We start from the raw sequence: 70,449 nt of genomic DNA, 5'->3' as shown, positions 1-70,449 counted from the left end.
ACCACAGTCCCACTTTAAGTTTCTGGTGGTTAATTTGAAGTTAGAGTCTGACAGAAACTTTTCTGCCCAGGCTGGTTTTGAACCATAATCCTCTGATCTCAGATTCCTGAGTAGCCAGGATTCTAGGTGTGAGTCACCAGCACCCAGCAAAGCTGTGCATTCTTGCTTAGCTTTTTCTGTTCAAGGCTGCTGGTGCTCTACCACTTGAGCCACACCTCTATTTCCATGGGACCTCTTTTCCAGCCATGTCATCCAGACTTCTGAGGAACTTCTCCAAAGAACACACTTTGGAAATGATATCTCATGAAACAACTGACCATGAAAATGGATTGCCTAACCTTAGCATTGATTCCGTGGAGGTTAAACTAAGCAGAACAAGGATCTGTTTAGCTTTTTCTGTGTCTGATCTCCAGTCATTTTTTGTTTCTGCAGGTGCTTACTACTGAACCACTGAGCCTCACCACCAGCAGCAAACATCTCCATGCTAGGCAAGTTCTCTAACTCTGAGCTACAATCTCCAGCCCAATATATACAATTTGGATGTATTAGTAACTTCCAAAGGGCTAATGCCAGTATTGTAAAAGAAGGTAAACTGTGTCTCATGAAACTACCCAGTAGTCTTTTCTTTTCTTTTTCTTGCCAGTCCTGGGACTTGAACTCAGTGCCTGGACACTATCCCTGAACTTCTTTTTTTGGGGGGGGGGGGTCCGGTCATGGGGCCTTTTTTCTTTTTGCTTATATGATACTGAGGAATTGAACCCAGTGCCTCATGCATGCAAAGCAAGCACTCTACCACTGAGCTACCTTCCCAGCCCCTATTATTTTCTTATATTATGACTTGAACTCAGGGCTTTATGCTTCCTTGGCTGGTGCTGTACCACTTGAGCCACACCTCCAACCCAGCTATTTGTTGGTTAATTAGAGATGGACTCTTGAGAACTGTTCTGCCCAGACTCACTTTGAACCTTGATTTTCCAGATCTCAGCCTCCTGAGCATCTGAGATTACAGGTATGAGCCACCAGTACCGTCATATGTATCATGTATAATACATATAGATAGATAGAGATATTTATTTATTTATTTACTTATTTTGGTCATGGAGCTCTTTCTGGTTGGAGCCTAGGTGCTGTCCCTGAGCTTTTTTTTTTTTTTTTGTCGGTCGTGGGGCTTGAACTCTGGGCCTGGGCGCTGTCCCTCAGCTCTTCAGCTCAAGGCGAGCGCTCTACCACTTGAGCTACAGCGCCACTTCCGGTTTTCTGGTGGTTTATTGGAGATAGGAGTCTCACGGTCTTTCCTGCCCGGGCTGGCTTTGAAACGCGATCCTCAGATCTCAGCTAGGATTACAGGCGTGAGCCACCAGCGCCCTGCTCCCTGAGCTTTTTTGCTTAAGGCTAGCATTCTACCACTTTGAGCCACTTATGATTTTCTGGTGGTTAATTGGAGATGAAAGTCTCATGGACTTTCCTGCCCAGGCTGGCTTTGAATGGTGATCCTCAGATCTCAGCCTCCAGAGTAATGAGGATTACAGGTATGAGCTACTGGTGCCCAGCTTTGAATTATGTATAGTGCCCTATAGTGACAGTAATTGTCATTTTAGCATTTGTGTAACTCTAGTAAGTCCTTATTTGAATCATAATTTAGCTAATCATTCTCTTAACTATTGGACATGTAAGCTGTGTTCTTATTTTTAGTCACCACAGAGAAAAATGGCATTAGGGTTTTGCTGGATGTAGATTTTGCTTTTTAATCAGTTCCCAGTTGGCACAGTTGTCTGGAAATCTGGTTTTTGGGTCAAAGGATGTGAACGGATTTTTTTTTATGACTTTTGTTAATGATTACTAAATTACTTCGCAAAAGGTTGAATAAATCCACAGAGTCTTGCCCCACCTCCCTGGCATGATTGCAGGGCAGTTTGCAAGGACAGTTACATAGGCCTATAGAATTGCTGAGTTTCCTTGAGACAGAGAGAAGACATGGCTCCAATGAACTACTCACATTGCTTTACTTAAGAAGAAAGGTGGTATAATCCTAGCTATGAGAATTGTGGTTCAAAGCCAGCCAGGATAGAAAAACCCATGAGATCCTTATCTTCAATTAACCGGTAAAAAGCCAGAAATGGAGATGTAGCTCAAGTAATACAACACCAAGCCAAGTGAGAGTGTGTTCTGTAACTTGAACTGGCACACACACACACACACACACACACACACACACACACACACACATACACACATGCACACACGCACACACACACACACACACACACATACGCGCGTGCGAGCGCAAGCACACGCACGCACGAGGCAGAAAACCTAATCTCAGTGGTGGGTGTGTGATGATGTCACCTATATCACTGCCATCTCCTTACTCAAGAACCCTGGGAGGTTAGATCCTACTGGCCTTCACTTTACAGGTAAGAAAAGGATGCAAGGGCTGGGAAGGTGGCTCAGTGGTAGAGCACTTGCCTTGCATGCCTGAGGCCCTGGGTTTGATTCCTCAGCACCACACAAGCAGAAAAAAAAAGCCAGAAGTGGCGCTGTGGCTCAAGTGGTAGAGCGCTAGCCTTGAGCTGAAGAGCTGAGGGACAGCGCCCAGGCCCAGAGTTCAGGCCTACGACTGGACCCCACCCCCCCACCCCCCAAAAAAAAAAAAGGATGCAAAAAGTGATCTACTGCCAGTTGCTGGTGGCTCATGCCTGTAATCTTAACTACTAAGGAAACTGAAATCTGAAGATTTGTGTTCAAACCAGCCTGGGCAGCAAAGTCCATGGGACTCTTATCTATAATTAACCACCAAAAGGCCACAAGTGGAGTTGTGGTAGAAGTGATAGAGAGCTAGCGTTAAGAAGAGAGAAAAAAACCCAAAACAATAAAACTTCAATCCAAGCCCCAGGACTGCGAGGGAGGGAGGGAGGGAGGGAGGGAGGGAGGGAGGGAGGGAGGGAGAGAGAGAGAGAGAGAGAGAGAGAGAGAGAGAGAGAGAGAGAGAGAGAGAGAGAGAGAGAGAGAGAGACCAAGTGATTTGGACTTGAAATGCAGATTTGAACCACTGTTCTAACATGCTGTTTGATTTCTAAAACAGTCCTAGAATCTTGCTAGTGCGATGCCTCTTAAATCATTAATTGGCTGAAAACAAAATCTAACAGATGTTATAGCTTAAAGATGACTGCAGTGTTCGGTTGCTTTTCCTGCCCTTAGGTGAAGTCTAAGACAAGTGTGATGGTACATACCTGTAATCCCTGCACTTGGGAGGCTGAGGCAGGGGATGTGAGTTCAAGATCAGCCTCGTTAAACAGCTAGCTTGAGGTAAGCCTGAGCTCCATAGTGAGAACAAAACAATAATTTAAAAAAAGTAGCTAAAGCCAGGTGCTGGTGGCTCATGCCTGTCATCCTAGCTACTCAGGAGACTGAGATCTGAGGATCATGGTTCAAATCCAACCCTGGCAGGAAAGTCCATGAGACTCTTATCTCCAATAAACCACCAGAGAACTGGAAGTGGTGTTGTGGCTCAAGTGGTAGAACACTTGCCTTGAGCTGAAGAGCTGAGGGACAGCGCCTAGGCCCAGAGTTCGAGCCCCATGACTGACAAAAAACAAACAAAAACAAAACAAAACAAACTAGCTAAGGAAATAAATGTAGTATACACCCATATACTTACTTTTCCCTTATACTTCCTTCAAATATTTAGAACACTTTGTGGTGTGTGGGTGAGTGTGTGTGCATGCATGAAAAACAAAATCTTTTTTGTTGTTGTTGGTCATGGGGCTTGAACTCTGGGTGCTGTCCCTTAGCTCTTCAGCTCAAGGCAAGCGTTCTACCACTTGAGCCACAGTGCCACTTCCAGTTTTCTGGTTGTTTATTGGAGATAAGAGTCTCACGGACTTTCCTGCCCAGATTGACTCTGAACTGTGATCCTCAGATCTCAGCCTCCTGAGTAGCTAGGATTACAGGTGTGAGTCTTTTGTTCTTAAGATGACATACTTGCTAGGCAGATGCCCTAACTCTTCTTTCCCCTATACCTCCTCGGTCAGTCATCAAGCTTGTGGAGCTTGAACTCAGGACCTGGGCACTATCCCTGACTTTTTCTGCTCAAGGCTATCACTCTACTACTTTGAGCCACAGCTCACTTATAGTTTTTGGATGGTTAATTGGAGAGAAGAGTCTGATGGACTTTCCTGCCCCTGCTAGCTTCAGATTGCAGTCCTCAGATCTCAGCCTCTCCAGTAGTTAGGATTACAGGCTTAAGCCAGGCTATGCCCTACCTTTTTTTTTTTTTTCCAGTCCTAGGGCTTAAACTTTGGACCTGGGTGCTGTCTCTGAGCTCCTTTTGTCAAGGGCCACAGCATCACTTCTGGCATTTTCTGTGATAATTGGAGATAAACATCTCATGGCCTTTCCTGACCAGGCTGTCTGATCATGATCCTCAGATCTCAGCCTCCCGAGTAGCTGGGATTACAGGTGTGAGCCACTGACACCTGGTTTATGCCCTATCTCTTGATCCCTTTTTTTGCTTTTGCTATTTATTTTTATTTTTAATTTTTTCGGTCGTGGGGCCTGAACTCTGGGCCTGGGCGCTGTCCCTCAGCTCTTCAGCTCAAAGCTAGCGCTCTACCACTTGAGCCACAGCACCACTTCCGGCTTTTTTCTTTTTGCTTATGTGGTGCTGAGGAATCGAACCCAGGGTCTCAGGCATGCAAGGCACGCGCTCTACCACTGAGCCACCTTCCCAGCCCCTGCTTTTGCTATTTTTGATAGGGTCTTGCATATAGATAGATAGATAGATAGATAGATAGATAGATAGATAGATAGATAGATAGATAGATAGATAGATATCAAAATCCACAGATGCTCAACTCTCTTTTATAAAATGGCAGAGTATTTGCATATAACCTACTCACATCCTCCTACATACTTCAAACCATTTGGCTTAAAATATCTAGTACAGTACAAATGCTGTGTAAATAGTTATTTAGGGAATAATGACAAGGAAAAAGGTCTGTATATTTTTAGTGTAGATACATTCTTTTTCCAAGGTTTTGTTTTTGGAAACCAGGTTCTCCCTGTGTCTTACAGGCTGCTCTTCAATTCTCAATCTACTTTGCTCTTCTGAGTATGGGGATTATGGGAGTGTAGCACCATACATGGCTTTTGTGAGTGTTGTATCTCATGGTTTGTGGATGGATGTGGAGGCTGAGGACATACGCATCAACTGTATATATATCTTTGCCTCCCTCTTGCTTGACCGCAAGGCAACCCCTAGTCTGAATTTGGTGTTCATAAATCCATGCCTCTTTTTATATTTTTCAACATAGCATGAATTGATCAGCAATATGGTGTGGGCTTAAAAAAAAATTCACATAATGTCCCTCCCCCACAGTATAACCCCTGCTTTCACTGTTTTTCATGTTGGTATAATTTGTGGAGGGGAAGGGGAAAAACAAATCAGTTAAATAGGGATACAGGTGGACCCATTGCAACAATAAGATGTACAAGTCGTTATGTTGAAAACGAACTTTACAACTTTGGTGGGGGGGATCCCCCGCCGGGAGGATTGTGGGGGGGCCGGGGAGAGGATGGGAATGGATGGGAAGGGGAAACAAAGGAGGAGGCTACAATGCTTGATAAGAAATGTACTCATTATCTTGCCCATGTAATTGTAACCCCTCTGTACAGTATTTTCACAATAAAAAAATAAAAATAAAAATAAAAATTAAAAAAATGCAAAAATAAAAATTCACATAAACTAGGCGTCGGTGGCTTACACCTATAATCCTAGCTGCTCAGAAGGTTGAGATCTGAGGGTGGTGTTCAAAGCTAGCCCAGGCAGGAAAGTCTGTGAGACTCTTGTCTCCAATAAAGCACCGGAAAACCGGAAGTGGCACTGTGGCTCAAGTGATAGAGCACTACTAGCCTTGAGCTGAAGAGCGCAGGGACAAGGCCCAGGCCCAGAGTTCAAGCCTCATGACCAACAAAATAAAGCTGGATGCCAGTGGCTCACGCCTGTAATCCTAGCTACTCAGGAGGCTGTGAGAGGATTACGGTTCAAAGTCAGCCTGGGTAGGAAAGACCATGAGACTCTTATCTCCAATAAACTATTAGAATACTGGAAGTGGCACTATAGCTCACGCAATAGAGCACTCTTCTTGAGCTGAAGAGCGCAGGGACAGCACCCAAGGCCAGAGTTCAAGCCCAACAACTGACAATTAATTAATTAATTAAAAAATCACATAAGGGGAATCATATTATTTGCACCTTTCTGTACTCCAAATGAATAAATGTTTAGATTCTTTTCACACTGCTATGGACATATAACCTTAAAAAATGATTAGCTTATATTGTTACATGGAAAAAGGATTTCACTTTACATTTCCACACATTCTCAAAATATATTTCAGTCAGTTTCACTGATTTATCACTTTTTTTGTGTGTGTATGTCAGTTGTGGGGCTTGAACTCTGAGCCTAGGTGCTGTCCTCCGTGAGCTCTTCAGTTCAAGGTGAGTGCTCTACCACTTGAGCCACAATGCCACTTCTGGTTTTTAGGTGGTTAATTGGAGATAAGAGTCTCATGGTCTTTCCTGCCTGGGCTGACTTTGAATCTCATACTCAGATCTCAGCCTCTTGGGTAGCTAGGATTACAGGTGTGAGACACTGGCACCTGGCCTGGCCTATCACTTTTATATGTAACCCTGGAATGCTACATAGTATCTCATTGAAAAGCATGCCATCATTTAGTCATTTACTGCTTCCTCACTATCTTCCAGGTGTGGCTGGTTGGTAGAGCTATGGCAGACGGCAGTAGCCTGCTAGGATTTCCTCACAAGTGCAGGAAGGCAGGGGATTATGTGGGCTGAGCCCTGCACATGGATATCCAGCCCAAAGGCAAGTGGAAGCCAAGTGCCAGGCTAGTGGTTCACACCTGTAATCCTAGCTACTCAGAAAGAAGGTTAAGATTTGAGGATTGAGATTCAATGCCAGCCAGGGCAAAAAAAAAAAAAAATCCTTAACACTCATCTCCAATTAACAACCAAGAAAGCTGGAAATAGAGCTATGGCTCAAGAAGAGCAATGGCCTTGAACAAAAAGCTAAGGTATAAGTCCTGAGTTCAAGTCCCAGGACCAATACACACACACACACACACACACACACACACACACACACACACACACACACACACACACACACACACACACACACACACACACACACACACAGAGCAATGGCCTTGAACAAAAAGCTAAGGTATAAGTCCTGAGTTCAAGTCCCAGGACCAATACACACACACACACACACACACACACACACACACACACACACACACACACACACACACACAGAATTCCTTTGTGGCCTCCTAACTACTGAGTAAGTTGAGATCTGAGGGTAAAACTAAGTTATAAGAGAGAAGTGAGAGTATGCAGCCCTGAGTTCAAATTTCAGGAGAAAAAAATTAAAGTAAAAAGGTCCTGAGGCTGGTTAGACTGCTAAGAGAAGACTAGCAGTTGGCTTTTTTTAAAAAGCGAGGCTGGGAAGATGGTTCAGTGGTAGAGTGCTTGCCTTGCATGCCTGAGGCCCTGGGTTCAATTCCTCAGCACCACATAAGCAAAATGAAAAAAGCCGGAAGTGGCACTGTGGCTCAAGTGGTAGAGCGCTAGCCTTGAGGTGAAGAACTGAGGGACAGCGCCCAGGCCCAGACGACCCCACGACCGGACCCAAAAAAAAAAAAAGCATCACAGCTGGGTGCTAGAGGCTTTTGCCTATAATCCTAGCTACTCAAGAGGTTGAGTTCTGAGATCCTGGTTTAAAGTCAGCCCAGGCAAGAAAGTCCATGAGACTCTTATCTCCAATTAACCACTAGAAAATCAGAAATGGTGCTGTGCCTCAAAGTGGTAGAGCACTAGCCTTGAGTAAAAGAGCTCAAGGACACTGCCCAGACCCTGAGTTCAAGCCCCAGGACTGACAGAAAAAAAAAAGCTTCAGATGTGCCTAGATGAATTCTCCCAGGCCCTGCAGCAAGCCCTTACCTAGCTGTACAACAACCTCAAGAACTTCACCACCTTCCAGTCCCAGAACTGCCAGCTGCTGAGTCATGCCAAAAATGTTCACAAGATGTACAGGAAATAGACAAGGAGAGGGAAACTTACGTAATTCACAATTGCCATTGGTGGACTAGTGCTTTCATACTGTATGAGTCAAGTTAAGAGGCTTGAATTAAGGGAACTAAATAAATAAGAGCACTGGGTTCTCACCTGGCCACTTAGAGTTGGCAGAAAGGCCAGTAGCTTGGGCATACAAGCCCTTTGGGCACTGCTGTCAATCACCTCCTCCTTTCCTTTTTTTTTTTTGGCCAGTCGTGGAGCCTGAACTCTGGGCCTGGACGCTGTCCCTCAGCTCAAGGCTAGTGCTCTACCACTTGAGCCACAGCACCACTTCTGGCTTTTTATGCTTATGTGGTGCTGAGGAATCAAACCCAGGGCCTCATGCATGCAAGGCAAGCGCTCTACCACTGAGCCACCTTCCCAGCCCTCCTTTTCCTTTTTAGTGGTACTAGGGATTGAACTCTGAGCTTTGTACTAGCTAAGCAGGTGCTCTAACACAGGAGCTACACCACTTGTCCTTCCTCCTCCTCCTCCTTCTCCTCCTCCTCCTCCTCCTCCTCCTCCTCTTCCTCTTCTTCTTTCTTTGCTTCTTTTCCCTCCCCCTTCTTCCTTCTCTTCTTTCATTGTCTGCTGTGAACACTTTTCATTTTTAGCCTCCTCCTCTGATTGCACTTTCCTTTCTTGGATTGAAGCCTTTTGATCTATCACGGCATTCTTCTTTTTAAAAGTAAGATTAGGGAATCTGAAATAAGCCATCCAAAATATTGGCAAGGAAAATGCCACACAATCTATACCACACCATGAAAACAATTTCAGAGACTTGTGGATAACCCTGACACTGTTTTACTAATAGTAAGTTAATTTTGTGTGTGTGTGTGTGTGTGTGTGTGTGTGTGTGTGTGTGCCAGTCCTGGGACTTGAACTTGAGGCCTGGGTGCCATCCCTTAGTTGTTTTGTTGTTTGTTTTGTGCAAGGCAAATACTCAACTTCAAGCTTTTTCAGTAGTTAATTGAAGATTAAGAGATTTACATTGTCTGGGCCTGGTGACTCAGGCCTGTAATCCTAGCTACTCAGGAGTCTGAGAGCTGAGAATTGAAACCAGCCTGAGCAGGAAAACCCATGAGACTCTTTTCTACAATTAACCACCAAAAACCCAGAAGTGGAACTGTGGCTCAAGTAGTAGAATGGGAAAATCTAAGAGACAGAGCCTAAGGCCTAAATTCAAGCCCCGCTATAGGCACTTTAAAAAAATCCTGTTTTAAGCTTACACTAAGCAAAAGGAAAGAAATGTAAATATCACCTGATGTGGAAGAAATAGTTGTATCGTCAAAGCTCATAAATTCACAAACTATAGCCCTTCATAATGACAATTTGCCTTGTGAAGGTTAAAATGTGTTTGGGATTTAATTATCACTATTCCACAGTACTGTGTAATATGTAGAATTCAATAAAAATTATTTTTTTAAAAATCCTGTTTTAAACAGAACTTGCCCATGTTGAGCTAAGTTTAAATCTAACAATGTAACCTTTGTGAATTGTGTATTTGTTTGTGAGTTTGCTATCCTCAAATTCATGACCCTCCTACCTCAGTTTCCCTCCATGCTGAGGTGAGTACCACCACTCCTAGCAACAATGTAATCTTTTATTTTTGTCAAGATCATTTTGCCAAATTCTTGAGATCACTATCCTCATTCTCCTTCCACTTTCATTCTTTCTTTTTTTTTTGGGGGGGGGGGTCCGGTCGTGGGGCCTGAACTCTGGGCCTGGGCGCTGTCCCTCAGCTCTTCAGCTCAAGGCTAGCGCTCTACCACTTGAGCCACAGTGCCACTTCTGGCTTTTTTCTTTTTCTGCTTATGTGGTGCTGAGGAATCGAACCCAGGACCTCATGCGTGCAAGGCAAGCACTCCACTCTACCACTGAGCCACCTTCCCAGCCTCTCCTTCCACTTTCTAATGTTGTACTGGGTCCCCCTTGTGACCTTTGCCCTTTTCTGCCTTTGTGGACACGGACACACCCTCAGCCAGAGCTACTGGGTTGAGCCCTGGTTGTGGTTTCAAATGGTTTAATCCTGTTTTGTTTTTCCCTCTTTCCTGCCTTCCACTACTAACTTGCATTTTCCCTCCAGGTCCAGTTCATCCACCCACTATTTTCTTCCCTCCACCTCTTCTTGGCAGGCCTGCAGGGATGAACTTGACCCACATAGGAATCTCATTTTCCCCTGAACTCTTCTCCCTGCTCTTAACCATAGTCATAACTCTGTTTCCTCCTTTACTTCCTCTCTGCTTCTCATTTTTCTTTTTTTTTTGGGGGGGGGGGAGTCCGGGTCGTGGGGCCTGAACTCTGGGCTTGAGTGCTGTCCCTCAGCTCTTCAGCTCAAGGCTAGCGCTCTACCACTTGAGCCACAGTGCCACTTCTGGCTTTTTTCTTTTTTTTTTCTTTTTGCTTATGTGGTGCTCAGGAATCGAACCCAGGGCCTCAGGCATGCAAGGCAATCGCTCTACTACTGAGCCACCTTCTAGCCCCTCTCATTTTTCTTTCTAACCAATATTTCCCAGTTTAATCCCTTGGATTATCACTTTTTCAGTTTCTTCACTTTCCATCTTCCATTACCACTAAGCATTTACCTGTATTTATTTTCTGCAGTGCTAGGGATTGAACCCAAGGCCTGGTACATACTATACAAATGCTCTACCACTGAGCGATACCCTCAGACAAACAATATATATTGTGTGTGTTTCTGTATGTGGTGTGCATGTGTGTGAGTGTGTGAGTACTAGGGCTTGAAATCAGGACCTTATGTTTTTGCTTAGCTTTTTCCACTTAAGGCTAGCATTCTAGCACTTGGCCTATAGCTCCACTTCTGGGTTTTTGCTGGTTATTTGGAGATAGCTTCAAACTGGCTCCTAGAACTCAACCTTTTGAGGAGCTAGGACAATAGCTGTGAGCCACTGGCACAAGGCTTTTGTTTTTGTTTAATTTTTTTAAATTTAATTTAATTTTATTTGTGAACATGCTGTACAGAGGGGTTACAATTACATGGGCAGGATAATGCGTACATTTCTTACCAAGCATTGCAGCCTCCTCCTTTGTTTACCCTTCACATCCCTTCCCAGCCTCCCCCCACCCCCCCAATCCCAATCCTTCTCCTTCCCCCCCTTCCCTCCCCCCTACCCCCCCACCCCCGCACCGACGTTGTAAAGCTCGTTTTGGACATGACAACTTGTACTTCTCATTGTTGCAACAGGTCCACCTGTATCCTTAAACAACTGGTTTTTCCCCATCTCCTCCACAAGTTATACTGACATCAAATATAGTGAAAGCAGGGGTTATACTGTGGGGGAGGGACATACAAAGCAACAAAGAAATAATCTTATAAATGCGTTAGAAACACATGCATGAAAGAAAAAAACATTAAAATACATATCTAAGGGTTCATTTTCCTGACATCACATTATCTGACCTTTTCCGCTTGACTCATACATATACTAGGTATTGCAAATAAGGGAAACCATGGGACCTATGTTTCTTTGGGCCTGGCTTACTTCACTTAATATAATTTTTTCCAAGTTTTTCCATTTCCTAACAAATGGGGCAATGTCATTCTTTCTGATGGAGGCATAGAATTCCATTGTGTATATATACCACATTTTCTTGATCCATTCATCTAACTGAGGGGCATCTGGGTTGGTTCCATATCTTAGCTATGGTAAATAATGCTGCAATAAACATAGTTGTGCTGGTAGCTTTAGTGTGGTCTTGTTTGTAAACATTTGGGTAAATGCCCAAAAGTGGGATTGCTGGGTCATAGGGGAGTTCTATGTGAAGTCTTTTGAGGAACCTCCATACTGCTTTCCAAAGTGGTTGAACAAGTTTACATTCCCACCAACAATGAAGTAAGGTTCCTTTCTGTCCACATCCCCTCCAGCATCTGTTGTTGTTAAAGTTCTTGATTTTTGCTGTTCTAACTGGAGTGAGGTGATATCTCAATGTTGTTTTGATTTGCATTTCTTTTATGGCTAGGGATGTTGAACATTTCTTCATGTGTCTATTGGCCATCCTTCTTTCTTCTTCAGAGAAGTTTCTCTTTAAGTCTTTCACCCACTTATTTATTGGGCAGTTGTTTCTTTGAGGATTTGTATTTGGGGGGTTTAATTTTTTGAGTTCCAAGTATATTTTAGATATGAGACCCTTGTCCGTTGTATGGCTAGTAAAGATCTTCTCCCAATCCGTGGGCTTTCTATTGATCTTGCTAGCTATGTCATTTGCCCTGCAGAAGCTCTGCAACTTTATGCAATCCCATTTGTTCAACCTTTCTTTGATTTATTGTGTTTCCGGGTCTCTATTCAGAAAATTTCGGCCAGGGGCTGGGAAGGTGGCTCAGTGGTAGAGCGCTTGCCTTACATGCCTGAGGCCCTGGGTTCGATTCCTCAGCACCACATAAGCAAAAAGAAAAAAGCCGGAAGTGGCGCTGTGGCTCAAGTGGTAGAGCGCTAGCCTTGAGCTGAAGAGCTGAGGGACAGCGCCCAGGCCCAGAGTTCAGGCCCCATGACCGGACCCAAAAAAAAAAAAAAAAGAAAATTTCGTCCTGAGCCAAGGAGACCTAGGGCTTCTCCTATTCCATCCTGTAATGTTTTCAGAGTATCTGCTTTGAGTTCAAGGTCTTTGATCCATTTGGAGTTGATTTTGGTGCAGGGTGATATATAAGGATCTAGCTGTAGTTTTCTACATGTAGTTAACCAATTTTGCCAGCACCATTTACTGAAGAGGCTGTCTTTCTTCCATTCTATTGTTTTAGCTCCCTTATCGAAGATTAGATGGCTATAGGTCTGTAGGTTCATTTCTGGGTTTTCAATTCTATTCCATTGGTCCTGAGGTCTGTTCTTATGCCAATACCAAGCTGTTTTGATTACTATGGCTTTATAGTAGAGTTTGAAATTTGGTATTGATAGTCCTCCAGCAATGTTCTTTCCGCTGAGGAGCGTTTTTGCTATTCGGGGTCTTTTATTGTTCCATATGAATTTTTGGATTGCCTCTTCTATTTCCTTGAAGAATGAGGTTGGAATTTTGATAGGTATTGCGTTGAATTTGTAGATAGCCTTGGGAAGTATTGCCATTTTCACGATGTTAATCTTTCCAATCCAGGAACATGGGAGGTTTTGCCATTTTTTAAAGTTTTCATCATAGAGGTCCTTCACTTCTTTAGTTAAGTTAATTCCTAGGTATTTTATTTTTTGTGGGTTGTTTAATTTTTGAGGCAAGGTCTCATGCTGAGATTGCAGATGTGTGCTACTATCCTGCATATCATTTTTTTTTTTTTTTTGTTAGTCATGGACTTGAACTCTGGGCCTGGGCACTGTCCCTCATCTCTTACACAGTGCCATTTTTGGTTTTCTGGTGGTTTATTAGAGATAGAGTCTAATGGACTTTCCTGCCAAGGATGGCTATTTGTGTTTTCTTTTGCATCTTACGCTTTGGTATATATAAGATACTGTTGCCTAATCCAAGGTTATAATGATTTTTTTATGTATATTTCACTCTAAGAATGCAGTAAGTTTTTTGTTTGTTTGTTTGTCTGTCATGGGGCTTGAACTCTTCAGCTGTACCACTTGAGCTGCAAACACTACTTCCAATTTTCTGGTGGTTTATGGGAGGTAAGAGTCTCACGGACTTTTCCTGCCTAGGCTGGCTTTGAATTGTGATCCTCAGATCTCAGCCTCCTGAGAAGCTAGGATTACAGTTGTGAACCACCAGTGCCCAGCTTATTATCATTTATTTATTTATTTTCTGGTCATGGAGCTTGAACTCAAGGCCTGGGTGCTGTCCTGAGCAATTTTTCTCAAGGTTAGCACTCTATCCCTTTGAGCCACAGTACCACTTCTGGTGTTTAACTGGTTGGTTGGGACTTTTCTGCCGAGGCTGGCTTTGAACCATGATCCTCAGATCTCAGCCTCTTTGAGTACAGCTAAGATTACAGGCTTGTGGCAAACCAGCACCTAGCCTACTATCATCATTTGAAAAATAAATAAAGGGGCTGGGAATGTGGCTTCACAGCAGAGGGCTTGCCTAGTAGGCATGAAACCCTAGGTTCAATTCTTCAGTTCCACATAAATTGAAAAAGCTGGAAGTGGCACTGTGACTCAAGTGGAAGAGCACTGCTTTGAGCAAAAGAATCTCAGGGTCAGTGCCCAGACCCTGAGTTCAAGTCTCAGGACTGGCAAAAAGATTAAAAATAAATAAATAAATAAATAAATGGCTTTGAGGTGAAGTTATTAGTTGTGTTGGGACTGAATAGTGTAGAATAAGTCCAACCTGTTAAGATGTAGATCGGCACACAATCTTCTCCAAAAGAATAAAATATTCACACCCACCAAGGAATAGCTGTTTGACTTCATCCCCTAATCCTAGCATTCTCTCCTTTTGTGATCTTCCAATCCACTCAAGTTTTTTTTTTCTTTTTGTTTCTGTGGGGCTGGGAACTGAATCCTAACAACAAAAAAGAAATGAACAATAGTCAAGTATTCTGACCCCAGCACTTTTGTCTTTTTTGTTGTTGTTGTTGGTTGTAGGGCTTGAACTCTGGGCCTGGGTGCTGTCCCTCAGCTCTTCAGCTCAAGGCTAGCGCTCTACCATTTGAGCTACAGCTCCACGTCAGTTTTCTGGTGGTTTATTGGAGATAAGAGTTTCATGGACTCGGGGCTGGGAAGGTAGTTTCATGGACTTTCCTGCCTGGGCTGGCTTTGAACCGCGATCCTCAGATCTCAGCCTCCTGAGTAGGTGGGATTACAGGCATGAGCCACTGGCACCTGGCAAGCCCTTTTGTCTTATCTGGTTTTTTTTTTTTGGTTGGTCATGGGGCTTGAACTCTGGGCCTGGGCGCTGTCCCTCAGCTCTTCAGCTCAAGGCGAGCGCTCTACCACTTGAGCTACAGCACCACTTCCGGTTTTCTAGTGTTTTATTGGAGATAGGAGTCTCACGGTCTTTCCTGCCCTGGCTGGCTTTGAACCGTGATTCTCAGATCTCAGCCTCCTGATTAGCTAGGATTACAGGCGTGAGCCACCGATGCCCGGCCTTATCTGGTTTTTGAGATAGGGTCTCTAATTTTGCTCAGACTGACCTTGAACTTGTGATTCTCCTGCTTCATCTCCTGAGCAGCAGGCATGCACCCAAAGCCCAAGTTTCTTGCTTTTGCTTGTGTGTTTCTAGGAAGATTCTCTAACTCCTATTTCGCATTTATTTTGCAAGGCTGGCTACTAAGTTCTCCTAAATTTCAACTTATTTCTTTGTTATCTGCACTACCTAAAACAGCTCTTTCTCTTTCCCCCTTTCTTTCTTTCTTTTTCTTTTTTTTTTTTTTTTGGTCGGTTGTGGGGCCTGAACTCTGGGCCTGGGCGCTGTCTCTCAGCTCTTCAGCTCAAGGCTAGCGCTCTACCACTTGAGCCATTGAGCCACTTCTGGCTTTTTCTGCTTATGTAGTGCTGAGGAATCAAACCCAGGGGCTCATGCATGCTGGGCAAGCACTCTACCACTGAGCCACCTTTCCAGCCCCTTTTCCTTCTTTCTTTCTTTCTTTCTTTCTTTCTTTCTTTCTTTCTTTCTTTCTCTTTCTTTCTTCCTTCCTTCCTTTCTTTTCTTTTTCTTTCCAGAACTCTGCAATTTTCCTTAGCTTTTGTGCCCAAGGCACTTGAGCCAGAATTCCACTTCTAGCTTTTCACTGGTTAATTGGAGATGAGTCACAAAGATTTTCCTGCTTGGGCTGGTTTGGAATAGAGATCCTTAAATCTCAGCCTCTGGAGTAGTCTTTTTTTTTTTTTTTTTAATTAGCTTACATTAGCTATAATGGGGAGATTTACATTTCCACATTACAACATATTCCAGTCAATCTCACTCCTCTATCACTCCTTTTTTTCCCTAATTTTTAAAAATAAAAACAAAACAAAAACAGCAATTCAGCTCCTGGCTGGGAATGTGGCTCCGTGGTAGAATGCTTGCCTAGCATGCATAAAGCTCTGGGCTCAATTCCTCAGTACCACACAAACAGAAAGGGCCAGAAGTGGCGCTGTGGCTCAGGTGGTAGAGTGCCTTGAGCCCTGAGAGGCTCAGGGACAGAGCTCAAGCCCTGAGTTCAAACTCCAAGACCAGCACAATTAAAAACGGGGAAAAAAAGACAAAAAATCAGCTCCAGTCTCCATCAAGGCGCCCATCCCATCATGCGTATATATGTGTGCGCACACACACAGGAACTGAAGCTTTCCAACTCAGCGGGCAGAGGTGTCTTTTGACATTTAAGTTTGCATGTGGTCTCCAGAGAAGATTGTTTTTCCAGAGAGCATGCTTTCTTTTTCTTTTTTTTCATTTTTGCCCAAATGAAAAGTGTTTCGGATCTGAGCAGGGCTGGCCGGTCCGAACCCCACCCTGTCCAACTGTTCCCCAAGTTCCTGGCAGAGTCCATGACTCATCGTGACATCCCTTCGCAGGCATCATTCCAAAATCCAAACAAACCCTTTTGGAGGAAAGTGTTTCACTCTGATCACGCCAAGTGCAGAAAGTGGGCATAAGAGTCGCACTCATTGGTTCCTGGAGAGCAAATCCGCGCAGCCGCTGCAACATCACGAGACAGAAAATGCAGGCACCCTCGGGTGGGAAACCGCTGGCACTCCCCGGCCCGCCGAGATTACAGCTCCTCTCGCGAGAGCTCGGGCGGCCGCGGGATGTTCACCAAATGCTCCAGACCGCGCCCCCTCTGGCGCAGCTGGGAAGACGCGCGCGCGCGCGCGCGCACGTGGGGTACGGGCGGGAGCGACCGGCGGCGCGCACGCGCAGGTGAGCAGACCGACGGGCGGCCGAGGGAGGGAGGAGGGCGCGGGGGCGCGCGAGGGGCACGAGGGCGAGGGGCGGGGCTTTGCGTCGCGCCGCGGGCACGTCGCTGCGCGTCCTCAGTATTTAATGTCTCTGTGTTCCCTCGGCCTGGGCGAGCACGTGGGGGAGCGGCCGGAGCGCAGCGCTGCCGGGCCAGGCTGGGCCGCGGGGTGAGGCTGGGGTTGGGGGGGGGGCGGCGGCGGCGGCGGCGGTACGAGGACCTGCATCCCGACGGTCACCGAGGAACTGGTAAGTTGAGGCCGCCGAGGACGACCGGCCCGGACACCCGTTACTGGGCCTTCTAGGGGAGCCGTCGGGGAGTGGGGGGGGCCGGGTGATGGCGATTGTGGGGGTGCAGGTGCAGGATGCGGCGCGTGGGCTGCGTTTCCAGGGGGGCAGGAGGAGGCAGAGGGGCCCGGGACGCCCGCGGGTCCTTCTCTGCCTCGGGGGCCCGCGCGCCCGCGCCCGTCCGCCGCCGCGGGGCTTGTGTGCCCGCAGGCTCCCGCTGACAGGTCGCGTGTGCGGGGCTCGGGGGCGGCGCTGCGAGCCCCGGTTGCTCACGCGCGTCCCCGTCCTCTGGGGGCGGGGACGAGAAGGGCAGCGAGGCCCGGGGTGCCCCCTTCTGCGCCCTAACTTTTCCCCCCCGTGCGCGCGCAGCGGCCGGCGGGGCGGACCGGAGCGCGTCCCACCCAAGGTCGCCCAGCCCCACTCGCGTTTACTTTTCAAAGGTCGTGTGTACCCAGTCTGCGTCCCCGAGAGGCGGCGGCGGGGCGGGCTGTGGGCAGGGCCCCGGGCTCTCCCCCGACACCCTGTGCCCGCCGGACCCTCTTTCCTGTAGGGCTGCGGGATTGGAGTTGGACGGGTCGCTTCTGGAAGGCTCCCCTAACTTCGGGTCCCCGCTGAGTCGTCCCCGGGTTGGCCGGGTGGCGGTGGCGCATCCGAGCTTGTGTCCCGGCCCTTGGAGTTCTGTGCGGCGAACTCGGTGGGGAGGATTCAGCGGGCTGAGCCGGGAGGATGGGCTGGGAAACGATCGGGACCCCGTTAGGACCCCCAGGGCCGTGACTCGGGGGTCTCCTGGGATATTAGCATTTGTAGCGCGCCCCCTGGAGCGCGTCCCGAGAGGTGGGGCCTTGGAGGCCCCCCCTCTCCCCGTGCCTACTGATTTCACCCCTAAGGGTGCCAGAGGTCACGTGTCCCGCACCCCGTCTACGACCTGCCGGGACGTCCAGGGGTTAGTAGAGGTTAAAATGTGCTTGGCAGGTTTAACTGGGGTCCGACGCCTCAGGGCCGAGTTTCCCGGAGTTCAGCTATTTTGCGCCCTGGGAGACGCCTCCTGGCGTTTCAAGTCCTGGGTGAATGAGGGAAGATGCCGATGATAGTGGGACCCTGGGTCTCCGGGAAGCCGTGGGCATTGCAGGAACCTTCCATGCCCCGGGAGTGGCTTAGGGGGACCGAGAGCCTTCCCTCCCCGCCCCTGGGATTGTGGTTAACACGAACCCGGTGGACTTTGCCCCAGGTGCCGGCCAAGGCCTCTCAAATCCTATGGGGTAGGTTGTATGTGCAGGGCAATTAGGTTAAACTGCCTGTCTTTTCCCCTACTGAAGTGCAGACTGCTTGGTGTTTAAATTTAATGCCTGCAGTGAAATCTGGGCTGCTGGACCTGATGCAACCATGCCTGTTAGTTGGTTTGCAACCCCACTCCTTCCACCTCCCCGTGTGGCAATTACCGAGTCAGGAACTGGAACGCCATTCACCAAAAAGGATTACTTCTGACAATACCTTACATGTCCGTTTATCTCTAAGTCTTTTCCAAATTAGTACTTTTAAAAACTATTTAGAAAGCAAAGCTTGGACTCTTAGCACCACCCAGCCACTCAGCTCTTAAAGATGCAGAGCATCTTTGAAACGAAGAGGGCTGAATGAACTGATAGTTATCTCATTCCTCTTTTCTTGGCATTCAGACGGTTCACCTGCTTATTGTTTGACTTTCTGAACCTTGGAATCAAGTGATATTTTATCTTGGGAGCTTTTTTTTTTTTTTTCAGTGTTTCTTCTTTATCCCTTAACAATTTGTTGTTGTTGGTGGTGGTGGTCATGAGACTTGAACTCAGGGTCTGGGTACTGTCCCTGAACTTTTTCACTCAAGGCTAGCACTCTACCACTTTGAGACACAGTGTCACTTGCGGTTTTCTGGGTGTTAATTGAAGATAAAAGTCTCAGACTTTTTTGCCCAGGCTTGCTTCAAACCTGGATCTTCTCATCTCAGCCTCCTGAGTAGCTAGGATTACAGGCATGAGCCGCAGGCGCCCGGCTCTTACTAGTTTTAAGCTTTTGAAATAAGGCTCTGGGTTAGAGGAGTTTTATCTAAGAGGCCTATATATCACTAAAGTTTGTCTATTTCTGAATTAAGTAGACTATTGTCTTGCAGGTAATTGTTTCTGTGCTGGTAACTGATCCTGCCCAGTAAGTGAGACTAGCCTGGAGGATTTGTCAAGGTGTAGTCTAGTCCCTTGTTGGACTCTGTCACATCCCAGCAGAAAATGCATTCACACTTGTCTGCTGCTGGGTGACAGCAGAGATAGATCTAAGAACCTGTTGTAAGTAGCCTGCTCAGGTGCTGCAGTTGATGTGCCTTCAGTGTAAGGTTGCTGAGCATCAGTGTTTTAAAGCATTTGTCTGGCTGCCTAGTAACCCAGATTATACTGGGCTTGGGGCCCAGACTGGTCATAGCCATAGTTGTAGCCTCCAGTGTTCCCTTATCTCTTCCTAAGGAAGGAAGGATGGAGATCATATAATTATATGTAAGACTTGGGACTGTGCCTGATAGGTGCTGCTTATGCATTGTCTTTTTTTTTCCTCCCTGCCTTAGGAATCCCTGAGTCTGACTTTTAAGTTTCTTTCATTTCAATCACTTGAGTGATTTGAGGTGTTTTGGTTTTTGTTTGTTTGTTTTGTTTTTAATGGCTGGGGCTTGAACTCAGGCCTGGGCATTGTCCTTGAGCTCTTTTGCTCAAGGCTAGGGCTCTACCAGTGCCACTTCTGATTTTTGACTGGTTGGTGGGAGATGAGATTTTTCTGCCTGGGCTGGCTTCGAACCTCAGTCCTCAGATCTCAGCCTCCGAGTAGCTAGGAATGTAGGTGTAAGCCACCAGCACCTGGCTGATTTGCATTTTATAAAGAGTACCATTCTTGGTGTTGGGGATTTAGTTCAGTGGAAGAGCACTTGCCTGGTAAGTGCAAGGTCTTGAGTTTGATCCTCAGCTCTTCAAAAAAAAAAAAAAAGAGTACTATTCTCCCTTAGCTTCTGACTTAGTGTCTAGGTTGGAAAGAAACGGGAGACAAGTTGGTTGTCCCCATTTTGCCTGGGTCAACATGTCTTGATTATGTGGGCATTTTAGGTTATATGTGCTTGGAGAGTGGGCAGTGGAGGGGGGTCTAGGCAGGCCTATTGAACCTAGTTAGCTCATAGGAGGAGAGTTGGTAACCATTAGAGAGTTTAGATTATGTTCCTGGGGCTTACAAGGAGGCATGTGTTTGGGCTACTGTTCAGAGCAGTGCAGATCAAGAACATTTTCATCATGCTAGAAATTTGTTGGACAGTGCTGCTCTAGAATATTTATTTATTTTTGCTCAACTCCACAAAATATCATTACTATAGCTTGTAATCTCCATTACACATTGGTTGCCTTCATCAAATATTTTAAGAAGCAAGCTCTGGTCTCCAGTTGGGAAGAGAGTTATCAATTATGAAACAGTGTTAGAGAGGCTTGGGGACACAGCAAGAAGCTAGTCAGTTTGATTTGAGAGCCTGTTTATCTCTACAAAGGTCTTTTTCTGGCTCTCCACATCTGTGCGCATTGTTCTGGGTCTACAAATGTCAAATGTCACCAGATCTGCTTCTTGATGACTTCTTACAGGACCTACACTAGCCAGGATGCAGTTTCATCTGCTCCTGCAGTCTGTGTTAGGAGATGCACGGGAGAATAGGTGGCCTGCTGATCCTGAGATGGGTGTGGGTCAGCCTGGGTTGCTCAGCAGCCTTCAATAGGTGTCCTGCATTCAGCCCTGGGTTATGCATTTTGACACATGGTGTGAGACCTTTCTTCCCTGACCAGGTGTAGCCTGTGTCCAACAAGTTATCCAGCACCTTTCGGTGTTTTAGGATTATTGTTTTTTTTACAGTTTATTTTAAAATGAGATCTTGTTCTGTTACCCAGGTTGGCGTTGAACTCATCCCTAGGTGATTCTTGTGTATGTTCTTACACACATTTGAAAGTTTTAGCAATGATTTGTTTTATTTATTTACTTATTTTTTGTTGGTTATGGGGCTTGAACTCTGGGCCTGAGCACTGTCCTTCAGCTCTTCAGCTCAAGACAAGCACTCTACCACTTTAGCTACAGCACCACTTCCTGTTTTCTGGTGGTTTTTATTGGAGATAAAAGTTTCATGGACTTTACTGCCTGGGCTAGCTTTGAACCATGATCCTCAGATCTCAGCCTCCTGAGTAGGGATTACAGGCGTAAGCCACCAATGCCTGGCTGATTTGTTTTAGTATAACAAAATTAAAGTAGGGAGAAATGGAGAAGAGAGAAACATTTCCTGTTTGTCCTTCAGGATGTGGGAGTTAAAGGTACAATGAACCTTGGGGTTTTTTTAATCCTCTCAACACCTCTGGTGGTTCCTGTTTTGAACTAAGGGGTTGGTAAACTAATTTCTGGACACTGGGAAGGTTGTCTTCCTCTCCCCCCCCTTCTCTCTCTCTCTCTTTCTTTCTCTCCTCTCCCTTCCCCTTCCCCTTCCCCTCCCTCTTCCCCCCTTCCCCCCTTCCCCCCTTCTCTCCTCTCCTCTCCTCTCCTCTCCTCTCCTCTCCTCTCCTCTCCTCTCCTCTCCCCTCCCCTCCCCTCCCCTCTCCCCTCCCCTCCCCTCCCCTCCCCTCCCCTCCCCTCCCCTCCCCTCCCCTCCCCTCCCCTCCCCTCCCCTCCCCTCCCCTCCCCTCCCCTCCCCTCTCCTCTCCTCTCTTTTTTCTGGTCCTAGGGCTTGAACTCTGGGCCTGGGTATTATCCCTAGGCTTCTTTTAAGCCACAGTGCCACTTTCCATCTTTTCTGGGATTAATTGGAGATAAGAGTCTCACAGACTTTCCTCCCCCAGGCTGGCTTGGAACCATGATTCTCAGATCTCAGACTCCTGAATAGCTAGGATTAGAGTTGTGAGCCACCAGTGCCTGGCTGGCCGGTTCTCCCTTTTCATCAAGAAAGAAACCTTGGGGCTGGGAAGGTGGCTCAGTGGTAGAGCGCTTGCCTTGCAAGCATGAGACCCTGGGTTCGATTCCTCAGCACCACATACGCAGAAAAAGCTAGAAGTGGCGCTGTGGCTCAAGTGGTAGAGCGCTAGCCTTGAGCTGAAGAGCTGAGGGACAGCGCCCAGGCCCAGAGTTCAGGCCCCATGACCGGACTCTCCCCCCAAAAAAAAGAAAAAGAAAAAAAAAAAGAAAGAAACCTGGATTCATTAAAAGATTAACAGTGTATCTCACAGACTAACCAGGTTGTGTTTTGAGTCATTTTAGCCTCATTACAACCTGTTAGGTTATTCTTACCCCATTTTACAGGAAATACATTCCTGATATTTTGGATCTAGGACCTTGGTTGTGCAAGCACTTAACCACTGTGCTACATCCCTATATCCTATTCTTTTCTTTTCTTTTTCTTTTTTTTTTTTTTTTTCTGTCATGGGGCTTGAACTCTGGGCTTGGGCATTGTCCTTGCGCTCTTCAGCTCAAGGTGATCAAGCATTCTTGAGCCACAGTGCTACTTCCAGTTTTCTTGTGATTTATTGGAGATAAGAATGTCATGAAACGAGCAAACAGAAGGATTTCCTTTCTTGGTGGGACATGCAGAACTTGGGGTGTGTATATATAAGTATATAATATATATACATATATATAATACTGACTTAAAAAAAAAAAAGAATGTCATGGACTTTCCTGCCCGGGCTGGCTTTGAACCGAGTTGCTCAGATCTCAGCCTCCTGAGTAGCTAGGATTACAGCTGTGAGCCACCCACGCCCAGCTCGGGTATCCTATTCTTGTTTTTTTTTTTTATAAGTTTTTTTTTAATTGTGAAAATACCGTACAAAGGGGTTACAATTGCATGAGCAAGGTAATAAGTATATTTTTTATCAAGCATTGTTGCCCCCCCTTTGTTTTTCCCCTATCATCCCTGTGCTCCCATCTCCACAACTACACTGCCCCCCCCCAAGTTGTAAAGTTTTGTTTTTCAACATAGCATTTTGTACATCTCATTGTTGCAGTGGGTCCACCTATATCCCTATTTAAACAACTAGTTTTTTCCCTTCCCTTCCCCAAATTATACCAACATCAAATACAGTGAAAACGGGTTATACCATGGGGGAGGGACATATAAAGCAATGAAACAATCACCTGATAAGTATGTTAGAAACAATAGCAAGAAAGAAACCCTGTGTCCTTATCTTGGGGTTCATTTCGCCTAACATCATCTCATCTTACTTTTTCTGCTTGTCTCAGACATATATCAAAACAGCTTGGTACTGGCACAAGAACAGACCTCAGAACCAATGGAATAGAACCTAGAAATGAACCCACAGACCTATAGTCATCTAATATTTGATAAGGGAGCTAAAAATAGAGAATGGAAGAAAGACAGCCTCTTCAGTAAATGGTGCTGGCAAAATTAGTTTAGAAAACTAAAGCTAGATCCTTATATATCACCCTGCACCAGAACCAACTCCAAATGGATCAAAGACCTTGGAGTCAAAGCAGACACCCTGTAAACATTACAGGATGGAATAGGAGAAACCATAGGTCTCCTTGGCACAGGCCGAAATTTTCTTAATAGGGTATCCTATTCTTTAATCTTCCCGAAGCCCTATTATCACCTGGGAAATGCATCTTTCATTTGCAAGTAACAACTATGAATAAAAAAAATTCTCCTAGGCTCTTGCTGAACCTTGGGTCTGGAAACACCATGAGGATTGAGCAGGTTGACCTTGAAGTCACTCATTCCTCAGCTAATAATAACTTTACTAGTGGCCAGTCAGACCTCACAAGGAGGTCATGAGACCATCCCCGGCCCTTGACAGGCTGTTACCCAGGAGTAGCCTGGTCCTTGTTGGAGGAGGCAGCCAGATGGGTTCAAGCACAGCTTTCAGGCCCTCTTCTCTCTCTCCAGCTTTGGCCTGGATGTCTTAGTGAAGACCAGAGGTGGCAGCCGCTGAAGGCCCCTCTGTCCTCTATGTCTCCTCGCTGTTCCTACAGAGCGGCGGCTCCTACCTCTCCTGCTGCCTTGGAGGGGGACCAGCCCTGGCATGTGCTCTCAGCTGGCTCTGAGAGAAAAGGCAGTGCTAAGAATGACCTCTGGGCTTTCTCTGACTTTGGTGTGGCCCACTCCACTAAGCATATGCTGCAGCTATTTTTAACAGGTGGCATCCTTTAGGAGAGCCATGTGCTTGCGGTTGCAGTGTCACTGCCGTTGCCACCTGACCAGGGTTGGGGGAGAATAAAGCCACCCTAGAAACTCCACAGAGGGGTGGCTGCTTAAGAGGTTTCCAGGGCCAGGGCCCAACCCTGCCTCTTGGTCCCCGTAGGCATGTGACTGAGGAATTCAGTGATCTAGGGAGCTGGGGCCAGGTGCTGCCCTGGAAACACAACAGCTGATGACTCAAACCACAGAAACCCACTTTCACATGAGGTTGTCCAGTCTAGGGGCTGGCCACTAAATGGACACAAACCTCTCAACACCATGGACTGTCCTGGCTGCTGGTGTCCTTTGGTTTAAACCAAAATACAAACCTAGGAGGAGGCAAAGACACAGCCTCTAGTAAGAGTTCTTTCCTGGGAAGCCACCAAGGCGGAAGAGGGATGAAAAAGTGTGACAAATAAGTTTGTCTGTTCCCCACACTATCCTTTTCTTTTTTGGTTCCTCCTTACTTCTAGCTTAGAGCTGCCAGCTCCAGCCCATCTATCTGCTTCTGATTAAGAACACTTCAAGCCATATAAGGCTCTCTGTTGCCTATGGGTTGGCTGTAGAGCGGGGTTGTTTTTGTAAAGTCTGGTTGAAATAAGTGGCAAGGGCTTACGTATGGGGCTGCGGGTGTACAAACGTGCCCGCTTTTAGGGGCGGGCTGTTGAATTGCGGCACATCTGTTGAGGGGTGGGGGATGGAGGAAGGGTCCTGCAGTGGTATGCCAGGTTGACACATAGTGTGCCAGCAAGCGTTTGCTGGGAACTTGAAGTGAGCCTGTTTACACACACAACATACCTGTCCTATTCCTGGACAAGGATATCCCGTTTCTGGAATATTTTCCTGAAAGCAGCTTCAAGTCTGAAAGCACCTGAAGGAAGTTTGTTAAACCTAGTTTCTTTGGGTCATGGGTCCAGATCTTCCTTAAGCTGTGCTTCCGTGGGGATCTCCACGCAGCCATTTCTCTGGCCACAGCATGCTGATCCCACCTTGGCCTCCCCTGTTTTTGCTGTCTGTTGAGTCAGCCAAGCCTGTTCCAAGTTTATTCATGCCTTAGGACTTTGGCACATGTTCTCCCTGCCTGGAACTTTCTTTTCCCTCATACTTCCCTCCCTGCCCCCCCTCAGATCCTGGCATGGCTCCTCACTGTTGGCTCTAATGCCATGTCTTCCAAGAGGCCTTCCTCACCGTTCTGCCTCAAGCTTCCTCTCTCCCTTTGTCTTTGCTTCTTGAGAGCTTTTCCCTTGTGTCCCCGGTGGAACCTGGTTCATAGAGTATTGGCCGTCCTTCCTTCCCTTCCTTCCCCTCTTTTCCTTTCTTCCTGTGTGCTTGCAACAGTCCTGGGGCTTGAACTCAGGGCCTGAATACTGTTGCTGAGCTTTTCTGCTCAAGGCTAGCACCACTTTGATCCACAGCGCCACTTCTGTTTTTCTGGAAGTTAATTGGAGATAAGAATCTCTAAGACTTTCAGGCCCTGGCTGACTTTGAAGTACAATCCTCAGATCTCAACCTCCTGAGTAGCTAGGATGTGAGCCACCAGTCTCTCAAACTTTTCTTTTGCACTAGCTGGCCCTCATCATTACCCTTCTGGCTCAGTCTTCTAAGTAGCTAGGGCTAGAGATATGAACCACTGGTACCTAGCGTTCCATGCCACATTTACCTTTTACTAGATGTCTATGCTAGCTTTCTTTTTAGACCATCTGGCTTATTTTCTTGCTATGAGAGCTCACTCTCTCTCTCTTTGCTTATTCGTATACTTCTTTCTTCTCCCATACAGTATAGAAGTAGTACAAGTTGTTAGTCATAGTATATATTATTAACATTTATGGCTACAAACTTATTTTCCATATTTTGTCTCTTTTTCTGCTCTTTACTGTTTAATTCTGCCCTGCCCCTTACCCTCTCCCCCCACAGAGTCTGACCTTGACTACCCACATAGCTCATATTGACCCTTCTGGAGTGCTGGGATTATAGATATGCACCACCACACCCAGCACTCATTTCCTTTGTTCACTTTTCTTTGTATCTCACTGGTCCCTTGACTTTCCCTGGAGCCTCCACCATTGCTGTAGAACTCATGCCATTCATTGATGGAGAACTCTTCTCATGTGCTTAAACATCTCAGGTCCCCTCAAGAGTTCCATGTTGCTTTTATGTTGTATCCCATTCCGCTCGCTCTGCTTCTTCCTCCTGGGAACTTCTCTTCTTTTTTCTTTTTTTTTTTTTTTTTTTTGTTGTTGTTGTTGGTCCTGGGGCCTGAACTCTGGCCTGGGCCACTGTCCTTGAGCTCTTCAGCTCTACCATGTGAGCCACAACGCCCCTTCCTGTTTGCTGGTGGTTAAGTCTCACAGACTTTCCTGCCCGGGCTGGCTTTAAACTGTGATCCTCAGATCTCAGCCTCCTGAGTAGTTAGGATTACAGGCATGAGCCACTGACGCCCTGCAATTTCCTCTATTGAGTTGGCATCTGATGATGCTCTTTCCTTTCTTGTTTACCTTTGTGTCTTGGTGGAATACACATCCTGTGGTAGCTTGCTGAGAAACTGTGTGTGTGTGTGTGATGGTGACCATCAAGAAGCCCATACTGTGTAGGAAGGCAGAGAACTTCATGGGGGGGGGGGACTCACAAGATTGGTGGAAAGTATACAAAAAAAGCTGACCAGTAGATCTCTTTCTGGCTCTTCCAGGCCAGCAGAAAGAACTAGACTTACCTTTTGGACATTGTAAAGAGAAGGGATCTGGAAGTAGTTATTAAATAGGTGCTAGCATTCAGCCTAATATCCTTACACCTAGCCCCAGGATATTAGAACATCCTTCTCTGGGGAATTGGGACCTTGGTTCTTGTTATCTCTTAGGCCAAGCATTCAGTTGGCCAATGGCAGAGGGCAGTATAACAAGCTCACTGGACAAGAGATCGTTGTTTTCACCCCAAAGCAGTGAAAGAATCAGTGTGCCTTGAGGGTAACATCTTGACTTTTATTTCTGTGCCAAATGCTTGATACTTTGGTAGTGCTGTGGATATTTATTTGCTTTGGGATGCCTTTATGTGAATTCTGGGTTGATGGTCTGTTTGGGAAATCAGGGTCTTCTGTCCACTGGTGGTGATGATGTGGAAGGCCTTTTCCCACATACACCAACAGTCTTTTTCTATTGTTTTGGTGGTGATCCTGTGCCACATTACCACTTGCGCCATGCCTCTATCCCTTTTTTGCTCTGATTGGTTTGTTTGTTTTTGGTGCTGAACCTGGTGCTTGAACTCAGGGCTAGTGCTCTACCACAGCTTCACTTCTGGCTTTTTGGTTGTTAATTAGAAATAAGAATCTTAGGGACTTTTCCTGCTGGGGATGGCTTCAAACCATGATCTGGGCCTTCTGAGTAGCTGAGATTACAAGTATGAGCCACTGGCACCCATTCTCTAGTTAGTTTTGAAGTAGGCTTTTGCTTTTTGCCTGAGTAAGCCTGAACCACAATACTTCTATTTATGCCTCTAGTGTGCTGGGATAAGTGTGTACCACCACACCCAGCCATTAGTTGAGATAGGGTCTTGCTTTTTGTCTAGACTGGCCTTGAACTGGAATTCTCTCAGTCTCTGCCTCCTAAGTATCTGGAATTACATGCATGAGTCACTATGCCTGTCCCTGACATCTCATATCTTTTCTGATTTCGCCAGAAATAATCCATCCTTAATAGTTCTTATTGTACTTGTGTTAGATTACTGCTCTGTCCTATGTGGTATATTTTGTGGTCTTGTGCTGGAACTCTTACTTTACCAGGAGTGTTTTCCTACATCTGTGTTGTCACCATCCTTAGAAGCCTGATAGAATTCACTTGTAAAGCCAGATGGTTGCCAGGAGCTTAAGATGAGGGGGTCAGGGTTGACTGTATGTCTCTTCAAAGTCTTAACCTCCAGGGGAATCCATTGGGAAAACCTTGGTAGGTTGTTTCACCCATCAGCTGAGAAGAAAGGATTTTACTCTATGCTTGTGTGGTTTGTTTTGCTACCGGTTTTCCAAACTATGAGGTTGATTGACTGGTTGATTTTTTTTTTTTTAATTTTTATTTTTTGTGCTACTGGGGTTTTAACTCAGGTCTTCATGCTTGCTAGAGTAATGACCTGGTCTTTTAAGTTATTTTTCAGGTGGGTTTTTATGCTTTTTTCTTTTTTAAATCAGAGCTAACCTCAGACTTTGATCCTCCTGTCTATACCTCCTAGGTAGCTGGGATTACAGACATAAGCCATCATGCCTGGCCTTTAGTTTATAATTGGACTAGGAAAGGAAGAGACCATTTCCAGAGCTGGAAATTTTGCCTTCTTGCTTTTAGATGGAGCTCTTGGTTCTGGATTCTGATTTCCATTTTGTTTGACCAGAGGCTTCACCTAGCAGGTCCTTCATCTAGATGTTGGTTGAACCTTGGCCCTCCTTGAAAGTGCCTCAGAATGGGTTCCATGATGTCCTGACCCTGGTCCACCAGAAGGGCAGAGTTACCCAAGGACATACGTGTCCAGCTGTACTGGCCGTGGGGCCATCACAATGGAGGGTGTGGGAGTAGCCCTGGGCAGGCCCTCTGGCCCCACTGTGAGCTAACATGGAATCCTGAGGGTACTCTCTTGAGTCAGCCTGCTTAGTTCCCCAAGGATGAAGGGAGCACGGGGGCAGGGCCGAGACCACCACACGTGAGGCATGGCTCCCCCACTGTGATTCCTGGCCCAGCCATGCTGCTGTGGGAGAGTGGCCCAGGCTCACCATCGCCCCCACCCTCTGTGGCAGGACTGCACACTGCCATCAAGGTAGGTGCTGGCCTGGTAGCTTTGGTCAGTCCCTCAAGGGTCATGGCCTTGGGGGAACACCTTCTAAACCTCTTTCCAATAGGCAGTCACCAGCTAGCTGCGTGTGTCAGTTCAAGTGCTCAGTAACCCCCATGACTAAGTGGCCGCTAGCATTGGACAGCATTTGTCCCTTGGGATTGCCCCAGCTGTTATCTCTGGTGACCTGCTACACTTTGACCAGGTTGCAACTGTGCCACTCCGCATGGTTCCCAATGCCTTAATTGATGGGAAAGGCCAGTCCTCACGCTCTGGCTCCACCGGCTCTTGAGCTTTTGTGCTGCTCTGGGACCCTCTTCCCCTCCCAGCCTTCAAGGTATTAGAACCTTAATTAATGTCCTTTTTCTTGCCCCACCCACTGCAGGCTAAGGAAATCTGGAGCTCTGCTCTCGGCCTCCTTTCCAGCTTGGCAGCTTGTGGGGCAGAGGGTGTGAGGATGAGTGTGAGCGACTGAGATGGAGTTCTCCACTTAGGCTGTGAACTCCTGGTGGACAGAAGCTGCTGTTAGTAGCAGCTTAAACAGATTCGACTAAAGGAGAATTAACTGATGAGGGATTGATTAGGAAAATGCCTCCTATATAAACTAAGAAGTACTTTTGAAAGTTGGTCAAGGAACTTTGGCTGTGTTGAGTTCTCTGCCAAACTCCCACCCAAGGCGGGGCAGGGAATGAGAAGCTGCTGCTGTTCTGAGCACGGGCTAGAGGGGGCAGAGGGGGCAGGGGCAGGCTTCTAGTTCTGATTCCCAGTCTTGGGAAAGGGGAGGAGCCTTTTTCTGGACCTTGCTGGACTGAACTCCAGATGTGGTATCTTTGGCATGCACTTTTGCTCCTGGTGGACACTGGGATAATGGGAAAATGTTTTATTCAGACAATATGTGCATGCGTCTGTAGAACACAAAATAGATGTGATTCTGCTGACCAGGCCCCAAAGCTCAGAGTGGACTTGGGCTCTGCCTGGGCTGTTTTTTTTTTTTGTTGTTGTTTTGTTTTGAAATTTTATTTTCTTATAAAGATGCTGTACAGAGGGGGGTTATAGTTACATGAGTAAGGTAACAAGTACATTTCTTGTCGGGCATTGTTTTTCTCCCACTATCTCTGGGCTGTTGTTTTTATATCAGCTTTTCTGTTAATTCCATGCAGCTCTTTTTGTACAGTAACTGCATCCAAATTGGCTTTTTCGCTGGGAACCATGTGGGTGTTTTTTTTTTTTTTTTTGGTACCATTCCTAGGAATGGTGGTTTTGTAGACTTGGGGTTACCCATCTGACATCTGGGTTGGCAGAGCCTATTGCTTCTCCCCAAAGTTCTGAGAATCTGCAGGTGTACTCTCCAGAGAAGGAAGGATCCTTTTTTAACTCGGTGTGAGCAGATGAGTGCAAAGGCCCTGTGGCTGTGCACGTGCCCATCTCCGTGTGACTGCCTGGCAGTGGGCCAAGCAAGCGGCTCTTCCCCCAGCAAATGGACCTGCTAAAAATAAAAATAAGCAGGCAGTCGGTTAATTCCAACAGATTCAAAATAGCAAATGGCCTCCCCACCAGCCCTAGGGTGGGGCTCTGTCCCCTCCCTGGGGGAGGCTTTTCTCTGGCTGCAAGCCCTCTGCCTGTGATGCTGAGGCTTTGGGGTGTGCAGTGCTCAGGCCACCTAAATCTTGGGAGGTTCAGGAGGTTGTAAGGAAGGAGAAATAAGATAGATGTGCTTCATGTGCCGGGATGAAAACAGAACAGTAAAACCTGTTAAAAATTGTTCAGAAGAGAGAAAATCTTAGGAGGTTTTCCCAAGATCCTAAAGCAAAAATAAGCTGGGTACTAGTGACTTACATGTGTAATTCTAGCTACTCAGGAGACTGAGATCTGAGGATTGCAGTTGGAAGCCAGTCCAGGCAGAAAAGTCTGAGACTCTTTATCTCCAGTTAACTACCAAAAAGCTGTGCAAGTGGTAGAATGCTAGCCATGAGCACCAAAATTCAGGAACAGTGCCCAAGCCTTGAGTTCAAGGCCCAGGACTGGCACAATACTTATGACATGTAAACAGCCTGGATGTTCCACAGTAGATGAATGAGTCCAAAAAATGTGCTACCTATACACAAATGGAATTTTACACAGCCATTAGAAAGAATCAAATAATGTGTTTTTTCAGGGGGAAAACAAGGTAGAACTAGAACAAATCATGAGGTTAAGCCAAGCTGAGAGACAAACAGTGCATGTTCTTTCTGATATGAGGAAATTAGATCTAAAATCCACTGGGTTATGATAAGTTATACAGGGTTCTAGATATTTACACAGAGTAGGACCAAAAGAGAATACTCCTTGGAGAAAAACACAAAGACTTAATGCCTGTGTGCCTCTTTATATAAAATAATATGCACATATGGAAACAAACTCCAAGATTTGGAAACAAGAGATCTCTTTTCTTTTTGAAAAACTTTGTAATTAAAAATGTTTTGATTATTTTGCCTTTTCTTTATGTATGATGTATATTTTCGGGAGGGTGCGGGTTACAGAGCTCAGTGGGAAAAAGGGTGAAAAAGTGCAGCAGTGGAGCTCACTGGACACCCATGGAAGTGAACTATACAACTCTTGGGTGGAGACAGGAGGGAGGGAATGGGAGAGAATGAGGAAACAGAAGACACTGTATGAAGGAAATGTACTCATTACCTGACTCAAGTAGTTGTAATCCCTCTGTATATTACCTTTATTTTTATTTTTGTCAGTCATGGAGCTTGAACTCTGGGCCTGGGCACTGTCCCTCAGCTCTTCAGCACCAGGTGAGCACTCTACCACTTGAGCCACAGTGCCACTCCTGTTTTCTGGTGGTTACTTGGACATAAGTGTCACAGACTTTGCTGCCCAGGCTGGCTTTGAACCACGATCCTCAGATCTCAGCTTCTTGAGTAGCTGGGATTACAGGCCACTGGCACCTGGCTTGTATATTACCTTTATAATAACAATAAATTATTATTTTTTAAGTTACTCAGAACAAGGACTATATCTCATAAAAATCTGACAGAGGGAAAGTAACAGCCGTGTGTGTGTGTGTGTGTGTGTGTGTGTGTGTGTGTGTGTGTGTGTGTGTGTGTGTGTGTGTGTGTGTGTGTGTGTGTGTGTGTGTGTGTGTGTGTGTGTGTGTGTGTGTGTGTGTGTGTGTGTGTGTGTGTGTGTCCGTGTCCGTGCCCGTGCGTCCTGGTGTGTGTGTGTGTGTGTCCGTGCCCGTGTGTCCTGGGGCTTGAACTCAGGGCCTGGGCGCTATCCCTGAGCTCTTTTTCTCAAGGCTAGCTCTCTACCACTTTGAGCCAGTTTTTGAGTGGTTAATTAGAGATAAGAGTCTCACAGATTTTTCTGCCCTAGCTGGCTTCAAACTGCAATCCTCAGATCTCAGCCTTCTGAGTAGCTAGGCTTACAGGCGTGAGCCACTGGTGCCTGTCCATCTGCCACTTTTATAGGCCTATCAAAATATAAATTTGGGAAAATAGATTTACAAGCACCAGCTACTGAGAAGTCTATTTGACTGATAGGAGACTGGCTAGTGAGGGAGTAGCCATTTTTTTCTCCCTCTTTTTTGTTTTTGTGGTACTCTTGAGTTTGCTAGGCAGTCACTCTATCACATGAATCACGACTCCAGTCCCCCTCCTCTTTTTGCTGGCTATTATTTTGTATATGTGGTAGTACTGTCACTTGACCTCAGGGCCCTATACTGTTGCTTGGCTTTTTCACTCATAGCTAGTGCTCCTAACACTTGAACCACACCTCCAGCCCAGCATTTTGCTGGTTAATTGGAGATAAAGTCTAACAGACTCTAAACCTAGCTCTTCATATCTCAGTTTCCTGAAGAGCTAGGATTACAGGTGCGATGGAATGTAGCAAACATTTCTGCTGGCCTTGATCTATTATTATTCTCCAGATCTCAGGCTCTTGAGTAGTTAGGATGACAGGTGCTAGCCACTACCACCCAATTTAGCCCTTTCCTTGACTGGTTGGAAGTAGATGCTGGTAGAAGGGCCTCAGTTACCACAATTGGATGCCAGCCAGCACAGCAGTCCCCAGGTAGGCTTGCAACCAAGGCTGATACTGTTCTTGGTGGAGGCTGTCCCATCTAGTCATGCTACCCAGGTAGCAAGGGAAAGTAAACCCTGCCACCTCTCTAGGGCCTTCATATGTCAGTACCTGTGTCTGAGGTCTGAGGAAAAGGCTTTATCTTAAGCCACTCCCTGTCTAGAAGGTAGTGGGTTGTTGGCTCTAGTCTAATGGAGGCTGGGGTCAATGGGCATTGTGAATGACTTGAGGTGGATCTTCTGGATTCTCATGTTAGCCGTATTGGATATTCTAGGGTACGTGTGTGTGTGTGTGTGTGTGTGTGCGTGCGCGTGTGTGTGCGTGGGCACATGCTTGTATGCTTTGTTTTAACTCAGGGCCTTGTGCTTATTTATTAGTTAGGTACTCTACCACTTGAGTCACACCTCCAGCCTTTGGGCCATTTCTTATTTATCTTACAGACAGACAGGCAGACAGACAGACAGACAGACAGACAGACAGACAGACAGACAGATAGATAGATAGATAGATAGATAGATAGATAGATAGATAGATAGATAGATAGATAGATAGAAACATACATACATACACACACACACACACACTCACACATATATAACACAAATATTGCTTGGCACTCTTCTTAGTGCAGGATAGCAATAGGGACAGATCTCTGGGGGAGGAATGGGTCTTTTCCAGCGGATGTTCTTTTTCTTTACTCTTTTCCATTGAGACATTTTCCTGAGATCAGAGAATGGGTAGAGTTCTGTGGAAATTATAACTCTAAACTCTATTTAAAAGGGATTCCCCCGGTAGTAAGGTATCAGTCTGATTCATGAACAAGTGAGAGTCTGGGCTGTGGCACCAGCTGTACTTTCCGTTGCCTGGTTTGTGCTGGGCAAGGTGCACTTTCCTGACAACAGGCTGAGGGCTTGCTGCTCTGAGACGCGCATTTCCCCTTTGTCCCAGCTCAGATTTTCTTTAATTCTTATGTGAAAGACACTGAAATGAAACAACTACAAAGCAAATCTCCCTAATCTTCTGAGTATGTGGGGATGTTAGAGAACAGTGATTCTCCAACTTGGCCCTGTGTTAGAATCACGTGGGGTTAAAACAAAAATTCTTACCCATCAAAGATTCTGACTTAATTGGTCTGGATGCCACTTTGACCTTGGGCCTCTAAAAGTTTCTCAGCTGAGCATGGTGATACATTGCTATAATCCCAGTATTTGGGAGGATGAGGCAAAAGGAGTTCATGCCAGCCTCATTTATACAGTGAGACTTAGTTTCAAAAGCTGGTAAGATAAAAACAAAAGCTTCTTCAGTGATAGTGTGGATCCAAGTCAAGAGAACCACTATTACAGAAGTTTTCTTTGTAGATAAATCCCAAGAAATCTACCAAAAACAACCTGAACTAATACACTACTTTATCAAGGTTGAAGGGTACAAAATCTATGCATAAAAATCTCCCTACTTTGCCAACTGGATGGCTTGGTATGGGCCATCCAGTTTGTCTGTCTGTTTGTTTAATGTAAGTGGGTCTAAATGTATACACAATGGTCAGTAACTTTTTTGTGTGTGTCCTAGTCCTGGGGTTTAACCAGGACCCAGCCAGAGCACTGTCCTTGGGTTTCTTTGCTTAAGACTAGCACTCTACCTCTTTGAGCCACAGCTCCACTTTTGGCCTTTTGGTAGTTTTAGAGATAAGAGTCTCACAGACTTTCCTGCTCAGGCTGGTTTTGAACCTTGAGCCTCAGATCTCAGCCTTCTGAGTAGCTAGGATTATAAGTGTGAACTACCATGCCCTAGTAACTTATTTATTTGTTTTTGGTGGGCAAAGTACTAGGGTTTATACTCAGGGCCTCATGCTTGCTAGGTAGGCCCTCTACCACTGAGCCATGCCTCCAGCCCCTTTTAATTTTGAAATAGAGGCTCTGCCTGAGCATGCTGTGATCTGCCTATTTGAGTCTTCACTCTCATCTGGGATGGGAAGGTGTGGGATGACAGGTGTGTTGTACCACAACAAGCTTTTCTCTGTTGAGAATGGAGTCTTAAAGAGTTTCTGTCCCAGCTGGCCTGTAACCACAATCCTCTCGACTTTAGCCTCCCACATAGTTGTAAATAAGATGAAGGTGCCCGACCACATTGGTTCAAGAAGTGGTCTTGCGAGCTTTGTGGCCTGGGATGGTCCATGCTTGTAAGATTTTCAAGAGCTCTCTAAAAATGTAGTATGAATTTCCCCTTAAGCCTGTATAATCATCTTCCCCGTGAATCCACAGACTGTAGGATTCTAGGCTTGGTACAGAGTGGAACCTTGATACTCATTCTGTGGTTGTTGGATGGAGTTAACCTTCAAGTATTCCATTCCAAACGAGGTAATATAGGAGGGAAAGCATCCAGCAAAATTCAATCTACAGGCATTATTGGCTTCACGTAGCATCATTGAATACATCCAGAGGGGTGAATGCAGTGACCCTCACCCTGGCCACTGCTTCACTCCACTCTGTGTTTTCCAACTTTATTGCTTCATCGTCAGATAGTAGCAGACTGATTTATCCTTAAAGATGGAGGTACTTTCTGGAGATGACCTCCTTGGTTCTCTCTCACCTTCATTACTTTGGGTAGATCTAATATCTAGCATTCCTTTTAACAACTCCCATATGAGGCTTGTTAAATGAAGCTCAAATTCAGTAGATCTGGGGTGGCTGGAGATAAACTTGGATTTCAAAAGCAAAGCATCTAGCAGGGCTACCTGTTTGAGTCTAAAGCCATTACTGGCTTCAGGTCATTGAATCTACCCAGAGGGTGGAGATGAAGTCACCCAACTGTTTTTGTTGTTGTTTGTGGGGCTTGGACTCAGGGCCTGGGTGCTGTGCTTGAGCTCTTTTGCTCAAGGCGAGTGCTCTACCACTTTGAGCCACGGCGCTCCTTCCGAATTTTAGGTGATTAATTGGATGTAAGAGTCTCACGGACATTTCTGCCCGGGCTGGCTTTGAACATGATCCTCTGATTTCAGCCTCCTGAGTAGCTAGGATTACAGGCATGAGTTATTGGCGCCCAGCTCAACTTCTTTTGACTATTGGAAGCAACCAGAGAACGCTGAAGTATTTATATTGTGGTCTGTGCATCAAACCTCTAGTCTATCTGAAGGTGTAACGTGCCATGTCAAGTGTGTATTACCTGGCTCTCATAACACCCTCCTTTTCCTCCCACTCTCCCAGGCATAACTACTTCACACCTCCAGGATGGCAATACACTTCCGCACACTCTTACCTTTGGCATTGCCTGGAATGTTGGTGATCCTTGGCTGGTGGTGGTTTTTCTCTCGGAAAAAAGAACAGATCAGCAGCAGTGACAAGTCAGCAGAGGCTGGTGCTGTAGCACGGAGGGCTAGCCCTGTCACCAAGAAACAGCGTCCCATGGAAGAGTCCTCTCCTGGAGTTGTGATTGCACCCCACAGTGTCACACAGTCACTGGAAAAGGAACAGTCCCCTGCAGGCATGCCTTCAGGGGAGCCCTCAGCCGTGCTGCGGATGCACGTGGTCTGTCGTAGGTCAGAAACCTCAAGCAGCCTTCCTAACACCATAGACACGAGATTGCAGCCAGGAACTCTCAGAGACGACAGTGTGAAGGTAGAACTCTCCCTGATGGGCGATGAAGTAAAACCTGTTCCTCCCGAGCATCCCTTCCCACCCCCAAAGGATGTGCCATTTCCCCATGAAGCAGCTGACGTGGGCAAGCAAGAGCCTGAGCTGGGAAAGGCTTCAGGGAATGGCTGGCCCAGCCAATCGATGGTTCCCGCAGAGAAGCGTGGTCCTGGAGAGAAGGCAAGAGAGACAGGTGGGGCTGAGGGGACTGGCGATGCAGCATGGGGAGAGAATGTGCATGAAGAAGGTCTCTTATCCCAGGAGCGTGTCCCAGAATTGGAGAGCAGTAAGGTCCTTGGCCTGGCTCCCTTGGGAGGTGGGGGAGAGAAGGGGAGCAGTGGCTTTCACCGAGCGGGCAGGCACTCGCAGAAGGAAGAGCGCGTAGTTGGAAAGACGCTGAGCAATGTGGAGTCGGCTCACCCAGAGCTGGTGAAGGAGGAGACCCAGGTCACCCAGATCAGAAGTGGCAAAGTCTGTGACAGAGAAGTGGGCAAAGAAGAGACGGTGGGTAAAAATGAGCAGATTGAAAAGGCTGCCTTCCAGATCATCTCCCAAGTGATCTTGGAAGCGACTGAAGAGGTGCTGGCTAGCACAGAAGGCAAGATGGCAGGCCAGGAGCATCAAGCCTCCCCCATCCAAGCCCAAGGGCAGGAGGAAGAGAGCTGGGCCTCAGTCAGCCAGAAAACTCTCCTGGGGCAAGAGGCCACAAAGCCTGCTACACCCACAGCAGGGACAGCCACCAGCCCGCTAGACACTTCCCTGGCCTCACCCACCTTGCTAGCAGAGGACCTGCCACCACCAAAGACCTATGTGAGCTGCCTGAGCAGCCCCCTCTCCAGCCCCACTAAGGAGGGGAAGCCAAAGAACTCCGCACACCACATCTCCCTGGCAGCCTGCCTACCACCAGCTACGCCCTCGGTAGAGTCAGTGGAGGAGACGAGCATCCTGGGAAGAGATGCCACGTGTGTCACCTGCATGTCGGGCAACAACCAGAGTGTTCCTTCTGTGGCCTCCTCTGGGCAGTGCTCAGATTCCCTCAGCCCTTCAGGGCTTGACGGCAGTTTCACAGAGAACAACTCGAGCCCCAGGGACAAGGCCATTAGCCCGCCACTGCCAGACAGTACTGGGCCCTTCAGCAATGGGGTGCTGAAGGGGGAGTTATCAGACTTGGGGGCTGAGGATGGATGGACCATGGATGCGGAAGGAGATCACTCGGGAGGTAGGAGGGCCTTGGGTGCTCGCTTGGAGAGTCAGGGGTCTCCCTTTACTCATTAGGGAAAGACGGCTGGCCCACCTGCCCCTCCCTTCTGTACTTCCACAGCAAAGCGATGGTGCCTTCAGCTCTGTCCCAGCTGCCTGCAGATGTGGGTGTGGCAGAGAGCCTGAGAAATCAGGCTGCCCCAAGACACCAAAGCCTTGGGGGGGCTGTCCTTTGATTTCGCCAGCCAGGGAGCCTCCCCAGCCCATCAGAAGGAACCAGCTTAGAGTTGGCTCCCCGGGGCAGCCTCAGAGCCTCTTCCGTTGATGCTAACCTCTTACTGGGCTTTTCATGGAGAGGCCCTCCTTAGTTTCACTTCCCCCAGTGCTGGGGTGGGCAAGTGTTTCCTGATGGCTGACCTCCTTTCCTCATGTGCTTGTCCCGTGTCTTCACCTGCTCTCCTCCTCCAGAAGCTCTCCCAGGGTAAGTGCCCCATGGACGGCCACAGCTTTGAGCGCTGGCAGGAGGCTGAGCCGCCTTGGGTTGTTGCTGTCACCTCCTCCTCCGCAGAGCCTCAGCCATTTTCTCTCTGTGCAGCTGCAGCTCCACCCCGGGAGAGAGAGGGCACTTGGGTAACGAAGTGTCCACTGGGTTTTTCGAGTGCTGACCCCAGCGTAGACAGTTCAGCCTGCTAACTTACAGGTCAGCAGCTCCTGACCCTGCTTTTGCAGCTCCCCTGGGGTATTTTCATTGATCTCATGGAGGATGCCCTGACCTCTCCCCCGTAGCTCTCCCGAGTGTTGGTCCCGGAGCAAGTCCCTCGCACTTCAGCTCCATCGGGGAAGCTTCCTTGGGTGTTTTACTCCTTTCAACAACATCTGATGTGGAACACTGCATTTTGTCACCCTGAGGTGCTGTTGGTTAAGACCGCTAATAGGTTTCACAACCTCTAAAAGAAAACAAATGCTGCCAGTCATGATGATGGAAGACCAGATACTGTAAGGTCTATCCTGACTAATGTCCAGGAACTGCATATGTTTTTAAAAAAGAATCCCATCTTCAGATGGGCGAAAAGAAAGTTTTGTGGTCTTTTTTTTCTTCTTCTTCTTTGCCTATTGCCTTTAACCTTAATTAACAAGCCCTTTAGCCTTGTCATGCCAACTCTGGATTGACAACAGAAGCTTCACAGATGCCTTGAGGACTTCTGGCTTAGCTCTGCAGAAAAAGAAGCTATAGAATCCAAGCACTTGGGTGCTGTTGATCACGAGTTTGGGGCCAACTGAGGCTATGTAGCAAGTTCTAAGGCAGCTATCGAGCAAGACCCAGTTTCACCCTCAAAAGATCAAAGGAAGCCAGGCACCAATGGTTCACACCTTGTAATCCTAGCTACTCATGAGGCTGGGATCTAAGGATCAAGGTTCGAAGCTAGCCTGAGCAGAAAAGTCTGTGAGACTCTTGGTGCCACTAAACTATCAGAAAAGCCAGAAGTAGAGCTGTGGCTCAGGTGGTAGAGAGCACTAACCTTAATCAAAAGAAGCTCAGGGACAGCACCTAGGTCCTGAGCTCAAGCCCCAAGACTGGCACAAACAACAGAAGATGAAAGGAAGGAAAGGAGGGACTGAGAGGTTCAGGAATAGCTAATCAGTGAAAGCTTGGTGACATCAACCAGTGAGCCCTTAGTGTGTACTGGGCACCAGGCGAGTGTCATGGTAGTCTTAGTCCTGCATGGTGTGTGAGGAAGTTGAAACAGGGATATGAAGACTGTCCAGCTGAGAGAACTGGTAGGTGGCTTGTGAATGCAGCCTGCTGAAGGCCTGGGCCTCTCCTGGGTACCAGTAGAGTACAAATACTGACCATTCCTGTTCTGTTGAACAAAACAGGGCCTGTGAATCGGAGAGCCCCCCTCCTCCCCCAGCCTGATTTGTTTCCAGCAGTCTGGCCATGGACCCTATTCCAAGACCTCCACTCCCAGTGTTAAGGGAGGTCACTTTGAAGGTGACTATTAACTGGAGTAGAGTCCCTTTCAGTCTTAGTTCTTTGCATCCAGGCAGCACATGGATTGCTTGGTGAAAGATTATGCCCAGGGTTTGGGAAAACCATGTAATAATGACCTAATTAGTTGACTCTCAGGAGTGATCTATTTCTGGCCAGTTAGTCGTCCATGTTTAAGCTGGCTCCACTTCCCTTAAGCTGCTCTGGGCCTGTTTTTTTCAGTGGTCCCTTTGGCATGCCTTGGGCAAGAGTAAAACAGCTCAAGTTGGCGCCAGAGTCCTGCTCCCTCATCCTCTGAGTGTTTGCTCAGTCTTCGGACCAGGGAGAATTTGAATAGTCAGAGCTGCACAAGCTCAGCCTAAGCACAGGGAAATGTCTGCCTTACTTTTGTCTGTCCACATCTGGCAGAGAGACAGAAACAGGGCCCTCAGGTAGCGAGGGCTTTTGTCTTGCTCCCATCACTGGAGTCAGGGCTTGGGGACTGATAACTATTGGTCCTAAGGACTGGGAAATGTGGGAAGATAGAAGGAGAGTTGTGACCCAGTCCTGGGACCATGTGGATCTGTGGGCTGTTTCCCACCCACCTCCAGCCCTGTGAAGTCCCCTCCCTGGGTGCGCAGTCTGGCTCTTCCCACTTGTGTGTCTGCTCCAGCAGCTGTGGCTGGGCGCGGCTGCCAAATAAGCAAGTGGGACCATAAGTGACAGGCTAAAATTAGGTGGATGGGTACCCCAGGCCTCCTTTCATTGGGTTTTTCTAGCTTTCTAGTCTGCCCAGTTTGAGGAGGGGGTGTGGGGCGGGCCTCTTTCCTCCTGTAAGGGGAGTTTGAGGAGGTGTGGGTATTGAAGGCTCTGAGCCGGGTCTGTGTGCGCCTGCCGCCTCCTCCCCTGCAGGCTCTGACAGGAACAGCATGGATTCGGTGGAGAGTGGGTGTGGGCTCAAGAAGGCCGACAGTCTCCAAAATGCCCAGGCAGATTCCAACCCTAAGAAGGTGGACCTCATCGTCTGGGAGATCGAGGTGCCCAAGGTAAGAATGGCGGCAGCCACGCAGGCTGGATTCTGCTGGGAGCTCAAACTTCCCTTGTACAGGGGCTGTTGGACTTGGAGGAGGCACTGGAATGGGCAGGGAGCCAGAGATGTGCGTGCGTGCGTGCGTGCGTATGTATGCACGTGTGTGTGTGTATGTGACACCTAGTTGAGTACAGAGTAAGCTGGAGGTGCCTTCAAGAAGAGCATGTGGTCCTCATCCCCTTCTAACTCACTGCCCTGCCCCGATCATTTGTAAATGGCGAAAACCAGCCTGAGTGCTGGCAGATGAACGCCCTGTGCCCCAGTCTAGCATTTGATAACTGAGCAAAGCACACACAGAGCTTTAGAGAAGTTGAAAACTATAGAAATAGATGGAGAAAATAAAAAGCCACTCAAATTCTACCCCTGAGAGAAGACTTCTATTTCCTCCTCATCTTGCACCCTGCGGTTTTTAAACAAAACTGAGGTAGTGGTGTTTTGGTTAATAACTTAATTATTTCACACTCTTGCTCTCCTATGATATGCTTTGGAAATGTAATTTGAACTGTTGGTTCTGTGTGGTCATCTCATTGATCTCCAGTTCCCGAGTGGTTTCTAGCACCTTGCTGTTCTAACTTCAAACATTGTGTCAACTTAGACCTTTATGGTTATCTCAGGAGCTTGAAAGAAGTGGTAGACTTTCTCCCAGGGCCCTTGGCTCTGGGCTGCAGAAGAGGCCTGGCTTGGCCTGAGCTCTGGGTTAGGAAGGTCGTGCTCTCCCTGAGCTGCTGACTCCTGTGGCGTTCCCTCTCCGTGGCCTTGTTAGGAGTCTTGTCCTCAGTGGTTGTAGAGATCACCCAAGCCAGGCTCTGGATGAGGCTGGCCTGAGTGCCTCCTACCGTGCTGGGCTGGGGTCGTCTGGGATATGTTTGAGAGCCCATGTTACATCACGGCTAAGTTTGGCTTTCCCTGTCTGCTGTGAACTCTGGTGCACTGGGCACTTGTGCTCTGTCCCTTGGCAGCAAAAGCCCAAGGGTTCTTTCATTTTCATGCCAGCCCCTTATCTTTGGCGTGAGTAGGCTTGAAGAAGTCAAGAGTGGACCCTCCTGCTGGTGAAGCTGCTCATGGTGTGTGAGGATAGAGCTGCTGCCTTTGCAGCCTTCTGGTGTGGGCCACATAATGAGTATGAAATGGGAGCTGGGAGATGCTGTTAGCCTCTCCCATTATTAATATGTTTGAGCATGACCTTGTGGGGAAGTAAAAGTAGGTCTTTGGGATGGGGGATTGGTTTTCTATTAGACCTCTCATTCCTTTTCCCTCCTGGCAGCACTTGGTGGGCCGGCTGATTGGCAAGCAGGGCCGCTATGTGAGTTTTCTGAAGCAGACGTCTGGTGCCAAGATCTACATCTCCACGCTACCTTACACCCAGAACATCCAGATCTGCCACATTGAAGGTCAGTGGCAGGCCTGTAGTTTTCTTAGCTGAAAGGTAAGTCTACAGGAATGGCGGGGGGTGGGGGGGGTGGAGGGGGTCCTGACTGCCAGGCTCTGGACAGACAGTGCTTCCTATTCCAGGTGGAGGCAACATGGCATGTCTTCCCCACCTTAGGCTCAGCTCTCTGGCCAAGGTTCTGGGTCTCAATGCCTGTCACCATGCAGAGTGAAGAGCCTACTGGTTGAGGCAGGCTGGCTCTTTGTCGCCTGTCAACCTCTTGTGTTCAAAGCATGGGTAGAACGGCAAGGTATTACCTTTAAAAGATAGGAGTTAGAGGATTTTTTTTTGTTTTTTTTTTGGTTGGTCATGGGGCTTGAACTCGGCCTGAGTGCTGTCCCTCAGCTCTTCAGCTCAAGGCGAGCGCTCCACCACTTGAGCTACAGCGCCACTTCCGGTTTTCTTTTTTTTTTTTAAATTTCTCTGACTATATGAGGATTTTATTAATACTATGCAATCAATAGAAATTTATAATCAATTTATTTGTTTACATATAACCATAACCCATATACCCTAGTTTATTTTTTGCTTTGCTTTGTTTTTTTTTTTAATTTAATTTTATTTTATTTGTGAACATACTGTACAGAGGAGTTACAATTACGTGGACAGGATAATGCGTACATTTCTTACCAAGCATTGCAGCCTCCTCCTTTGTTTACCCTTCACATCCCTTCCCAGCCTCCCCCCTCCCGCCACTTCTGGTTTTCTAGTGGTTTATTGGAGATAGGAGTCTCACAGTCTTTCCTGCCTGGGCTGGCTTTGAACCATGATCTTCAGATCTCAGCCTCCTGAGTCGCTAGGATTATAGGCGTGAGCCACCAGTGCCTGGCGAGTTCCAGGATTTTTAAAGCTACTTTTAAAGCATAGCATTTTGGTTCCTTAAAAATTCCCTTGAACTCTGCAGGAGGGGAGAATTTGTTTGTTGTAACTTTTTTCTTTTCTTTCTTTTTTTTTTTTTGCTCCACATTTTTTTTTTTTTTTGTGAACATACTGTACAGAGGGGTTACAATTACATGGGCAAGATAATGAGTACTTTTCTTATCAAGCATTGTAGCCTCCACCTTGTTTCGTTGTAACTTTTTTCTTGCCCTGTCCTCATACCCGTAGGCTCCCAGCATCACGTGGACAAAGCTCTGAGCTTGATTGGAAAGAAGTTTAAGGAACTGAATCTCACCAATATCTATGCCCCTCCATTGCCTTCCCTGGCCCTGCCTTCCTTACCGATGACATCCTGGGTGAGCATGCTCCCAGCGGTGGGGACTTCTTGCGCCCTTCCCCCAACCCACCCCAGTGAATCTCCCCAGACTGTGAACCAAGGAGGACATGAGCACATGACTGCCCCCGCCTTTTCACCTCTAGGCTCCACCAATCAGTTCTGCCAGGGGGTGTTCTCTGGGGATAGGGTAAACTGCTAGCAAGACGCCAGGGCCTCTTAATCCCCTTGTGGGAATATCAGGCCTCCTCTGCCACCAGAGCACATTTTCTCTTTCCTAGGTATTTGCCTCAAATGAATTATAGTTAAGGCAGCATACTGGATGTGTCCAGACTGGTGTGGGGTGCCTTAAGGCCTTTGAGGGCTTGGATGAATGCTGCAATGGGTCATTCTGGTCCTTTTCTAATTGAGCTGGGCTGAGTAGTGGTCCTGGTGAAGGATTTGCTTCCTCTTCCCAGTCCCTAGAATTGCTTACATTATCTTCTGGAAACAGTTCAGGAAACCTGGGAGTTTGGCAGGAAGAGAAGTTGACATTTGCAGGGCCCCTGCCCCTGGCCAGGCCTCTTCTCACTAGGCAGAGCCTTGTGAGCTTTTTGGCCAGGGACTGCACTGCATGTTACACCGATGGCTGAGCATTCTGCTTCAGGATACTTGCTCCCTGTTTAGAATGGCGGGCGCTTCCGTCCTTTCCCACCAGACTTCTGCTGTGGGCTGAACCCTATCTGTGTTTTCCTCCTGAATTAGACTAGTATCTCAGGAGAGTCAAGGGCCCAGGAGGCTTGGCCCTTGACTTTCTTCTTAAATAATGGGGTGGTTTGTATATAGGTGGTTTCTTGGCTCAGTGGGGCAGGAGAAGAGACCTCAGGTAGATCTGGGTCCGCAGGGTTGGGTGGATATATGGGGATCAGAGGAATCTCTTCTCCCTGGGGCCAACTATTGTGCCCATAGCCCTTTCTGCCTGCAGTTTGACATTGGAAAGACCAGGAGTGGCCTCTGTTAGGACCTCTAACATAGGACTTAGCATGTCTACCTGCCAAGACCCAAAGTCAAATGAGGTGGGAGAAGTGGAGTCTGGGGAGTAGAGGGCTTGGGAAGTGAAAGCAAGTGCAGAACAAATGAAACACCACCTCTGGCAGATCTTGAGGTGCAGCTTGTTGTTCCTAATAAGGCAGATAAACTGTCAAACCTTTCGCTAGGGTCAGCTACAGGTCCAGAGGGGCTGAGGGCTACCTCCTGCCCCTCTTTGCCTTCCTTGGGTCTTACAAGACTCATCAGAAGCAAAGGAGCTCGGGGACAGCACTCAGGTACCTGAGTTCAAGCCCCACAACCAACAAAGAAAATTTTTAAAAAAGAAGAGGAAGGAAAGCTCTGGGAACTGGGACCCTGCCCAGCCTTGTGAGAGGCCATGGGGTTCCTGGTCTTGCCCTAAAGTGAGGCTGCCCCTAATGGCTGCTCACGGTATTGCAACATGACTGCCACTCCTGGGGAAGTAGACTTGGCCCTGGTCCTCAGGGCTTATCCCAGACCTGAGAAGAGATCTGAAGTAGTGTTGGCCGCTTCTTCCCGTCTACAGCTCATGCTCCCTGATGGCATCACTGTGGAGGTGATTGTGGTCAACCAGGTCAATGCTGGACATCTGTTTGTACAGCAGCACACACACCCCACCTTCCACGCCTTGCGCAGTCTAGACCAGCAGATGTACCTCTGCTACTCTCAGCCTGGGATCCCCACCTTGCCCACCCCAGTGGAAAGTAAGTGCTGTCCTGGAGTATGGGCGGGTAGTGGAGGTGTGTCTGGGTTGTGGCCAACTAAGGAGGTGAGTCTGGGCATTATTTTGCTCTCAGTCTTGACCTAGGTGGAAGCTGGTCTGGGATCCCTTATGGGCCAGCATCCTTGAGTTCCTGCACTGTCATGGAGTCCTGTTGGGTTGAGTTTCCTGGCTCAATAAAGCTAGTTCTTCTGTTGACTGAAAGCAATGGAATTGGAGTAGAGTCTTGACTCATGAGTTCAAATCCAAGCCCTTCCCAATGCCCCTTAACAGGTGGCATTTAGGCTTATGCACCAGGGTGTAGAGTTGACTTGTGCTCTATGTGCAATATGTAAAGTACTCCATATATTTTTTTTAAATAATGAAAGACCCTAAGCCCAACAAACCCATGTAGTAGACTCGGTACTCTCTGCGTGGCAAGCAAGGAATCCAAGCCTCTGGAATCAGGTGACTTGCACAGGTAGCACCTGAGCAGGAGCTGGGACCCAAACCAACTTTTGTCACTGTTGTTGCTTTTGTCCTTGGGGAGTGAACGTCAGAACATTTCTCCAATCCCCTAAAGACTACAAACATGAGTTCCTCAGATGGGGAAAAGCTTTGAGGCTGTGTGAATTTTTTTTTCCTCCTCCATGAGGAATAGTAGAGATTTTTGCTCTCATCAGATCCTCAACTTTGCAGTAAAAAACCCAAACCAGAGGACAGGCTCTCTTAATGGTCAGGACTCAGTGGGGTCAGCCCTGTGTCCCTCTTCTGGGTGGCCCTCACACCATAATTTTACCTGCCCTTGCTGCTCCAGGAAGAGACGGGTGGCCCTTGGAGTGCAACCTTTTTGGCTTTCTGGGCTACCTGTTCCTCCTAGGGTGAGGATATGGGCGTGCACTTCCGGCCAGGCCCCTATTTGAGCTGAGCAGACTGTAGGTGTTAGGCTACCAAACTCTGCTACTTTTGGAGAGTGTTGATTCTTTCAGAGACTTCACCTTAAGGGCCAGGCAGGCCTGTGCTTTGTGTCCTCACTTTTGTATTTTATTTGGCCTGTTAGAGTTACCGCCCTCCTAGGCCTTGGTGCATTGCAGAGTAATGGATCTAGGTTGTGAATACCTTTTGGTGTGGCTAGCTCTGAGGATTGCCATCTGCTAGGCTGGATTTCCTGTGGCCAACTTTCCCAGGTTTCATCTCGTATTGCTCTGGTCTCCTGCCTGTGGAGGTTGTGGGCCTCTGAAAATAATTTGGAGAGACGGTGCCAGTGATGAGGGAGAGCCCCGGTGCCCTGCCAGGGCCAGGGGGGGTCCACATGCCCTCTTCCTGCCTTGCAGTAACAGTCATCTGCGCTGCCCCTGGTGTGGACGGGGCCTGGTGGCGAGCTCAGGTGGTTGCCTCCTACGAGGAGACCAATGAGGTGGAGATTCGCTACGTGGACTACGGTGGATATAAAAGGGTGAAAGTAGACGTGCTCCGGCAAATCAGGTGAGTGGAGCCTCCCTGTGTGGTGTGTAGTGTGTGGCGTCCGTGCTGTCAGGCCTGGTGGTGGTGTCCCCGTGATGAGCAACAGGTAGATGTGCATCCCGGCTGGTGGTGGAGTCAGTCCTGTCGGTCTCTTTCTTCCTCTCTAGGTCGGATTTTGTGACCTTGCCATTCCAAGGAGCAGAGGTCCTTCTGGACAGTGTGATGCCCCTGTCAGGTAACCCATGTGGCCTCTGGTGGGGCGGGCACTTGGTGACCGTGGTCTTCCCAACAGCCCTATTCGCACCTAGGACTTGGTGTGCTACTATCAGTCTCTGGTGAAGTAGGCCTTGGGCTGAGGCTTGAGAACTTGCATTTCTCACAAGTTCCCAGGTAAAGCCGGTGCTGCTGTGCTGTGGGCTGCCCTTGGGGGTTGGACCTCCAGCAGGCACTTGCAGAGCATAGTCCAGACCAGAGAGGGTAGGCGTGAGGCCAGCTGCACTGCTCAGCCAGGTCACAGCTCCTTAGGGCAGAGTTAGGGCCATGCCAGCCCTCACCCTGTCTTCCATAAATGTGTTGATAGAAGAGGGCTGGCATTATCAGCCTCTGTTTTCCTTTCTGGGAAATGGGGGTGGCACCTGTGGAGAATAGGTGGCTAGCGAGCAGCCGCTTGGCTGTAAGTGGGCATCTGCTGTCTGTCACCTTCCTAAGCGCTCCCAGGCTTTTCTCCTTTAGATCAGATTCTTGCTAGGCTAAAGCAATTCATATGAGACATAAACACTGGTTTGCTGGAGTCATGGCAGACATTCCATGGGGGAAAGTTCTTTGTTCTGTTTTCCTTCCTTGCTCCTTCCCAACCTTCTGTCCATTTGTCTGTCTAAACAATTTGTCCAGAGCCTCTGAATGCTTCTTTATCTCCCTCTCTCCCTCCCTCCCTCCCTCCCTCCTTCCCTCCTTCCCTCCTTCCCTCCCTCCCTTCCTTCCTTCCTTCCTTCCTTCCTTCCTTCCTTCCTTCCTTCCTTCCTTCCTTCCTTCCTTCATGTGTCAGTCCTGGGGCTTGAACTCAAGGCCTGGGCACTGTTCCTGACCTCTTTTGCTCAAGGCTAGCACTCTACTCTTTGAGCCATAGCTCCACTTCTGGTTTTCTGAAGGTTAATTGGAGATAAGAGTCATGGATCTTCCTGCCTGGGCCAGCTTTGAACTGCGATCCTCAGATCTCAGCCTCCTGAGTAGCTAGGATTACTTGCAAATGTGTCTTCCTTGATCAGACTTTTCCCCTACCTTCGCAAACTCGAGCCTCCCATGCTTATCACTCCCTGCCAGGGCCACGTTATTGAGTGCTACTGTTAGTAATCCAGCCCAGCTTAATGGTCCTTGATACCCTGCCCTGTCTCAGTGACTGGCCTATTGGGCTCACTGCCTGGATTTGAATTCCACTGCTCCACTCTGGGAGTTGTTGGCCTTTAGTGATTGGTCTATGCCAACCTGTGCCTGTAAAGCAGGCACAGCACCTGTCCTCCAGGGTGTTGATTTGTACAGCATAGTTGATCCTAAAACAGGTGAGAGTGAGGCTAGGGTGGGGTTGCCATGGAAGGCAGTTTCTGTCCTTGGTTTTCCATCCTGGTGGAGAGATCAGAGCAGCATGCATCAGAGACTGTGCATATCTACTTGTTGTAGGGACACCTAAGGCCTCTCTGACCCACATAGCTCTCCCAAGTGCAGTTTTCCCATCTGGCGCATCCAAAGCAGCTTACTTGTAATACAGTGCACGTTATGTATGTGACAGGTAAACCTTGCCCTGGTGAACATCTAAATACTGCTTTTCCTTCTTCTAAAGATGACGACCATTTTTCACCTGAAGCAGACGCAGCTATGAGCGAGATGACAGGAAACACAGCGCTGCTTGCCCAGGTATGTGATTAGGAGTGGGTGAGCTGGACACAGGGTCAGCGGAGCTTCGTGTCTCATTCGGTTAAGGATCTGGCTTCTTGGGACTTGACTTTTTTTTTTTTTTTTGGTAGGTCGTGGGGCTTGAACTCCGGGCCTGGGCCTGTCCCTCAGCATTTCAGCCCAAGGGTAGTACTCTACCACTTGAGCCACAGCACCACTTCTGGTCTTTATTGGAGATGAGAGTCTCACAGGCTTTCCTGCCCAGGCTGGCTTTGAACTGTGATCCTTAGATCTCAGCTTCTTGAGTAGCTAGGATTACAGGGTGAGCCACCAGTGCCTGGATTGGTCTTGACTTGTGTTATTTATACTAGGATTTAACTCAGCCCCATACTTTCTAGACAGTGCTCTACTATTTGTGCCACGTGCCTAGATCTTTCTGCATTAGGTTTGTTGTTGTTGTTGTTGTTGTTTTTAAAGATAGCTCTCCTGCTTTTTTTTGTTGGGGCTGGCATCAGACCATCGTCTTCCTACCTATGCACCTGCCTGGGGTGCATAGCTGGGGTTACAGGCATGACCTACCATACCTGGCTTGTTTGTAGAAATGGGAATCTTGTTAACTTTTTGCCTAAGATGGCCTTGAACTTTGATGTTTGATCTCAGCTCTCTGGATAACTGGCATTACAGGCTGAATAACTGGCATAGGCGTGAGCAACTGCCTGTAGGTCTTAGAGTGATTAGCAGGCTTGAAAAAAGAAATACATAAATCAGGCATGACCCACACCTGTCATCCCATCATTTAGGAGGCTGAGGCAGGAGGGTCCTGACTCTGAGGCCAGTCTGGGGTAAATCATGAGATGCTGTCTCCGAAAAAGAAGCTACATGGCGTAGTTTTTTAAAACCGTGCTTTCCACATCCCCTACCCTAGGTGACAAGTTACAGTCCAACTGGCCTGCCCCTGATCCAGCTGTGGAGCGTGGTTGGAGATGAAGTGAGTCTGCCCTTTTCTGTCTGCGCTGCTCACCAGCAGGGCTAGGTTGTCTGCAGGCCAGTCCTGGCATTGCTTCCCCTCACTAATCATGGGCCTGGCTCTACACCGGGCCTGCAGGCGACACTGAGTGCCACGACACGGGGTAGCAGTGTCAGCCAGGGGGTGGCAGCCAGGACTGTCCAGCCCATAGTTGCACTCAGGTCGGGATGGGGAACCTGGCTGTGCACCTTCCAGCACCTTCTGTCAGTTTGGTTTTCCTGTCATCCTTGTAGTATCAAAGCCTAGGTTTTTGTGTATTAAAACATCACTGCTCATGCCGAATAGCACCTGGACACTTAAGTAGGAGTCCTGGTTGCAGTCAGGCTGCACATGTATATATTTACCTGTTGCCTGATAGGTGCCGAGGGGCGGGGGAGGGAGGAGCTGTGTTGGCTTGGGGGATGGTCCCAAGGTGCCAGGAGCAAAGTTCCTAATGAAACTTTTGGTTTTCTAGGTGGTGTTGATAAACCGGTCGCTGGTGGAGCGAGGCCTTGCACAGTGGGTCGATAGCTACTACGCCAACCTTTGACCCTAGCCCCCAAAGCCACTTCTTGAGTCTTTTTTTGCACTGTTGGAATTTGGCTTGGCCCTCAAGACAAAAGATTTAACATCAGAGTAACAACAAACATTGTCTTTGCGGATCCTCTTTGCCCCCCTGTTCTGTATTCTGTTGAAGACGCGGCTCCTTCCAGAGGAGCCGTGGGTTCTCAGAGCCCTAGACTGGTGTTTCGCAAGCCAACTGCTTTCTCCTCAGCTCTAAACTGTTTCAAAGGAAGTGAAGGGAAGCATCTCCGCCGGGTCGCCTGCGCTCCTCGGTGCCCTCCTTCCACACCCGCACACACTGCAGGCCAGACAGGGCAGGCCTGTGACTCGCCTGGGAGGGTTTCTTTTGCTTCCGTCTTCCTTCAAGGAGCCAGACATGAACTGAATGGTATGGATCCCCTGTGCAGCTCACACAAATGAAGTGGTGGCACTTAGCCCGTTTTTACATATTTCCTCTAGGTCTGTAGGAACCCAGACTTTTTAATGCAGATGTAAATACAGAGCAGTGGTCACACCCGGCCCTGCTCAGGGGCGGGGAACGATAATCTTGCCAAGCCTGGTTGTAATTTGTAACCATTTTCTATTTGTGCAAATTCTGTAAATACATGTTTAAAAAAATGTAATATTTTGTATAAGACACACTGGAGAACAAAGGGAACGCGAGGTTTTCCACGCCACACACTTGGCTGGTAAGTGGAAGCTAATCGTGGAGTGGGACGCGCTGCCAGCTCCCGCAGCCGGGCCCACGGCTTCCTGCCTACCACAGGGGGACTTGGGGACATGGGGACATGGGGTCTGGGTGGGACGGGCTATCAATTGGGGAGTTTTTGCTGTACACATTTGTTTAAAAAAAAAATAACTCATTGAATTACCTTACGGTGGTATCGTTTGATTCTTTTTTAGACTGGCTTCAGCATTGTGCAATTTAAGGATAAGTAACTTAAGTAACTTGAACTTCTATAAATCTTGAATTGTATTAACTGTAGCTTTGAGTCCATTTTTCTTCCCGTGGTGTACAAGATGGGAAGTCGGGGAATAAAGAGGGGGGTTGTATGTGATTGACTGGGGGGGGGGAGCCGACTGTGCTTTCTAGGATCACACGAAAGGAGACCCCAGGTTTGGGTGTGCACACGTGTGTGCTCACGTGCGCATGAGTGTGCAACAGTACTGGGGCTTGAACTGAAGGCTCTATCCCTTAACTTTTTTTTTTTTTTGGTCGGTTGTGGGGCTTGAACTCTGGGCCTGGGCGCTGTCCCTCAGCTCTTCAGCTCAAGGCGAGCGCTCTGCCACTTGAACTACTGCGCCACTTCTGGTTTTCTGGTGGTTAATTGGAGATAACAGTCTCACGGACTTTACTGCCTGGGCTAGCTTTGAATTGTAATCCTCAGATCTCAGCCTCCTGAGTAGCTAGGATTACAGGGGTGAGCTACTGGTGCCCAACTCCCTAAGTTTTTGGGTTTTTTTTCTTTATGCTGAAGGTTAGTGCTCTAACTCTTGAGCCGCACCTCCTCTTCCAGCTTTTTGCTGGTTAATTGAAATCGAGTCCCTCCTATTTATCTGCCTTCGAACCATAATCCTCAGATCTCAGCCTCCTAAATTGCTAGGATTAAGGCATGAGCCATCAGTGCCCAGCAGCCAAGTTCATTGAAGACATTTTTTTTTTTTTGGTCCGGTTGTGGGGCCTGAACTCTGGGCCTGGGCGCTGTCCCTCAGCTTGAGGAATCGAATCCAGGGCCTCATGAATGCAAGGCAAGCACTCTACCACTGAGCCAGCTTCCCAGCCCATTAAAGACATTTGAGTCAGGATCTTTGGCCTTGCTTCTCTCCTTTCCTACCAGGTGGCAGCTGAGCTCCTCACAGCCTGACTTGAGTGTAGGGCAGTAGCCTCAAAGCCAGCTGTGCAGTCTTGGTGTCCTGGCAGACACATGGGGTTGTTGAGTTTGCTGTGGTGAGAAGTGCACTGTGAAGTAAGAAGCAAAGTCGCCTGAATGCCTCCCCTCTCAGGCAGCCCTTCCCTGCAGAGACAAAGCAGACATGAAAAGATTTGTTTCATCTAATGAGACAGGATCTCCACTTGGTGTAGCCCAGGCTGCTTTGAACTCAGGATCCTCCTGCAGCAGATACCTTAAGTAGTAGGATTGCAGGTGTGCACTACTACACCTGATAATCCCAGGGCTTTTGAGTAAGGCAGTGGGTATTTCAGGCTGTTTGTATGAATGTGGTAGAGACTAACGGGACAGGCCGATCTTGTACCGTCCAATTCAGAGCCACAGCCACCTGCGGCTCTGAGCTCCTGAGACATAGTCTGGACAGGTAGCTAGAAGTGTCAAGTGCACACTAGGTTTAAGTGGCATAGAATGAAAAGTTACATAAACAGTTATGAGGTTTAGCTCAGTGGAAGAGCACTTGCCTAGCAAGTGGAAGGCCCTGAGTTTGGTCCTCAGCTCAGAGAAAAAAGGTTCTAGTTCAGAACTTGAAATAGAATTTTCTTTTTTTTTTTTAAAAAAGCTGAGTGCTGATGGCTCACACTTGTAAATCAGGAGGCTGAATGCTGAGGATCGTGGTCCAAAGCCAGCCAGTCCAGGCAGGAAAGTTTGGGAGACAATTATCAATTAAAACTGGACGTGATGCTGTGGCTCAAAGTGGTAGAGCACTAACCTTGAGCAAAAGAGCTCAAGGACAGAGCCTAGGTCCTGAGTTCAAGCCCCAAAACTGACCCCTCCCCGCCCCCCAAAAAAAATAAACTAGTAGTTTTTTGGTTTTTTTTTTTTTTTGGTCGGTCATGGGGCTTGAACTCTGGACCTGGGCGCTGTCCCTCAGCTCTTCAGCTCAAGGCTAGCTCTCTACCACTTGAGCCACAGCGCCACTTCCAAACTAGTAGTTTTTAATGTCTGTTATATGCTGAAATTATATTGGGTTAACTATCACTAAAATTAACCTCCTCTACTGAAATTAACTTTCCCTATGTCTTGTGACCTTTTATTATGGTTCTAGCACTGATCTTACAAGCAGACTCAAATTATTCCCTCCCCCCCCCCCTTTTTTTTTTTTTTACCAGTAGTGAGGCTTGAACTCAGGGCCTTGTGTTCATTGGATCCTTGCTTCAAACTGTGATCCTCCAGATCGCAGCATCCTGCATATCTGGGCTTATAGGTAGGAGCCACCACTGCCTGACAGACCCAGGTTCACTTTCCTGCCCAGGTCCTTTATGATACTGTCAATAGACTTAGTTTTTCTTCTAGGTCAGCAGATTAGAGACATTTGCCCTTTGGCCCGGAGGCTACAAGCATCTCCTTTGTTCATGTTTTCAAAAATTTAATTTTTCACTTAAAATCAATCTCTCCTGTTTCAAATCTTTCCTTTGAGTAGCACAACTGGAGCATATGGAGCAACACGAGATGACTTCATGCTGCATAATAGAATTACTCCTAGAGCTGGGAGCTGTGGACTGGCACCTGTAGTAGTCCCTGCTACAAGGCAAGTTGGAGGTAGGAGGATCGTCATCCAAGGCCACCCAGGCAAAAGTACTAGACCCCATCTGGAAACTAAAAGCAAAAGGACTGGAGTATGGCCAAAGTGGCCCAGCACTTGCCTAGCCAGCACAGGGTCCTAAGTAAGTCCCCAGTACTACCAAGAAGAGAGGTGGTCTGCCTGGTCTGGAATGCACCTCTGTTCCAGCTGCAGACTGGTATGGGGCCAGCTGCTCCTTTGTGGAGGCCCTGCCCCCCCAGTTGTCTTGAGGGCTGAATATTACCTTTCAGTGGCCATGGCCCCCAGCACACAGCTGGCCTTCTCACGACTGACCCAGTGATGGTTCGGAGCAACATCAGTTCTCTTCTGATGGCACTGTCAGCAAGTGGCATAATCACGCAGTATAACAAGAGTTCTAGAACCCAGCTCCCACTAGGGCAGCCCCAAACTGTCCCATGGCTAGTGCTGACCATTCCCTCCTCATCCCATCCTGGGTGGATGCCCGATCCCCCGGCTTATCCAGGAGTTTCCGGGTCATACATAAGAAGCTATCCCCTGTATGGCCTACTGGTCATTCAAAGGTGTCCAAAATGAATTGGCCCAGAGGACTTGTAAACATCAAAAGCAGTAAAATTTCTAGCAAGATGGAGTCACCTTTGCAGAACTCTGGGAAATGTATCAAAGCCCACAGCCATCCTGAGAAACATTTCTTTCCCTTCCCCATCCTCAGGATGAGTTTCCCTCCTAAATTCGGAACAGGGCCTTCCCTGAAGGATGAGATCTGAGCCGGCAACACCTCTCCACCTCCAGTCACCGAATTCTGCATGTGCCACCTTAGGGCCTTGTCTCTGTTCCCTTGTGCATCTCAGACAAGCCCTTTTGGTAAATGGTCATGACTGCTCCAACCTCCATCTCCGTCTCCCACCCCTCCTCCTGTGGCAGGATGTTCCATTCTCCACTTAAGATTCTTCCACACCCTAGTCTTTTTTCTTGTCTTGTCTTTTTTTTTTTTTTTTTTTTTTGCCAGTCCTGGGGCTTGAACTCGGCCTGAAAACTGTCCCTGAGCTGCTTTTGCTTGACTAGCACTCTACCACTTGAGCCACAGTGCTACTTCTGGCTTTTTCTGTTTATGTGATACTGAGGAATCGAACCCAGGGTTTTATGCATGCCAGGCAAACACTACCACTAAGCCACATGCCCAGCTTAACACCCCAGTCTTCACAGCCGTCCTTGGAGCTGTCCTGGGTGCTGCTCCACTCCTGGAGATGCTGCAGCCAGCAGCGCTGCAGCTCACAGCCAGCATGCCCATGGTGGCCAACGGCAGCAGGGCACCTGGGAGGGTGAGGTCCAGACTGCGTGAAGCTGTGATAACAGCTCTGGGAGGTGAGGAGCAACCAAGAGCTGGTCTTGGGGACAGCGTTGCTTTTTTTTTTTTTTTTTTTACCACTTGTTAACCACACAAGGTAAGACCGAGGACAGGAGGGAACTTGGATCCCCTCCTCTTCAGTATGTAAATCTCCTCTCTCTCTCTCTCTCTCTCTCTCTCTCTCTCTCTCTCTCTCCTCTTCCTCTTCCTCTTCCTCTTCCTCTTCCTCTTCCTCTTCCTCTTCCTCTTCCTCTTCCTCTTCTTCTTCTTCTTCTTCTTCTTCTTCTTCTTCTTCTTCTTCTTCTTCTTCTTCTTCTTCTTCTTCTTCTTCTTCTTCTTCTTCTTCTTCTTTCATCACAACCGTCCTACCTTGACCTACAAACAGGGTTGGTGGGAGGCGAGTGGTATAAGGCATGTAAGGCATGTAAGCACCTGACCTTGAATGCACTTGGGGCATGATGCCTTCATGCGCAGATGTGCCAGTGGGCATGCCACACTCTGTACTTCACTGTCCGGTATGGTAGTCCTGGGCTGCCTGAGACCATAGATTGCGTGGTATAGTGCCTGTCTCGTATTTGTGATTACCTGGATTCAAAATGCAAAAAAGAAGAGACAAGAATGCTTACAAAATTCTCTTGAACAAGCTGGATGCTTTATGGCTCATGCCTGTAATACCAGCTACTCAGGAGGCTGATATTTGAGGATTGAAGCCAGCTGAGCAGAAATTTCCATAACCCAGCAAAAAGTCGAAAGCGGAGGTGTGGTTCAAGCATTAGAGCAGCAAGCCTTGAGTGGAAAATGCCACATGAGCCCAAGGCTCAGAGTTCAAGCCCCAGTACAGGCACTTAAATCTTGAACATCCACGTGCCGGTGGCTCACGCCTGTAATCCTAACTACTCAGGAGGCTGAGATCTGTGGGTCACAGTTTGAAGGCAGCCCAGGTAGAAAAGTCCCCATAAGTGTCTTCCCCAGTTACTGAAAATGGAGCTGGTGCTCAAAGTGGTAGAGCACTAGCCTGGAGCAGAAGTGCTTAGGGACAGTGCCCAGTTCAATCCTCACAACTGCAGGGGTTGGGGGGTGGGGAGTTGAACAGTAGGTTACATAAAATGTCTTTTTTCTTTGTATTTTGATGGTATTGGAGTTTAAACTTGGGGCCTCGTGGCAGGCAGTCTACCACTTGAGCCACTCTACCAGCCCTGTTTTCTGTTATTTTTCAGGTAGGGTCTTCATGCTGCACCAGCTTGGGCTTTGAACCTTCTTTCCTTTGTCCTCGAAATGACAGACACCAATATGCTAAGCCATTGGTTGAGATCAGGTCTTGAATTGTTCTGCCCCTGCTAGCCTTGACGCTTGATCTCCGTCTCCTCCTCCCAAAGAGCTAGGATTATAGATGTGAACCATTACTCCTGGCCTTAGTCCCATTCTTTTTTTGTTTCATTCTTTGTTCCTTTTCCTTTTCTTTTTTGGTGTTGGTTGGTGTCCTGGTTGCAGGCCCTGAACTTTTTTGCTCAAGGCTGGTGCTCTGCCACTTGAACCACAGCTCCACTTCCGCCTTTTTCTGCTCAGGATGGCTTTGAACCAAGATCCTTAGGTCTCTCTCAGCTTCTTGAGTACCTAGGATTATAGACATGAGCTACCGATGACTGGTCCTAGTGCCATTCTTAAGAATTTAAGGTTCAGTGGGCCTGGGCTAGGAGCTGGCCACTTGCAGTGTTTGAAGGGTGAGACCTACATTGATCCTCTACCTGAACAAAAGCATGGCTGCTCACACCTGTAATCCTAGCTACTAGAGGAGGAGCTTGACAGTCCAAGGCCAGTCCTAGACAAAAATACGAGATGTCATCCAAAAAGTTAAGCAGAAAGGTCTGGGGAGATGGCAAGACTTGCTACATGACAAATGCAAAGACCCCGGTCCCTCTCAGCATTGTGGCCCTCCCTCTAGAGCAAGAGCTTAAGCAGAGATGATCAAAGTGAAGGTGGTGTGTGCCAGCCCTGAAGGGGGCATGGAGGCAAGGACACACTACCGATTGTGGCCGTGGTTAAGGGCCACTAGATGGCGCCACAGTACAGGCTAAGTCTCCCTACCTGAGTACCCAGTTCTCCCAAGCGTGTGGCCTCTTCATTAGAACTTACTAGAAATGCAGAGTCAGACTTTACTCGGGACCTGCCGAATCAGAAACTGTTGCAGTATGCCATGCAGGTGGCTTTGGCACACTTTGTTTTTTGTTTTTTTGGTTGTTGTGGGGGCCTGGGCGCTGTCCCTCAGCTCTTCAGCTCAAGGCTACCACTCTACCACTTGAGCCACGGCGCCACTTCCAGCTTTTTTCTTTTTTTTTCTTTTTTGTCCGGTGTGGGGCCTGAACTCTGGGCCTGGGCGCTGTCCCTCAGCTCTTCAGCTCAAGGCTAGTGCTCTACCACTTGAGCCACAGCGCCACTTCCGGCTTTTTTCTTTTTTTGCTTATGTGGTGCTGAGGAATCAAACCCAGGGCCTCAAGCATGCAAGGCAAGCACTCTACCACTGTGCCACCTTCCCAGCCCCACTTCCAGCTTTTTTCTGCTTATGTGATGCTGAGGAATCGAATCCAGGGCCTCATGCATGCAAGGCAAGCGCTCTACCACTGAGTCAACTTCCCAGCCCCTTGGTGCACACTTTTGAGAGTGGCTGCCCCCGGAGAAACCTGGGGAAGACAAGCAGGAGCTAGAGTGCGTCCTGGGGCAGGGAAAATCTGAGTGAGGACAGACAAGGGACAAGAGTGCAGGAATCATTACTTCCAAAGGACTCTTCTAAAATAGGCAGCAGTTCCCGGCCTAGAAACTGGGTGGCAATCTTGTGTTTTGCAGATCCAGTGATGTCAGTTAATGGAGGGAAAAGTGGGGGGAGGACTGAAGGGGTTCCCACTTTGGGTGATGGCTCTTGGAACAGGAGCTTGAGACACAGGCTGGCTGAGTCCCAAGGGAACCCTGGGTCAGCCGAAGTCCCTGGTGGTTGAGAGCAGGCGGTTCTGAAATTCCACCCGCCCGCCGCTGCATTGATGGGCTGAATTCGTGCTACCCTCCTAAGACAATTTGGGTAAGTGGCTGCTCAGAAATCAAAAAGAAGCTTGAGACTAGATGGAAGAAAAAAATCACTAGTGAATTAAAACCTTATTTTTATCATTTCAATCCCATCTATGCCCTAAGGGGATTCTAGTGCCAGAATTAATTTTTTTTTTTTGACACCAAACTTGCTTTGTGGGTAGCTGCTGAGGCTTCAAAGGGGGCAGTGTATCATACAAATCGTCCTCCCCCTCCCCCGCCTCCTGCCCCAGCTCTAACGTGTACAGTTTAGTTTGATTCATCTTTGATGTCACAAACAAAATGGGAAAGTTAGTTCTTTAAAAATGAGCATGGCTGGCTGAATAAATAAATAATCTGCTCTTGGCTGGAACCTACCAGTGCCTGCTTAACTGCTCATTGATTCTTTAATTCTCTGCACTTTAACATCCACGGAAATTAAGAGTCCACAGACCATGGAGATGTCTTTTGTTAAACACATAAAGGGAAATGGGGTTTTTAGAAGGTGTAGTTCTGGGCCTTTGACCTAGCCTGCAAAGACTGGAAGCCACATTGTCCAAGGATGAAAGCCAGGTGCTCCAGATAGATTTTTTTTTTTTTTTTTCCTGTGCCAGACCTGGGGCTTGGACTCGGGGCTTTGACTAATCCTGAGCTTTTTGCACTCAAGCCTAGGGCTTTACTGTTTGAGCCACGGCTCCACTTTCTGCTTTTTGGTTGCGAATTGGAGATAGTCTCATGGGCTTTCCTGCCTGGGCTGGCTTCAACCCTGGATCCTCCTGACGCACGAGCCACCAGCATCCAGCTCTGGATAGATTTTTTTTTTTTTGGTCGGTCGTGGGGCTTGAACTCTGGGCCTGGGCATTGTCCCTTAGCTCTTCAGCTCAAGGCAAGCGCTCTACCACTTGAGCTACAGCGCCACTTCCGGTTTTCTGGTGGTTTTATTGGAGATAGGAGTCTCACGGTCTCTCCTGCCTGGGCTGGCTTTGAACCGCGATCCTCAGATCTCAACCTCCTGAGTAGCTAGGATTACAGGCATGAGCCACCAGCGCCCGGCTCTGGATAGATTCTTAAGGTACCATCCCCTCGATTATCTAGTCATGAGTATGTATGGCATGTCCACCCGCCTGAGCAGTCTGGTGTGACCGAGTAGCAGGGACCCTGGTTGTCCTGTCTGGTGTCATAACCTCCCCTGGAGGAGTCCCCGGAGCCCAGGTTGAGATCCTTGCAGAGCAGACCCACGAATGGAAGGACCCCATTCTAGCATTCTTGACTGGATCCAGGGACCACCTGTTCTTCCCTAAACAGAATCTCCCCATGTCCCAAAAAGGTCCTCTGGAGCCGTCCTTTCCAGCTGAAGAAAGTTCCATTCCCTCATCTGGGCCTCTGCACAAGCTACCTCCTCTCCCCTTCTCCCTGGCTGACAATACTCTGGCCTCAGAGCATGCCCGGCGTCATCCTGCTGCCCATCAGCCACTAGCCTGGTGAAGCCTTTGCCACCGTGGCCTGAGCATTCTGTAACTCCAGCCTGTGACCCAGCACCCAGGTGTCACGGGCCCTGGGCACGTTTGGGTGAATAAATAAGCCGTGTGCACACTGATTGTGCATACTGATCGCCCACAGCTACTCTGCATTGACTCAGGATAGTGAACTGCCTCACGGGGCATTCTGTGACTTCCTGTCTGGTATGCATCTCACATCTCCGTCTGGAAGCTCCTTTCTATCTGCTGACATCCCACTTTGCTTTCCCCTAAGGATGTACTCAGGACTCCTACCAGTGGGTCTGTCCTTTTTTTTTTTTTTTACCTGGGACTGATGGGGGCAGGTGGCCTTTAGCCAGGTGGTGCCATGTTAGTTGCTGTTATATCCAGGCCTGGCAGAATAGGTTGTGAGGGGGATAAGGAGAAAAAGCCAGGTCCTTTGGGCCTAAGTCCTCTGATCACATTTCTATATTATTAGGACTGAAACCTGTGCTGGAAAACTGGCTATGCCAGTTAGGAGCTGTGGGATCTTGGAGAAGTTCCTTCACTTCTTAAGGCCTCTGCCTGCCCATTTAGAGACAGGGTCACAACAGCCCATCTCCCAGGACCCAAACACGAAGCCCCTGCTCACCAGGAGGCCCTCCATAGCATGTTTTGCTTGCTTTGCTTTTGCTTTGTGACAGGGTCTCACTGTAGTGAAGACTGTCCTTGAACTCATGATCTTTCTGCTTCAGTCTCTGGAGGAGCTGTGATTTCAGCTGTGAACCACTATGCCTGGTCTTTTCTTTCTGTCAGACATGGGGCTTGAGCTCAAGGCCTGGGCACTGTCCCTGAGCTTTATCCACTAAGCCTAGCACTCTACCACTTGAGCCACAGTTCCACTTGCGGTTTTCTGATAGCTAATTGGAGATAAGACTATTCTGTATGAGCTGGCTTTGAACCACCATCCTCAGAGCTCAGCCTCCTGAGTAGCTAGGATGACAGGCGTGAGCCAGCGGCACCCGGCTTGCCTGATCAATATTTTGTTCACTATTTGTTTCCTTTCGCTGCTGCCTGGGCCAGGTGGGAGATAAGACCCATCATATGCTTCTCTATAGAAGATGCTCAAATAAGGCCTCACCCATCTGTTTCTGTGGGTGGGACAACCCCCTTTCTGTGAGTCTGGAAGGAGCCCTTACTTCCTCCATGTTGAAGTCACGGCCGCCAGTCCCTCTCACCTGCCCCTGGGGACCTGTTATCATTAGGGCTATGATATGGCTCCGGTGAAACCATCCTCAGAACACCTGCGGCAGGCAGCCTCAGCCTTTCACCGCTGCTGGGCTGGGATTGTGGGTCCAGGCTGGCTTGCCTCCCCCCGCCCCCCAATTCCCTCTCAGCCCCAGCCCTTTCCTTGCTCACCTCTTGGGGCTGCCTGCCTGCCTGTCTCTGCCACTGTCAACATCCCCCTCCCCCTCCTCCCCCTCTCCCCCCCCCCCACTTTCTGGGGCTCTTGCCACTGAGTGCCTGGACCTCCCTTTTCTCTCTGGCAATTACAATTCCTTCCCCAGCTCCCAGCGAAGCCTTTGTTCTTCTCCCTGAACGTTCAAGTTAATTTCTGCCGAGTGTTTATTCAGCCTTTGTGCTGGCTGGCTGGCTACTTAGTCAGGAAACGCAGCGCGCTGGGACGCACAGCAACAGTTTAGGACAGGAAAGACAGACACTTCAGAAGAGAAGGGAGGGAGGCAGGAATCCTGAGGGTCCTGGATCTGGATGGTGAGCGGCTGGTGGAGGGGAGCGCGGGGTGGCCTCGGCTGCCAGGCTCTGAGTGCTGAGGGAATTCCTTCCAGGGCTGTGTGCATGCGACACACACGGAGACCCAGTGGAATTCTAGACCCATCCAAGGACCTGGTCACTGCTACTTCGGGGGCGCCAACCCCCCCCACCCCCTGCAGCTCGCTTGCTTACTCACTTTCTGGCTGGCCTTTGGGAGTTTGGGGGAAGGTTCTAGGCAATTGGAGCTTCTTTGCTCTAGCAGAGACAAATCTAGGGGCACAGAAGGTGATCCTAAGGGAGCAAACAGGAGCCAGGGGGCTGGGGAGAGGCCGGGATGGGAGGGTGCGTGAGAAAAGTCGGTGGAGCAGGCAGTCCAGCGAGACCCGTGCCAAGGTCAGCTGTTTGCTAGGAGATGTCACAGAGAAATGACTCCTAATCGTCCACGATTCGGCCTTTGCCCATCAGCCTCGTGTTTGGTGTTGCTTGGGTTGGGGGTGTTAGGAAAAGCCATCATCCCACTTTTAAGCTAATGCCAGGCAGAGAAAGTTCCAGCCTGGAGGGGCAGGGCTGGGGAGATGTTGCCTGTTCAGAACTTCAGCCTGTGAGGAAGGTGGGAAATCTGGGGGACAGTTTTCCATGGGCATGCAGGTTGATGGATGTCTCCTAGATGGCTAGGAGACATCGGAGTGTTATGCATCAGCACACACAGTACCGTATTCATGTTTTAGATGTATAAAAGCAAAATCACAGCCAAGTGCCAGGGGGTCATGCCTCTAATCCTAGCTCCTCAGAAGATGCTAAGATCTGAGGATTGTAGTTTGAAGCCAGCTCTGACAAGAAAATCCATGTGACTCTTATCTCCAATTAACTATTGAAAAAGCCAGGGGCTGAGAATGTGGCTTAGTGGTAGAGTGCTTGCCTAGCATGCATGAAGCCCTGGGTTCCATTCCTCAGTACCACATAAATAATTTTAAAAAGAGAAAGAAAAAGCCGGAAGTGGATCTGTGGCTCAAGTAGCAGAGCGCTAGCTATCCTTGAGCAAAACAGGTCGGGGACAGCGTTTAAGCCCTAGGACAAACACCAAAAAACAAACAAAAACCAAAAAAAATAAATAGTGCAAAATAATGTATGATAGACAATATGGAAATGTACAGGTGTCTAGAATGATATGCAAGATAAACATAATGATTGTATTTATGTAACATAAAATGCTTATGCATGCATGTTATGTAATCATATGCAATTTTAATATGCATAAAATATAGAATCATGTTTCTGTATTCAATATAAACCACTTTTTCCCCTCATTCTGACAGTCTCTTGACTATTTATTTATTGTTGGTCGTGGGGCCTGAACTCTGGGCCTGGGCACTATCCCTCAGCTCTTCAGCTCAAGGCTAGCGTTCTACCATTTGAGCCACAGCACCACTTCTGTTTTTTTCTGTTTATGTGGTGCTGAGGAATCGAACCCAGGGCCTCATGCATGCGAGTCAAGCACTCTACCATTGAGCCACCTTCCCAGACCTTTATTTTTTGAGACAGGTCTCACTATAGAGCCCAGACTGTCCTTGAACTCAAGATCTTTCTGTCTCTTGACTATGCTGGTTTAGAGGCATGCACCACCACACCCAGCCAGTACAGATTCTTCTGTCTGCTTCTTTCACTCACATAACATAATTTTGAAATCTAAACATTTATCTTTCTTCCCTCCCTCCCTCCCTCCCTCCTTCCCTCCCTTCCTATACTTGGGTTTGATCTCTGTAGTCAGATGCTAGGCAGGGGCTCTGCTGCCCTTTCAGCCTTGTTATGCTTTAATTTTTAAATAGGATCTCATGTTTTAGCCTGGGGCCAGCCTCAGACCACAATCCTACCTGAGCTACCCTCCGATCTGGAATTACAGTCATTTACTATCATGCCCAGCTCATTTGTTGAGATGAGGTCTTACATTTAGCCCCCACTCACTTCAGCCTGTTTTCAGGTCAGCGTGGGCACAGGCAGCTGCTGAGAGCTGTGAACGTGGCTCAGTGGTCGAGCCCTCGCCCGCTGAGTTCTACCCATAGCACTGTAGCACACACATATGAAGTAAAATATAAATCTATATGTCCACATGTATCAAATTGACTTACTATACCAAGATATTAAGGGTGATGATAATGAAAATCTGACTAAATTTAGTATGGTCTGGTAGATTAAACCTTTGATGAGAGAAAGTCCTAAGTGGGTAAACTGATAGGTCTGAGTGCAGTGTGGTGCCCATTTAACACTGGCAGGCCCCTGGGTTTCTTAGCTGTGACCATGAGCTGTGGCTAGGAAGGATGCTAATTAAGAAATCAACAAGCCAGGCGCCAGTGGCTCATGCTTATAATCCTAGCTACTCAGGAGGCTGAGATCTGAGGATCACGGTTCAAAGCCAGCTCAGCCAGAAAGTCCCCATGAGATTCTTATCTCCAATAAACCACTAACAAAACACATCAAAAACCCCCAGAAGTGGTGCTGTAGCTCAAGTAGTAAAGCACTAGCCTTGAGCACAAAAAGGTTCAGGGACAATGCCCAGGCCCTGAGTTCAAGCCCCAGGACCAGGAAAGAAAGAAAGAAAAAGAAAGAAAGAAAGAGAGAAAGAGAGAAAGAAAGAGAGAAAGAGAGAGAAAGAGAGAGAGAAAGAGAGAAAGAAAGAGAGAGAAAGAAAGAAAGAGAAAGAGAGAGAAAGAAAGGAAAGAAGGAAGGAAAGAAAAGGAAGGAAAGAAAGAAGAAGGAAGGAAAGAAAGAAAAGAAGGAAGGAAAGAAAGAAGAAAAGATTGTGGATGTGTGTGGCTCAGTACTACAGTTCCTATCTAGCAAGGATAGGGCTCTGAGTTCATATCCCAGTATTGGAGACAAAGCTGATGAGACCTATTTAGAAATGGTTGGTACTATCTTTATAAGTTTCTTAGGAATATGGAAGTGGCGCTGTGGCTCAAGTGGTAGAGTGCTTGCCTTCAGTTCAGCTCAAGGACAGCGCCCAGGCCCAGAGTTCAAGCCCCATGACCAAAAAAAAGGAAAAGGAATATAAAGTTATTCCTAAAGAAAAAGTTTAAATAATTTTATGGCCTTTGTCACATGTTACAAATGAAAAAAAGCAAACTGAAGTTACACTTGTAGGTGGCAGTGATCATTTCCCACCACATATAAATGATCAATGTTTTGCTCTGGTTACACAATATTGAGAAAAATCTTGACTCTGCAGCTAGGCAGTTAAAAATGGCAACAGATTGTAGCAGCTGCTCGCTTTGTGGTCTCAGGATGAGATCCAACTCAGTGGAGAAGATGGGAGCGGGCTGCTTTGGGTTTTCTAGAAGGCTGAGGGAGTAGACATCACACGTGAGTGTGAATTTGTGGCGGTTTACCATCGGATACAAAGCACATCGGAGTGTGTGGGGTTTTCTCTCATTTTAAAGCAGGCTACGTTATTTTTGAAAGATGACATTTAAATCAACGGAATCGGTTGGAAATCCATTGACCTTACCACCAGGCCCCATTTGCTGCTGGGGAAAGGGGTTTCTGGAGGGCTTGATTTACCGTGAGCGGGGTGCCTGTGCTTTCACTCTCTCCAACCACTGAGTGCATCCGGGTGATTGTTTTCTTGATGGTCATGTAGTTGTTCCCCCCTCCCCCATACCTTTTTTTTTTTTTAAACTGGTCCTGGGGCTTGAACTCAGGGCCTGGGTGCTATCCCTGAGCCTCCTTGTGCTCAAGGATAGTGCCCTACCGCTTGAGCCACAGCGCTACTTCCAGCTTTTTCTGAGTAGTTTGTTGGAGATAAGAGTCTCAATTTGTCTGCATGGGCTGGCTTCAAACCAGGATCCTCAGATCTCAGCCTCCGGAGTAGCTAGGATTATAGATGTGAGCCACACAGCATGAGTTTTTGTTGTTGGTGGTGGTGGTTATTTATTTATTTTTGGTACCCGTATTGAGGTTTGATCTGAAGGCCTGGGCACTGTTCCTTAGCTTTTTTGCTCTGCCACTTGAGCCACAGTTTCACTGTCAGTTTATTTTTTGCTAGTTAATTGGTGATAAGAGTCTCATGGACTTTTCTGCCCAGGATGGCTTCCAACAATTCTCAGATCTGGCTTCCTGAGTAGCTAGGATTACAGGCAGGAGCCACCTGTGCCCGACATCTCGTGAGCATTCTTTTTTGCTTCAACTTGCAGCCCAGAGTCAGTCCTAAGTCAAGTACTGAGGCATGGCAGATGCCTAAACCATGACTACTTTTTTTTTTTTTTTTGGTTGGTCATGGGGCTTGAACTCTGGGCCTGGGTGCTGTCCCTGAGCTCTTCAGCTCAAGCAGAGCACTCTACCACTTAAGCCACAGCGCCACTTCCTGTTTTCTGGTAGTTGATTGGAGATAAGACTCTCACAGACTTTCCTGCCCAGGCTGGCTTTGAACTGTGATCCTCAGATCTCAGCCTGTTGAGTAGCTAGGATTATAGGCATGAGCCATTGGCGCCCAGCTGGCTGTTCTAAGATAACTTGGCAATAGATTCTCTACTTTAGAGCATGTGGCTGAAGCCTAACTCTTAATAAATCAGTCGGGAGCTTTCTGCGTGCAAAAGTCTCTGCCATACATCATTTCTCTTTCCCTCTTGGGGACAGCAACTATGCTACAGCAATAACCTGCCACGTGTATGTCTCAGAGCCCTATTTATATAGCCATATGGATAAATATATATAAATAGTACTCTGGAATAATAGATTAAGGGATCTGCTCATCCATAGAAGACTTATGGGCCTTTCAGGACCTAATGGCGGCCTGATTCAATAAGAAAAATGTGTCTCCAGGAGAATGTGGCCAAGACTTCGATGAGCTAGTAACCTGGTGGAAAGCCCACCAGGGAGATGGAGGGGTGGGAGGGGCCTGAGGTTCTGAGAGAATGAGCTGGAAGCAGGAACCCACAGGGCAAGGTCCAGAACCCAGAGCAGCCTTCCCAGCTCAGCCCCTGTTTCTCTGTGTGACCTTGGGAAGGTCACTCGCCCAAGTGTAGAAGCCTGGGTTCCTCATGGATAATGAGAAATGTGAACTGGCTGGCCTCTAAGGCCTTTGTCTGCTCTCACATTAAAACAACTCTGAGGTTATTTCTAGGAATTGACCCATTGCTGGTACTGCTCATGACTCTCCTACCTTCTAGAAGCTTTCTCTAGAAGGGACCTACATCTACCCAAAGGTCCTGGGACAGATAAGGAACAATAATGACAACAACAATAAAAAGAACAAGAACATTGTTGCTACTACTTCTGCAGGGCTGCGGCTGGCGCTCAGGACGCACAGGTGACATTCTGGGCGCCCCCTCGGTGCCAGGCCTGTGCTGACCCACAGGTGTCACCGTCCCTCAGCCTCCCGGCAGCCTGGAAGAAGGTGGAGTCTGTTACGGTTCTCATTCACAGAAGAAGAGACAGAAGCGTGGGCCGCCCAACGTGTGTCCCAGGCCACCAATGCCCAGGGTGGTGTGGACAGTGTGTGGCCGGCAGCTGACCCAGCAACTGCATCCTTCAGTATCCAAGTTCCCCCAACACAGGGCGCCCAGCCCCCAGTGCTCAATGAGTGGGCGCACTGCCCGGTCCTGGGAGGTGTCAGACCCATCCTTTGCCTACACCTCCATTTTGTGAGATGTGCATGCGTGTGTACGTGTGTGTGTGTGTGTGTGTGTGTGTGTGTGTGTGTGTGTGTGTGTGTGTGTGTGTGTGTGTGTGCGCAGAGCAATGTGGAGCCTAGGCCAGAGCTCTGCAGCATTTTAGATTTACTTCTTTTTTCTTTTGTACCTGTCCTGGGACTTGAACTCGGGGCCAGGTGCTGTCCCCGAGCTTCTTTAGCACAAGGCCAGCATTCTACCACTTGAGCCACAGCTCCACTTCTGCCTTTTTTGGTGCTTAATTGGAGATAAGAGACTCAACAGACTTTCCTGCCTGGATGGGCTTTGAACTGTGATACTCAGGTCTCAGGCTTCTAAAGTAACTAGAATTATAGGCATGGGCCACTGGCACTGGCTAGATTTGCTTGTGAGAGCTGACCAGGGCACACTTCTCCTAGGTGGATAATTCAGCCTCTCTGGTGGTGAGGAGGGAATGTGTGGTCAGGAGGCCTTGGCCCTGAGGCCTTTTTCCTGAGCTCCTGCCTGTGGAAAAAGCTGCTGCCTCCATAATCTTCCCTTCTCATCCCTCCTTCCCTCCCTCCCTCCCTCCCTCCCTTCCTTCCTTCCTTCCTTTCTTCCTTCCTTCCTTTCCTTCCTTCCTTCCTTCCTTCCTTCCTTCCTTCCTTCCTTCCTTCCTTCCTTTTTTTTCTTCTTCCCTCTTTGTGTGTGTGTGTGTGTGTGTGTGTGTGTGTGTGTGTGTGTGTGTGTGTGTGTGTGTGTGTGTGTTATTGGGGATCCAAATGCAGGGCATTGTATATGCTAGACAAATGTTCTCTCACTGAGCTACATCCTAGCCCTTAACTTTTTGAATCAGGTTCCTACAAAGGTAACCCAGACTGGCCTCAAACTTGAAATCTTCCCACTTCAGCCTCCAAAATGTTACGATTACAAGTGTGTCCCAGTACACCCAAAAAAAATTTTTAACGATTTTCAGAAGGTGATCACAGAGCATTAGCTAAGTCCTTCTGAGAATGGGGTCCTGTGTGACCCCTGTCCAGGCTCTGATCACCCCCTTTGGGTAGCCTGAGTGTGTGCTAGCTCTGGGGCCTCTTTTCCAGGTCTGTGTGTTCATGGAGAGACAAGGACATCTTGGCCCAGGGACTGTGCCCTGTCACCCCTGACTGCTAGGGAAAGGATCAACACAGCGTGGCTTTCCAAAGCTTTGGAAGCCGCAGGGTTCTTTCAGGTGACAGGCAGAGAGGGCTCTTCTGGAGACAAGGCTCTGGCTGCTGTGAGGATCCTGAGCCCACTTTCCTGCCTCATCAGGGCCCCCAGGGCTGGCACTTAGCCCTACTCCAAGCCAATCTGTGCGAGTGCTAGAGCAACCCTCAGACTTGTCCTGCGGCTATGTCTGCGACAGGGCACCGGAGGTTCAGCGAGAGCCAGGCCATTGCCCTTTCGTTAAGCGCTGGCTTATTATATAATAAAGCAATGTCAAAACAGGTTGCAAAAATTGTGTGTTTCAATAGTATACATATTTAAAATGAAGGCCATTAGCACAGAAACCAATATAATGTGATATCAATGTGCTCTCCCCAAGATAGTTACTAGGTTGATTTAATCATAATTCACAGAGACCTTAGGATCTGCTAAAGCAATCGAATTATAATAGTTCATCTTTATTGAGGTACAAAATATATACAGCTGGTGTAAGATGCAAGGGCTGGGGATGTGGTTCGGTACAAGAGTGTTTGCCTGGCGTGTGCAAGGCCCTGGGTTCCCTTTCCAGCACTGTAAGATAAAAATGCACAAGGCAAGGATCACACCTGTGATCCTAGCTACTCAGGAGGCAGAGATCTGAGGATCATGCTTCAGAGCCAGCACTTGACAGAAAGTCCATGAGACTCTTATCTCCAATTAACCAGAAAAAAAAGCCAGAAGTGAAGGTGTAACAGCTCAAGTGGTATAGCACCAGCCTTGAGTGAAAAAGCTAAACTAGTGTTCAAGGCCCTGAGTACAAGCCCCAGAATAGGCATAAAAAGAAAAAAAAACACTAAAAACAAAAGGACAAGAGGATGTAGTTCAAATGATAGATGCATGCAAGGCCCTGAGTTCAGTCCTCAGCATTAAGAAAATATCGTGAGCTGGGTGCTGGTGGCTCATGCTTGTAATCCTAGCTACTGAGGAGGCCAAGATCTGAGGATCATAGTTCAAGGCCAGCCTGGGTAGGAAAGTCTGTGAGACTGTTCTCTCCAACTAACTACCAGAAAAACCTGTGAGACTTCTATCTCCAATAAAACACCCCAAAATCCAGAAGTACTGGCACAAAAGAGAAAGAGACAGAAATAGAGAGAGAGAGAGAGAGAGAGAGAGAGAGAGAGAGAGAGAGAGAGAGAGAGAGAGAGAGAGAGAGAGAGAGAGAGAAAGAGAGAGGAAGATGAAGAAGACTGAGGAGGAGGAGGAGGAGGAAAGAGGAAGGGAGGAGGAGGAAGAGTTGCTATGGCTCAAAGTGATATATTGTTAGCCTTGAGCTCGGGGACAGTGCCTAGGCCCTGAGTTCAAGCCTTACCACTGACAGAAAAGAAAAAGAAAACAAATACTGTATTGTGCATGAATAGATGTTTTGTGAGTTGAGTCACATTATTTAACAGGAGAGGTGACTTTTTATGAAAAATTTTAAAAGACTGAAAGATATAGGACATGGTCAATAGAGAATGTCACCTGATCTTTTGTGTGTCAATCTATATTCTTTTTTTTTTTTTTTTTGGTCGATCATGGGGTCTGAACTCTGGGCCTGGGCACTGTCCTTCAGCTCTTTAGCTCAAGGCTAGTGCTCTACCACTTAAGCCACCTTCCCGGCCCCTCAATCTATACTCTTTATAGTCAGGGCTTATGCTCACTCCTCAGCCACCCTCCAGTGTATGCTGCAAGAGGCTCAATTCCCATCTTAGTTTGTCATGATGTTAAAGGGGGCAAGGCCCCTAACTAGCTCTTTACTTCAACCACATGGAGTAGAAGGTATTCACAGGATTTAGAGAACTCTTAATCTGCCCCGTGCCCACCTCAACCCCTGAGAAGGGGGCTGGCCATTGCTGACAAGCCCTGATAGAGTATATAACCGTGAAGAGATGTTCCAAAAAATAACAACTCCCACCAGTGCTGGTGGCGCATGCCTATAATCCTAGCTACTCAGGAGGCTGAGATCTGA

The 70,449-nt window shown here is 47.9% G+C and overlaps 1 protein-coding gene across 2 annotated transcripts; it reads left to right on the top strand.

Moving 5' to 3' along the window:
* The first annotated feature begins 17,097 nt into the window (after positions 1 to 17,097).
* Akap1 (A-kinase anchoring protein 1) lies at positions 17,098 to 51,502 on the top strand. 2 transcript variants are annotated; one of them, XM_069993236.1, is made up of 11 exons: positions 17,098 to 17,202; positions 36,523 to 38,167; positions 41,030 to 41,163; positions 42,472 to 42,598; positions 43,744 to 43,871; positions 45,423 to 45,600; positions 46,931 to 47,081; positions 47,228 to 47,295; positions 48,895 to 48,968; positions 49,873 to 49,935; positions 50,429 to 51,502. In XM_069993236.1, exons 2-11 carry the CDS (start codon positions 36,547 to 36,549, stop codon positions 50,501 to 50,503), a joined length of 2,619 nt encoding a protein of 872 aa, XP_069849337.1. In that variant the 5' UTR covers positions 17,098 to 17,202; positions 36,523 to 36,546; the 3' UTR covers positions 50,504 to 51,502. The 2 variants fall into 2 exon arrangements, with proteins under 2 accessions (XP_069849337.1, XP_069849336.1); XM_069993235.1 differs by lacking the exon at positions 17,098 to 17,202 and adding an exon at positions 29,070 to 29,239.
* The last annotated feature ends 18,947 nt before the right edge of the window (positions 51,503 to 70,449 follow it).

This window comes from Dipodomys merriami, unplaced genomic scaffold, assembly GCF_024711535.1.
Source record: "Dipodomys merriami isolate MVZ:Mamm:240054 unplaced genomic scaffold, mDipMer1.0.p SCAF_42, whole genome shotgun sequence".
Lineage (NCBI taxonomy): Eukaryota > Metazoa > Chordata > Mammalia > Rodentia > Heteromyidae > Dipodomys > Dipodomys merriami.
The sequence above is the reverse complement of the archived record's forward strand: the minus strand, read 5'-3'. Positions and strand labels throughout refer to the sequence as shown.

Excerpts from the sequence above, each read along its gene's own strand:
- Akap1 (XM_069993236.1), top strand. The coding sequence starts at position 36,547 with ATGGCAATACACTTCCGCACACTCTTACCTTTGGCATTGCCTGGAATG. Across the intron at positions 41,164-42,471 it reads GGGAGATCGAGGTGCCCAAG|CACTTGGTGGGCCGGCTGAT; the intron begins GTAAGAATGGCG and ends CCCTCCTGGCAG. Across the intron at positions 42,599-43,743 it reads CCAGATCTGCCACATTGAAG|GCTCCCAGCATCACGTGGAC; the intron begins GTCAGTGGCAGG and ends TCATACCCGTAG.